General features: G+C 33.4%; 2 protein-coding genes across 19 annotated transcripts; one reads left to right on the top strand and one right to left on the bottom strand.

Moving 5' to 3' along the window:
- The first annotated feature begins 36,202 nt into the window (after positions 1 to 36,202).
- Positions 36,203 to 38,576, top strand: LOC108487906 (receptor-like protein EIX2). Its single transcript, XM_017792241.1, has 3 exons — positions 36,203 to 36,919; positions 37,045 to 37,443; positions 38,010 to 38,576. The coding sequence occupies exons 1-3, from the start codon at positions 36,203 to 36,205 to the stop codon at positions 38,574 to 38,576; spliced, it is 1,683 nt and encodes a 560-aa protein (XP_017647730.1).
- Positions 38,577 to 42,124: 3,548 nt separating this feature from the next.
- Positions 42,125 to 54,061, bottom strand: LOC108489155 (protein SEMI-ROLLED LEAF 2). Of its 18 annotated transcripts, none has more exons than XM_017793472.2 (21): positions 53,913 to 54,061; positions 53,220 to 53,387; positions 52,566 to 52,640; positions 51,877 to 51,992; positions 51,016 to 51,130; positions 50,619 to 50,747; positions 49,667 to 49,714; positions 49,100 to 49,254; positions 48,805 to 49,001; positions 48,417 to 48,709; positions 48,148 to 48,297; positions 47,725 to 48,057; positions 47,489 to 47,638; positions 46,638 to 46,713; positions 45,535 to 45,662; positions 45,227 to 45,427; positions 44,436 to 44,576; positions 44,232 to 44,360; positions 43,226 to 43,426; positions 42,786 to 42,945; positions 42,125 to 42,583 (listed from the first exon to the last, which is right to left on the bottom strand). In XM_017793472.2, the coding sequence occupies exons 2-20, from the start codon at positions 53,352 to 53,354 to the stop codon at positions 42,790 to 42,792; spliced, it is 2,928 nt and encodes a 975-aa protein (XP_017648961.1). In that variant the 5' UTR covers positions 53,355 to 53,387; positions 53,913 to 54,061; the 3' UTR covers positions 42,125 to 42,583; positions 42,786 to 42,789. The 18 variants fall into 18 exon arrangements, with proteins under 18 accessions (XP_017648961.1, XP_052876054.1, XP_052876061.1 ...); XM_053020094.1 differs by having other exon boundaries at positions 47,489 to 47,635; XM_053020101.1 differs by having other exon boundaries at positions 47,489 to 47,635; positions 47,869 to 48,057.
- Between the last annotated feature and the right edge of the window lie 18,028 nt (positions 54,062 to 72,089).

Raw genomic sequence — 72,089 nt, 5'->3', positions numbered from 1 at the left:
GCCAATTCGAAGCTGAAAATTCAAGATACAGGGGACACACGACCGGATCACACACCCATAGGGCAAGCCATGTGTCACACACGGCCTAGACACACGCCCGTGTGTCTACCCGTGTGGACAAAAATAAGGGTATTTACCAAGCCATTTTGTCACCCTTACTTGCACCAACCTACACAACCAACAAGCAACACTAATCCAAGCATATACATATAACCAAATCAGCCACAACCAAGTCATTCACACATCAGTTACATGCTATTTTCTATCACATACAACATCTCATACTTATCATCTCAAACCATACAATATCCACATCCATGAAGGGCATCATCATATATATATTTAAGCCAATATTAGCCAATTTCAATGGCCATTTACAAAATGAATTATCAGCCATTATAAGCCAACACATTTGGCCAAATCGAATATGACACATAACAAAATAACCAAGTCCTTATACATGCCATAACACAAAATATTAAAGTCATTGGTACCCAAAATGTTAAGTTGATAGTATGAATGGATCTTCGATAGTCTTCGATCCCCAAGCTAGCTTGGTGACACTATAAGATAAGGGAAAAGAAATGGAGTAAGCTCTAAAACTTAGTAAGTTCCTATGCAAATAATAGGCATCATAAACACACATTAACATATATTTAACATAATGTAAATTAACATAAATGTCATTGTGAATTCATAATCAAGCTTAGCACAGATGTATTTAAAATCTTAACATCATAACTTACTTGATCAAACCAATCTGAGGTTTTATCATATATCGAACTCATTAAGCATGAGTTTTGTGTACATACCTGTACCAACTTGCAACTCACCATAACCTTTCACAACATACCATAGTCTTTCCCAACTTTAACATTGGCGTTAAGTTTCCCGTTGAACCACTTGGAATACTAAAGGATGCTCGGGAAATCTCACACACATAGTACCATACCAATGCCATATCCCAGATATGGTCTTACATGGAATCTCATATTGATGGCAATAACCCAATTATGGTCTTACACGAAATCTCATATTGATGTCATATCTCAGATATGGTCTTACAGGTAATCTCAACTAACCCTAATAATGTCATGACATTTGTATCCTAACTATTCCTAAAGTTCAACCGGGATATTTCTCACTCGTCATCCATTATCAATTTCATCCCAAGAGTCAATCATAAATTAATACAATATTAAAGTATTTAAAGCAAAAATAAACAATGCGTTATTTGTATACAAACTTACCTTGGTACCAAAAATTGTAGATAAGGATTTAATCATCAAACACCTTATTCTTTCCCTAATCAAGGTCTGAACTTTGTTTTTCTTGATCTATAATAAAAAAAAATAGCTTATTTAATATTCACATTACTCAAATTATTCCAAACACCACATTATGGAAAAATTACCTTTTTGCCCCTAAAGTTTCACATTTTTACAAATTAGTCCTTAGGCTCGTAAAATGAAATGCACTTAATTTCTTTGTTACCCAAGCCTAACCGAACCATAAACATGCTCATATCAACCCACATTTTTCATCAAGTCAGATTTTTACTACCCATTTTACAACTTTTTACAAATAGGTCCTTTTTAGGTATTTTCATGAAAAATCACTTAGTAAAAGTTGTTTATCACACCTTAAACATACAATATCTTCCATCAAACATCAAATCACATGCATGTCACACATGAGTAAATTTTTAAACATGAACCTTACTTCAAAATAATTGTAGAAATAGAAAGATCGGTTGATAACGACTTCAAAAACGTAAAGAGCATTAAAAACGGGGCTAGGATGGACTTACAATCAAGCTTGAAAGTGGCCAAAACCCTAGCTATGGACAGCTTGTAAAATTCGGCTATGGTGAAGAAGATGGACAAAATTTGACTTGATTTTTCCTTTTAATTCATTTATTTACTAAATGACCAAAATGCCCTTAATGCCTTTCTTTCAAAATTTACCTATTCATTCCCATTTTTGTCCACAAAAATATAAAATGGTCTAATTATCATATAAGGACCTCTAATTTAAAATCTCATAGCAATTGGACACCTTTAATATATAGAACTCAACTTCTGTACTTTTTACGATTTAGTCCTTTTGACTAAATTGAGTGCGAAACGTCAAAATTTTCGAACATAATTGCCACGAAATCATTTCGTGAAACTATATACCATAAAAATCTAATAAAGTTAAATTTTCCTACATCGAATTTGTGGTCCCAAAATCACTGTTCTGACTAGCCCCAAAATCAGACTATTACAACATACCTTAATCCCGAGCAGATGATGGACTATGTATGCATGACTCATATACTTTGATGTAAGTAAAAAGCCTGATTTAAAATAGATAAGGAACCGAATGCCGGTGCATTGAGTATACGACTTTCGCAGTATGTAGCATCATTCACAATAGTGGAATTCATGAGTAAATGATATCCTCTCATTAGTATTGCATGATAGATAAAAATAAACGTGGTCATGAGTCGATCATCTTTCTGATGAATGACTTAATTACTATTTGATACTAATATACTTTTCATGAAGGAATATGTAATGGTTACCATGAGATAAAATATGATCACATTGGGAGAATAGATTTATCCCAAAGAGATTAAGGATACCCTATGAGGGTAACACACTTATGACAATATCATTGAATGAACACTAATCGAGTTGCTTTCATAATGGTATGTCATTAGGGAGAGCTTAGTCACGATACTATAGTGGAATGACTTCGTGACTAAATGAGTTTAGAATTAATAGACAAAAAGTTAGAACATAAATATAAATAATTTGAGTCCTAATTACATATGTCCAATTGGTCCCTCTACTAGCTTATTGAAACTAGAAATGAATTACATGTTGAATCAAATGAAAAAAAATGGATAAAAATGATAAATTTGGAGAAATGAGTTACATTTAGAAATGAATTTGGTTTCCAACTTAGTATGGAAATGACTTGAAATTAATTTAAGTTTTTCAAATTATTATTTAATTAATTAAAGTTTAAAATGGAATTAAATTAATTGGTCATTGTGAATCTTTTGAAGGTAGAAAATAGTTTCTCATAGATTCTTTTATTATAAATTTGCCATGATTTTTCAGAATTAGAATTGGATTGAGAGAATTATTTAATAGAAAAATTAAATTATTTAAATTAATAAATAATGTCTATTTGAGAAATAGAAAATATGTATTAAGTTAGATTAAATTGGAAAATGTTGGGTTAAAAATATAGGAAGAACATATAATTGAACCTAATATAGAAAAGGTTCAAAGCCTCTTATATTGAATACAAGGGGACAACAAACCCTAGTATTTTAATTAGGATTGTCGCCCCTCTTTCTTTTAGTTCAACTAAGGTATTGTTTTTCTATTAAATTCAACTAGAATTTGTAGAAACTCTAGTATTCCTTGAATGCATTCTACAAATTCAAATAGGATTTCACTTCCTCTCCCTATAAATAGATGATACTGGTAGGACTAAAAAACACAATAAGTTATATACAACTTTGATATACTTCTATTCTGCCAGAAAGTAGTAGAAATTTATTTTTTAGAATAAATTTTATTTTCTGAGAATAACAATTTTACCAGTTTCTATTGAGAGAGAGAGAGAGTTACTTTCCCACTGAAAGTAAAGAAATATTTCTAGTTCTGTGTTTGATTCAAATTTGTTCGAGCCTACACTCAAAGCAGTTCATGGTACGAAAATAGTAGAGAAGGTTGTTTGGTTGAAAGTCAGAAATGTCTAGGATTCGTCTTATAACACCCCTAACCCGTTTCTGTCGCCAGATTAGGGTTACGGAGCATTACTATACAATCAGAAATATTTAAACACCATAACATTCATTAATTTAAATTTATCATATACCATTCAATCACATACATTTTGTCCCTTAATCAAGCCTTCAACGCCCTAAAAATAGCTTTGAAGTAGTTCAAGATTAGTTTGAAGCAAAATGAAAAGTTTAGGAAAAAGTTATAAAAATTGGGAAACAAGGGTCACAAGGCCGTATAGAATCACCCCAGGCCATGTAACTTTTGAACAAAGGACACACGGCCTGTAACACCCCTTACCTGTACCCGAGACCGGGACAAGTAAAAGGCGTTACTAGACATATACTCAGACACTTTCAGAAAATACAGGTTATAGAATTTCATTCTAATTTAAAACCGACTAAACGACATCATAGTGTCCCGATTATGGACCTACAAAGTCCAAAACATATATTCAAAATGATCCGAGACTAAACCGAGAACTACAAAAAAAATTAGTAAAATTACTAAGGTTTTGCCTCACACGCCCGTGTGGAGGCAAGGCACAAGCCCATGTGCTTAGGGACATGCCCGTGTGTCCCACTGGTGTTGAATTATTTGGATTTATTTTTCACTTCGAACTTACAGGGGTTTCCACATGGCCAAACACACGCCCGTGTCCCTAGCCCGTGTCCCTCACATGCCCTAGACACGCTCGTGTCATCACTCGTGTCCAAAAACTCAGACATTCTATTTATGACGTCATCATTCATTTTGAGGTACATGGCCAAGGCACACGCCCGTGTGCTAGGCCGTGTCCTCCACACGACCGTGTCTCTGCCCGTGTGTTTACTACCATGCAAACTGACCTAAAATTTTAAGTGCAGGGGTCACACGGTCGAGCAACATGCCTATGGGGGCTGACCGTGTGTCACACACGGCCTAGACACATACCCGTGTGTCTACCCGTATGGACCTTTTTAGGGCTATTTTCCAAGCCTTTAGTCACCCTCCATCATCCATACACACTTAGAAATTTCAATAGTATGTAACATGGCCTAATTATACTATTAAACAACCTTGACATAACTCAATTGCATGCTAACCCCATCTCGTCGGTTTAGTACATGCTAAATTATCCTTTTCGTATTTGGAATTAACATAGCACATTTTATTTTTTTACACTTAGGCCATATTATAACCATATGCCATTATATGCTATGCCCATTCTCAAATTATTAAGTCCCATTTTAATCATCCATTTATGATAAGCCTCATCATCATATCTCATGAAACATTAAATATAGATATGCATTATTAGTAGGTTTACAACCTACATCAATATGAGCCATATCCCATGGCCATATACAAAAGAACAGGTATACCATTTAAGCCCTTACAATGGCTAGCCAAATGACACATATAACAAAATAACCAAAAATCCTATACATGCCATTAAATAAAAAAAAAGTATCTCTATACCAAAGCAGGAAAAGTCGATAATGTGTTGATTCTCCAACCGTCTTCCAATCTTCACAAGTCCTCGAGCTCTATAAGATAGGGAAAAGAGAAGGGGGTAAGCATTTATATGCTTAGTAAGTTTAGATAACTAGAAAACAAACTTACTGGTTAATTAGCATACAACCATATTAAGCAATAATTCCAACAAGTATGGAATAGTTTCCTTGTCACATACACTCAATCATCATGTTAGTCTCATAACAATACATCGTGTCAATAGTCTTAAATGAGATCATCAATTCAATATTTCCTTTTCTATTTCTCATGTTAATCCCATTGAATAGTCTCAAAAATCTCGATGGATAGCCCAATTATCGTCAAGTCATACAAGTGATCATCTTAAGTGCACACTGTAACACCCCTAGCCCTTATCCGTCACTGAAATAGGGTTACAAGGCATTACCAGACTCATACACTAGCATTTATACAAAACCGAGTCATAAATTTGCATTCCAAATCAAAACTTTTGAAATTTCACCATAAAGTCCCTATTATGGGCCTATGGGCCCCATTACATGCTTTAGAAGTGATTTGGAACTAAATCGGTAACTTTGGAAAACTTTGAAAAAAATTTCTTAAAGTTAAGGGCACACGCCCGTGTGGCTCCCATGGCCGTGTGCAGTTCTGACTTGCAATTTCTTAAGCAACAAAGGGGCACACGGCCTGGGCACACGCCCATGTGACTAGGCCATGTGGTAAACTGATTTTTGACCATTTTTAAGCCATTTTCACACGATTTTGACACATGACCATGCTTGAAACGTGTGTCCATCACACAACCAAGACACACGGTCGTGCCTTTTGCCTGTGTACTATCCTGACTTCACATTTGAGGATGCATGGGACACACGGTCTATCAACATGCCCGTGTGCAAGCCGTGTGTCTCACACGATCTGATCACACTCCCATGTGACATGCCATGTGGACTCAAAATGAACCTTATAGTTCAAATTTACTAACCCTTCACACCTTGAATAGCAAACAATTTAAAATACAATCTTTCAACTAGTCCAAAACATGATTAAACATATCTAATACACGCTAAAACCACTAGTACAACAATCTATCATATGTATTTTATTTATAAGAACCATTAAAATTAGATCAAAATGAACTATATTATATCATACACTTTACATTATAGGCCAACTATCAACATTCTTTACTAATATCTTTTATACATAAAATAACATCAAAACAACCAAGGTACATGCCATTTTTTAGGTTAAGAAACATCACCAAGTATTTGAGTTCGGGAGTTGGCTTAGATGCTGAGACGTTAGTTATGTTTGTACCTAACCTGCGCACGGAAACAAATCGTACGCTGAGTATACACTCAGTGGTATTTCTATAAACCAATACTTAATTTATGCATTTATACTTAACCTATAGAATAAGCTTTCAATTAATTGTCTTCATTTCATAATAACATTTAACAATAGAATCGAAACCAGTAAAATATTCAGTTCAGTTAGTATCATTTAGTCTTTAGTGTAGTAATTTACCCCTATTAACATAACTTGGACCTGGACGGATACACGGATCCAACCCACACACTGGGGTAGTATAGAGTGTTTCATCGGCTGAAGCCGGAATACACCGTAATAGTAATAGTAACAGCAACAATAACAGTAACAGTAACAATAGCAGTATCGGTACACATAGTACCTCATCTGAACGAATCCGAAACAGTAATAGTAGTTGACACTTATAGTGCCTCATCAACACAAAGTCGGAATATCCCTAAACACTTCCAATTCTATGGCATGCCAATTATATCCGACTAGCCTGACACTGTTAATAGGGATTTCAGTTTCTTTTAAATTTAAACGTTGACATTTCAAAACAGTACAGTAAGATAACAATAATTACCTCATTTTCATTTTTCAAACAACTTAAATAATAGATACAATAAACTATTATTAAGCTCGGTTAATAGAAATACAAATCGTAGTTCTCGAGTTAATTCGTTATCTTCACTCACTTTCTCTTTTCCCTTCTTTGATGACGTTCTCGGTGTTACGTTAGCAATTAAGCTTCAAACCTCAAAACCCTATTTTTCTTTTCTTTTTCTTTCCTTTCTATTTCGTTTTCATTCTCTGTTCTTTATTTTTCTATTTTGTTTCTTTTATTTATTTTAACTATTATTATATACAAACTCAGCTAACGGTAAATAACATTCCCAACCTAATTCAAAATCAATAATACAAGCTTGGAGCACGTCTTCTAAGATCTGAATGACTCGTTCTGACTGTCCATCAGTCTGTGGATGAAAAGCTATACTAAAATGAAGTCGAGTACCGAAAGACCCATGCAACTGTTTCCAGAACCTCGATGTAAACCTTGGATCCCGATAAAAAATTATTGATACATGAATACAATGTAGTCTCACAATTTTCCAAATATAAGTTTTTGCCCACTTTTGAAGTGACCAATCCGTTCTGACTTTGTGAGCCGATTAACAATCACCCAAATAGCATTTTTCTTACTTGCTGACAACGGTAACCTGGTTACAAAGTCCATCATGATGCAGTCCCATTTCCATTCAGGAATATTAATAGTCAAGTAATCCATTGAAACCGATGTTCAAACTTTAACTCACGACATGTTAAACATTTAGCCACATATTCCACTATATCTTTTTTCATACTTGGCCACTAATACAGTTTCCGTAAATCACGGTACATCTTTATTCCTCTGGGATGTAATGCAAAAGAACTGTCATGTGCTTCTCGGAGTATTAACTCTTTCAACTCTGAAGTAGTTGGAATAAAAAGTCGATTTCGATATCTCAAACAATTATGTTCATCAATGCTAAAATTTTCTATCATATCATTCTGCACCATCTTTCTCTTCTTCATTAGCTTTTCATCTTCTAACTGTGCTGTTCTGATTTGATCAAACATTACTGGTTTTACTTTCAATTCAGCCAGAATACTTTCATCATCAACAATACTAAGCTGTGCAAACATTGCTCTCAATTCAGTTGCAGCCTTCCTACTTAATGCTTCCGCTACCACATTAGCTTTACCCGGATTATAGTCAATAACACAATCATAATCTTTTAGAAGTTCTATCCACCGACACTGTTTCAAATTCAATTCTTTCTGTGTCAGAAGATACTTGAGACTTTTATGATTAGTGTAGACATAACATTCTCACTATATAGATAATGTCTCTAAATCTTTATAGCAAAAATCACTACTGCTAATTCTAGATCATGAGTCAGATAGTTACGTTCATGTGGTTTCAATTGTCGTGAAGCATAAGCAATTACCTTTCCACTTTGCATGAATACACATCCGATACAATTTAAAGAAGCATCGATGTACACAACGAAATCTTTTCCTGACTCCGGTAAAGTCAATACTGGTGCTTCTGTTAACATTTACTTTAACTTTTCAAAACTTTTCTGACATTGTTCACTCCAAACAAACGAAACATTCTTTTGAAGCAACTTTGTCATCTTAAAGCTATCTTTGAAAATCCATTCACAAACCTTCGATAATAGCCGACCAACCCAAGGAAACTACGTACTTCTGAAACATTTTTGGGAACTTTCCACTGAATTATGGCTTCAATCTTATTTGGATCTACTCTAATCCCATCTGATGATACTACATGACCAAGAAATACAACCTCCGATAACCAAAACTCACACTTACTCAATTTCCCATACAATTGCTTCTCTTGTAATATTTGCAAAACAATTCAAAAATGCTTTTCATGTTCAGTTTCAGACTTTGAATATACTAAAATATCATCTATAAAAACCACTACGAATTGATCCAAGTATGCCTGAAAAATTCGGTTCATAAGATCCATAAAAGCAGCCAGAGCATTTGTTAACCCAAACAGGATTACCAAAAATTCATAATGTCCATACCGTGTACGGAATGTTGTCTTCGGTACATCACTCACTTTTACCTTTAGCTGATAATATCTCAACCTCAAATCAATTTTTGAAAATACAAAAGTTCCTTTTAGTTGAGAAAATAAATCATCAATGCGAGGTAACGGGTATTTATTCTTGATAGTCACCTTATTCAACTATCGATAATCAATACAGAACTGCATCGAACTATCTTTCTTTTTAACGAATAACACTGGAGCTCTCCACGATGACATATTAGGTCGTATAAAACCTCGGTCCAATAAATCTTGCAGTTGTATCTTCAACTCCTTCAACTTAGTAGATGACAATTGATATGGAGGTATTGACACCGAATCTGTACCTAGGTATACTTCAATCGCAAATTCAACTTCCCGATCAGGAGATAATCCAGGCAATTCATCAAGAAACACATCAGGAAATTCACATACAGTTTGAATTTTACTGCAGTAAGTTTCAGTTGAATTGGGATTAATAACGTATGCTAAGAAAGCAGCACACCCTTGATAAAGAAGTTTACTAGCTTTAATTGCTGAAAAAACACGAACTATCCCACTTTACTTTAATCCGATCACCACCTTCATACCCAGTATAATATCAAAGTTTCCAAATGGCATAAGATCAACAGAAAAGATTTTATCCTCAATCATTAATGGACATCTTCGACATATCTGATTCACTAACATAGTTTGCCCTAATAGACTAGACACTTTTGTCGTTATTCTAGATAATTCAGGTTTTAAATTTCCCGTCTCAACTAGTTTTGTATTAACATAGGAATGTGATGGTCCTGGATCTGTTAAAACATAAACGGGTTCTGAATGTAATAAGAATATACCTGTCACTACATCATGAGCATCTCTCTCTTCTTGAGTTCTTACAATATATGCTCGGGCCGGAGCTCTTACTTCAGATTGCTGTATAGTATTTTCACTAATTCTTCTAGTAATTCCTCTAGCAACTGAACCACTTCAGCATGACCCCCGGCCTCTGGAAGCAGATTCAGATCTTTGTGATTCCATTGGTGCTACCTTACCAATCGAACAATCCTTTACAAAATGATCAGTAGATCCAAATTGGAAACAACCCCTAGTTAATCTTCTACACTCATCCCTATGTCTGTTCCCGCAGTGTTCACATTTTGGAATTTCAGTATTCTGATTTGGACTTTTAACACTACCAGTGGATACAGTTATCTGTTTTCTTCAACTTCTATCACCTTTTTCTGACCTAGTGCTGAATCTCCAATTACCTCGAGATTCCTTTGACCGTTTAGGTTGTGGACTAGAACTAGCAGTTCTAGGACATTTTTTAGTTGAATGAGCAGCTTCAGACTTCTTATTTTTCCCCATTACCTGTTCAATCATCTTAGCTCTTTCCATAAGATCTGCAAATTCAGTAATTCGAAGTGGCATCAATTGTAGTCTAAATTCATTACGCAACCATCTCAAAAATCGTTTGCATCTATCAACTTCAGTCCGTACAAATTCAGTTGCATATCAGCTTAGTCTCAAAAATTTCTGTTCATAATCTACTACAGACATTTCACCTTGTTTCAATGTTAAAAACTCATGTTTTCTATATTTCATATACATTTCCCCCAAATACTTTTTCTGAAATTCTCTGTAAAAGAATTCTCAGTTTATTTGTTCTTTTGACACGCTTTGAATTACTGTCTCCCACCATACATACGCTTCTTCTTGCAGTAAAGAAATGACACACTTAGACTTTCCTGTGGGGTACATTCGAGTTGCTTCAAAATTCTCTTTGTAGTTTCCAACTAGTTTTCGAATTTTGACGGATCATCTCCTTTCAAACCCAAAAATTTAGTAGCTTCATATTTACGCAGTTCTTTAATCAGGGCTCGTCTAGTAGTAGAAGTAGTAGTCATTGTAGGTATGGTTCCCACTGCTCTTTGAAGAGCATCAGCTATTACTCTCAGTAATTTTGTATTATCTCTTTCACTAGTACCACCCCTTCTAGTATTTAACGGTTGATTACCTACCAGGTTTACACTTGGAGTTGCAAACTCTGATTCATTCATAACATACAGTTCATTATCTTCACTATACATTTCTTGATCAGTTTCTTCAATTCATTTGCCAGACATCTTTAACACTAGAAAATAGAAACAATTTAATCAATATATATAATTCAGCATCCAATCCCAACTCAAATTTAATTTAATAAAGTTATGTACCTCTAGACTAAATTCTGAACTATATTTAGTCCTAGAATCGACTAAACTTGAGTAGCTCTGATACCACTAAATGTAACACCCCTAACCTGTATCCATCACTGGAATAGGGTTACAAGGTATTACTGGACTCATACACTAGCATTTATACAAAACTAAGTCATAAATTTGCATTCCAAATCAAAACTTTTGAAATTTCACCATAAAGTCCCTAATATGATCCTACGACTCCCATTACAAGCTTTAGAAGTGATTTGAAACTAAACCAGTAACTTTGAAAAACTTTGAAAAAAATTTCTTGAAGTTAGGGGCACACACTCGCGTGGCTCTCATAGCCGTGTAGCCAGCCCGTGGGCAGTTCTGACTTGCAATTTCTTAAGCAACAAAAAGGCACACAGCCTGGGCCCACGTCTATGTGGCTAGACCCTGTGGTAAACTGATTTTTCACCATTTTTAAGCCAGTATCACACGATTTTGAAACACGACCATGCTTGAAACCCGTGTCCTTCACACGAGCAAAAGACACGGCCGTGTGTCTTGGTCGTGTGAAGGACATGGGTTTCAAGCATGGTCTTGTGTCAAAATCGTGTGAAAATGGCTCAAAAATGGTGAAAAATCAGTTTACCACACAGTCTAGCTATATGGGCATGTGCCCAGGCCGTGTGCCTCTTTGTTGCTTAAGAAATTGCAAGTCAGAACTGCCCACTAGCTGGCAACACGGCCATGAGAGCCACATGGGCTAGCCACATGAGCTAGCCACACGGGCTTGTGCCCCTAACTTCGAGAAAAAATTTTCAAAGTTTTCCAAAGTTACTAGTTTAGTTCCAAATCACTTCTAAAGCATGTAATGGGCCTCGTAGGCCCATATTAGGGACTTATGGTGAAATTTCAAAAGTTTTGATTTGAAATACAAATTTATTAATCGGTTTTGTATAAATGCTAGTGTATGAGTCTGGTAATGCCTCCTGGTAATGCCTCGTAACCCTATTCCGGTGACGGATATGGGTTAGGGGCGTTACACGTACTCCTGTGAACCTTATTTCTTACGACGAGATTACCAGTTCAGGCTAAATCCCCCATGGTAGTAACTCATAGAGTAATGTCGGGATTACCAATCCAGGCTAAATCACTCTTAATAACAATTGATATCATAAGCTTAGATCTGAATTGCCAGTCCAGGCTAAATTCAGTCCTCGCTCGGATTACCCGTCCGGGAAAAATCCTTAATGCACCCATATTCTTCGGGAGGCTCGATCACTCAAGGAACACCCATCCGGGCTAAATCTTTTTCTACAACACATGCAGGATCTCATGTCATATAAGCCATAATTTATCCATTGGATTTCCCCTTTCTATTTCAACTGGGACATTTATCATCTTTCATTTACGGAAGCCCAATTCATAAATTATCATAAGATGAATATCTAAATTTTCATACATTCAAAACCATGCATGTTTAAGTATATTAAAAGTTTACTTAGGGTTATACGAACTTACTTGAAAATTACTTTGGTTTCGTGTCTTGGTTATTCCGAAACCTTTCGTTTTCCACGGTCGACCTCCGAAATTTGTTCCTCGGGGTCTATATCAATAAAATTAGATTATTAATACATCACATTATCCGTTTTAGGCCTAAAACTCACCCCCGAGCAAAATAACCATTTTGCCCCTAACCTTTCACAATATTTATAATTTAGTCCTAAAGCTCGTATTATGAAATGCATGTAATTCCTTGGCTACCCAAGCCTAGCCGAATGTTATACACACTCATAGCAGCCCATATTTTCCCTTCATTCTATATTTTCCTACCCATTTTCACAACTTTTACAATTTAGTCCTTTAAGTCATTTCCATGAAAAAAAACTTAGTAAAAGTTGTTTACCATCCTTTAAACTCTCATATCCCTCCATAAATCATCAAAACACAAACATCTCATGCATGGGTAAATTTTTGAACATGAACCCTAGCTTGAAATATGGGTAGAAATAGAGAGAGCATGTTACGAGGATCTCAAAAATACGAAGAATGTTAAAAACGGGGCTAGGGAGCACTTACTCTTGAGCTTGAAAATGTTGAAAACCCTAGCTATGGATACCTTTAGAATTCCGACTGCATGGAGAAGAAATGAGCAGATTTTAGCTTGATTTTTCCCTTTTTATTCTTTAATTAACCAAATGACCAAAATGCCCTTCCTTACTAAACTTCCAAAATTTTCCATGCATGTCTATTTTTGTCCAAAAACTTAAAAATTGGGCAAATTGCTTTTTAAGTACCCCTAATTAACATTCCAAAGGAATTTCATACAATTTTCTTCTAGAATCCAGGTTTTGTAATTTATTTAATTTGGTCCCTAATTTCCAATAGGACAACTTACACATAGAATTTCTTCATCAAACTTTACACATGCTCATTTTCATATCCTAGACCCTATAATGATCATGAAATAATTATTTTAATGTCAGATTTGTGGTCCCGAAACCACTATTCCGACTAGGCCCTCATTCGGGATGTTACATTTCTCCCCCCTTAGGGACTTTCGTCCTCGAAAGTCTTACTATTAAACAGGTTCAGATATTGACTTCTCATGGTTTCTTCGGGCTCCCATGTAGCCTCTTCCACTCCGTGTCAATACCATAAAACTTTCACCAAGGCTATATTTTTCTTCCTTAACTGTTTAACTTCTCGAGCCACAATCTTGACTGGTTTTTCCCTATAAGTCATGTCCGGTCTAATTTCAACTTCCGTAGGTGAAATCACATGGGAGGGGTCTGATCGATATTGTCGCAACATGGATACATAGAATACATCATGAATCTTTTCCACTTCAAGTGGCAATGCTAAACGGTAAGCCAACGGTCCAACTTTCTCAGTAATCTCGTAGGGTCCAACGAACCTTGGACTTAGTTTGCCTTTTCGACCAAATCTTAAGACCTTTTTCCATGGAGATACCTTCAAGAACACTTTGTCTCCAACTTGAAATTCAATCTCTTTTCTTTTCAAATCAGCATATGACTTTTTTCTATCCGACACTACTTTCAAACAGTCGCGTATTACTTTAACCTTTTCTTCAGTTTCTCTGACTAAATCAACTCTGTGAATCTGGCTTTCCTGTCCAATGCAATGGTGTCCGAAACTTTCGGCCATACAATGCCTCATACGATGCCATTTTCAGACTTGTCTAAAAACTGTTGTTGTAGACGAATTCTACCAAAGGTAAGTATTTTTCCCAACTACCCTGAAATTCAAGGACGTAACACCGTAAGTTGTCCTCAAGAATCTAAATCGTCTGCTCGGATTGACCATCAGTCTATGGCTGAAAAGTTGTGCTAAAACTCAACTTTGTACCTAAGGCTTTTTGCAACTTCTTCCAAAATCTCGAAGTGAATCTCGAGTCCCTGTCTGAGATAATCGATAACGGTACCCCGTGTAATCTCACAATCTCAGATACATACAAGTCGGCCAATTTTTCAAGTGAGTAATCAGTTCGTACTGGAATAAAGTGAGCCGATTTCATTAGTCTATCAATAACAACCCAAATGACATCTTTCTTCTTCGGTGTTAACGGTAATCCTATCACAAAATCCATAGTAATCCTGTCCCATTTCCATTCGAGAACCATCACGGGCTATAATAAATCTGAAGGTACTTGGTGTCCAACCTTGACTTGCTGGCATATAAGCATTTCGATACAAATTTGGAGATATCTCTTTTCATGCCATTCTACCAATTTTCTTCAAATCGTTGTACATCTTGGTACTTCCTAGATGAATAGACAAATGGCTATCATGTGCTTCTTGCAAAATTCTCTAAATAAGCTCGTCATCCCTCAGTACACAGATCTTGTCCCTGAACATCAAACAACCATCGGGACTAAACCAGAAATTTGATTCAGTGTCTGTCCCATATTGAGTTCTCTTGGCTTGTAAATCGCTATCATTGATCTGAGTTGCACAAATTTCTTGTAGAAATGTTCGTCTGGCTCTTAACTGTACCAAAAATGAACCATCATCTAATAAGGCTAACTGCATGTTCAAGGCTCTCAAAGCAAACAATGATTTTCTGCTTAGTGCATCTACGACTACATTAGCCTTTCCCAGGTAGTAGTCAATGATCAGTTCATAATCTTTAATCAGCTCTAACCATATCCGTTGTCTCAGATTCAATTCTTTTTGAGTTATCAAATATTTCAAACTCTTTTAATCTGTGAATATACGGCAAGTTTCGCTGTACAAATGGTGCCTCCAAATCTTCAAGGCAAATATAATGGCAGCTAACTCCAAATCGTGTGTTGGATAATTTTTCTCGTGTGTCTTTAATTACCTCGAAGCATATGCTATTACTTTTCCCTTTTGCATAAGCACGCAACCCAGTCCATTTAAGTACGTGTCACTGTAAACCATGAATTCCTTTCCCGACTCTGTTGACACTAAAACTGGTTGCACGAATTCCTTTTACGAAGCATCGATAGTAACCGGCTAAGCCCAAAAGCTTCTAACCTTGGTTACATTCTTCAGTGGCTTCCACTCAACAATAGCAGATATCTTATTTGAATCAACTCAGATGCCATCACTCGACACAATGTGACCAAAGAATCCAACCTCTCAGAGCCAAAACTTACTTTTGCTGAACTTAGCATACAATTGTTTGTCCCGTAAAGTTTATAAAACCATTCTCAAATGTTCTGCATACTCAGTCTTGTCCTTGGAATAAATCAAGATATTATCAATAAACACAACGATAAACTTGTCTAAGTATGGTGAAAAAACACGATTCAATAAATCCATAAACGTAGCTGGGGCGTTCATCAGACCAAAAAGCATGACCAGGAACTCGAAATGACCATACCTCGTTCTGAAAATAGTCTTAAGTACAACTGACTCTTTTACTCGGAACTGGTAGTAGCCGGATCTCAGATCTATTTTAGAAAACACAATGGCTCCCTTTAATTGATCAAACAAGTCATTGATTCTTGGCAACGAATACTTGTTCTTGATGGTTACCTTGTTTAGTTGTCAGTAGTCTATGCATAGCCTCATAGATCCATCTTTCTTCTTTACAAATAATACTGGAGCACCCTAATTTGAAAAACTCGATCTTGTAAAATCTTTATCCATCAATTCTTGCAACTTTGTTTTTAACTCTTTCAGCTCAGTTGGTGCCATCCTTTATGGAGCAATAGAAATGGGAGTTGTCCCAAGCACCAGTTCAATACCAAACTCTACTTCTCTAAAGGGAGGTAATCTGGGTAGCTCTTCTGGAAACACATCCGGATACTCACATACTATCAGTACCGATTCCAACTTCAACTCAGACTCCTTAGTATTCAACACGAAAGTAAGGTATGCTTCATATCCTTTTCTCATGTACCTTTGAAAAATTTCACTATCTGAGTATTTCAATTCAATATACTTGCTACTACAATTTACAATCACATCATGTACAGCTAGCCAATCCATGCCAAGTATTACATCAAACAAGGAGTTTATCAACTAGGACCAACTTTATCAACTAAGACCGACTTGCCTAGAGGGTTTGACACCTTAATCATAAATTCCGTAGGCTCTACAGACATGTCCATGCTAGATACCAATTTCAAGAAAATATATGAATGGGTTGATATTGGATCAATTAAGGCAATGACATGAGTATTATAAATAAAAAATGTATCCGTGATGACATTTGGAGCAGAGGCTTCCTTTCGAGCACCTATTCCATAAGTCCTTACCGAGGCTCGGGCCTCTAATTTTACAGTAGTATCCTTGACAATAGTTCGAATGCCACTTGCACTTTCAGGATGTCTCGGAGGCCTGCCTCGAGAAATAGGAGCATTCGACTGCAGAGCTAATTCAACCTCTTTATTAGCTTGCTCCGAGCAATCTTTGAGAAAATGGTCAAGAGACCCATATCTGAAACACACACCACTCTTCATTCAACACTTTCCGAAGTGAAATTTGTTGTAGCTTTTACACTTTGGTTTTTGATAGTCTACGCTTCCCACACTAATTACCATAGGGGATGAAGACTTCGGGTTATGTCGCTTGAAGCTTCTTGCTTTACCCGAATATCCTACTGATGAAGTGGAACGTTCTTGATGACTTCTCGATTTCTTTATGGGAAAGAAGTGTGCTTTGCTGCTAGACCTTTTACTCGAAACTCGAGCTTCTCTCTTAGCTTGCTTTCTTTCATTATTTAGCTCTTTGGCCTTCTCGACCCGGTTAGCTAATGCGGTAAATTCTCGTATCTCAAGAATTCTGACCAGTAATTTAATTTCCTCATTCAAGCCTTCCTCGAAGCGCTTACACATTTCTGTCTCTGATTGGACCCAGTTGCATACTGACTTAACTTCACGAATTCCCTTTCGTACACTGACACAGTCTTATTTCCTTGTTTGAGTTCCAGGAACTCCTTTCACTTCAAGTCAAAAAACCTTTGACTGATGTATTTCTTTTTAAACTCAGCTTGGAAGAACTCCCATGTAATGTCTTCCTTCGGTACCATTGAGGATACCGTCTACCACCAATGGTATGCAGTATCCTTTAGAAGAGATATAGCACACTTTAAACATTCCTCTAATGTACATGACAATTCATCCAAAACTCGCACAGTGTTCTCGAGCTAGAACTCAGCTCGTTCCATATCATCCTCAACCCTAGCCCTAAACTCTTCAGCCCCGTATTTTTGAAAAGTTTATCCATTAGGGCCTTACCAATTCTCACGAGTGCCATACCTTATGGCACTTCTCCTTTAGGCCGAGCAGGGGGTGGAGGAGGTCATGGTATATTGGGATAGTTTCTCAAACAATCCCCAAACCATTCATCTATCATATCGAAGAAGGCAGCTCTTGCCTCTTCCCGGCCTTCGGACATAAGTCGTCTACTACTACTAGCAGTAGCTCGCTGAAATGAAGCTGGAGCATGGCTCTTGGCTCTCTCAGACTCATCTTGAGCTTGATTGGAAGACATTTACTATATTCAAATACAATTAAAAATGGTTAGGAGATGTCACACAATCATAACTTGTGTAATGGCATGTATAGCTATACTCAATACATGCTACAATAGTTTAGAACCTACTAAATCGTAGCTCTGATACCACTAAATGTAATACCCCATACTTGTACCCAAGACCGGGACAAGTACGAGGCTTTACCAGATACATACTCAGACACTTTCAAAAAATACATGTTATAAAATTTCATTCTAATTTAAAACTGGCTAAATGACATCATAGTGTCCCGATTATGGACCTACAAAGTCCAAAACATATATTAAAAGCGATCCGAGACTAAACCGAGGACTATAAAAAATTTTAATAATATTTCAAGCGTTTTACCTCACATGCCCGTGTGGAAGCAAGGCACACGACCGTGTGCTTAGGGACATGCCCGTGTGTCCCACCCGTGTTAAATTATTTGGATTTATTTTTTACTTCGAACCTACAGTGGTTCCCACACGGCCAAACACACGCCCGTGTCATCACCCGTGTCCAAAAGCCCAGACATTTTGTTTATGACGTCATCATTCATTTTGAGGCACATGGCCAAGGCACACGCCCATGTGCTAGGCCGTGTCCTCCACACGGTTGAGATACACGGCCGTGTCCTCCACACGGTTGAGATACACGGCCGTGTCCTCCACACGGCTGAGACACACGGCCATGTCTCTGCCCGTGTGTTTATTACCATGCAAACTGACCTAAAATTTTAAGTGCAGGGGACACACGGCCGGGCAACATGCCCATGGTGGCTGACCGTGTGTCACACACAACCTAGACACACGCCCGTGTGTCTACCCTTGTGGACCTTTTTAGGGCTATTTTCCAAGCCTTTAGTCACTCTCCATCATCCATCCACGCTTAGGAATTTCAATGGTATGTAACATGACCTAATTATACTCTTAAATAACCTTGACATAACTCAATTGCATGCTAACCCCATCCCGTCGGTTTAGTACATGCTAAATTATCCTTTTCGTATTTGGGATTAACATAGTACATTTTATTTTTTTACACTTAACCTATATTATAACCATATGCCATTATACGTTATGCCTATTCTCAAATTATTAGGTCCCATTTCAATCATCCTATTATATTAAGCCTCATCATCATATCTCATGAAACATTAAACATAGATGTGCATCATTAGTAAGTTTACAACCTACATCAATATGAGCCATATCTCATGGCCATATACAAAAGAACAAGTATACCATTTAAACCCTTACAATGGCTAGCCAAATGACACATATAACAAAATAACCAAAAATCTTATACATGCCATTAAACAAAATAAAAGTATCTATATACCAAAGCGGGACAAGTCGATAGTGTGTTGATTCTCCAACCGTCTTCCAATCTTCACGAGTCCTCGAGCTCTGTAAGACAGGGAAAAAAGAAGGGGGTAAGCATTTATATGCTTGGTAAGTTTAGATAACTGGAAAGCGAACTTGCCGGTTAATTACCATACAACCATATTAAGCAATAATTCCAACAATTATGGAATAGTTTCCTTATCACATACACTCAATCATCAAGTTAGTCTCATAACAATACATCATGTCATGTCTTAGATGAGCTCATCAATTCAATATTTTCTTTTCTATTTCTCATGTTAATCCCGTTGAATATTCTCAAAAATCTTTATGGATAGCCCAATTACCGTCAAGTCATACAAGTGATCATCTTAAGTGCGCACTCTCGTGAACTTTATTTCTTACGACGAGATTAGTAGTCTAGGCTAAATCCTTCGTAGTAGTAACTCATAGAGCAATGTCGGGATTACCAATCCATGCTAAATCCCTCTTAATGACAATTGCTCTCATAAGCTCGGATCTGAATTGCTAGTCCGGGCTAAATTGAGTCCTCACTCGGATTACCCATCCGGGCTAAATCCTTAATGCACCCATATTCTTCGGGAGGCTCGATCACTCAGGGAGCACTCGTCCGAGATAGATCTTTTTCTATTTTAAGATCATCAGATTACCTGTCTGGGCTAAATCCTTTTCTGCAACACATGCAGGATCTCATGTCATGTAAGCCATAATTTATCCATCGAATTTCCCCTTTCTATTTCAACCGGGACATTTATCATCTTTCATTTACACAAGCCCATTTCATGAATTATCATGCAATGAATATCTAAATTTTCATGAGTATCTAAATTTTCATACATTCAAAAACATGCATGTTTAAGTATATTAAGAGTTTACTTAGGGTTATACGAACTTACTTGGTAATTGCTTCGGTTTCGTGTCTTGGTTATTCTGAAACCTTTCGTTTTCCACGGTCGACCTCCGAAATTTATTCCTCGAGGTCTATATCAATTAAATTAGATTATTAATACATAGCATTATTCGCTTTAAACCTAAAACTCACCCTGAGCAAAATGATCATTTTCCCCTAACCTTTTACAATATTTATAATTTAGTCCTAAGGCTAGTATAATGAAATTCATGTAATTCCTTGGCTACCCAAGCCTAGCCGAATGCTATACACACTCATAGAAGCCTATGTTTTCCTCTTCATTCTATATTTTCCTTCCCATTTCTACAAATTTTACAATTCAGTCCTTTAAGCCATTTCTATGAAAAACCACTTAGTAAAAGTTGTTTACCATCCTTTAAACTCTCATATCCCTCCATAAATCATCAAAACACAAACATCTCATGCATGGGTAAATTTTTGAACATGAACCCTAGCTTGAAATATGGGTAGAAATAGAGAGAGCATGTTACGAGGATCTCAAAAATACGAAGAACGTTAAAAAAGGGCTAAGGAGCACTTACTATTGAGCTTGAAAATGTTGAAAACCCTAGCTATGGAGACCCTTAGAATTTCAGCAGCATGGAGAAGAAAATGAGCTGATTTTAGCTTGATTTTTCCCTTTTTATTCTTTAATTAACCAAATGACCAAAATGCCCTTCCTTACTAAACTTTTAAAATTTACCATGCATGCCCATTTTTGTCCAAAAACTTAGAAATAGGGAAAATTACTCTTTATGGACCCCTAATTAACATTCCAAAGCAATTTCATATAAATTGCATCTAGAATCTAAGTTTTACAATTTATTCAATTTGGTCCCTAATTTTCAATAGGACAACTTACACATAGAATTTCTTCATACATCTTTAATACATGCTAATTTCAATATCTTAGACCCCATAATGATCATGAAATAATTATTTTAATGTTAGATTTATGGTCCCGAAACTACTATTTCGATTAGGCCCTCATTTGGGATGTTACACGGCCATGTCCCAGCCCGTGTCCTCACCCGTGTAACTCTCTGAGTTGCCCTACACGCCCATGTGCCCGGCTGTGTTCTAGGCCGTGTAACTCACTAACTTGAACCCTAAGAGATTCTCAGATGACACACGACAGTGTCGCCAGGCTATGTCCCAGGCTGTGTGAACTCAAATTTTACCTAAAATCAAGCCATTTTAAAACCCTTTCATGCATAACTATTTAAACCATTTGTGCACTCATTCAAGGGGTTCAAACATCATTCAAACTTGCATAAGCATACCATTTCAAGCATCCTAATTTACCTAACCAATATGCCATTCAAAGGCACCACAAATATGCCAAAACATAACATGCTAACATAAGTCAACATTACCTTATTACAAGCATTATAACTTAGTTCAATTACTTACCAAAACATACCAAAAATTGACCATTAACAAGCCATTGCAAACATACCAAAAGAACTTTATATACATGTACTTAAAAGTGACCAAAATGACATGGTTAGTTAAGGAACTATATTTCACCAAATCAAGCATAACTTTAAGGCTTAAACTTACCAAAACTTACATTAACACATTTATTAAATACCATTACAAAAAAACATATACATGCCATTATATACCTTGGCCAAAATGCTCAAAAACTACCAAAAAGACTTCTAGATAGTGTGATAGATCTCTGACGAGCTTCCAAACCAATCGAGCTTCTAATAATCTATAAAACAAAGAAAGAAACTACAAAAGCAACAAGTGCTTAGTAAGTTCGTATAAACATAAACATAACTTGCCATTTCCATAATACAATATATAGATTAAACACAGTTCAACACCAATTCCATAAGCCTAGCAAAGCCTAATCAACATCATCAACTCACAAGTTAGTATGTCTATCCATAACATAAATGAAATCAACCATAAGATATGTAAATTTCCATATGTACAACGCTATTTAGTTTATCAATCCTTTCATTAAGTCATGATTCGATCTATTTGCATACTTACCACTTCATTCCCTTTTCTTTCCTATTGAACCATCTAGAATTACATTGAATGCACGGGAAAGCTCACACGAAGTGTGCCTGTACATATAACTGTAACCTTTCCTTTTCATCAATGTTCACACGAGCTGTGGGTTGGAATATAAGCTACATGATGCTGCTCACACGAGCTATGAAAAAATTGCAATAAATGCAGGACCTCAGCCATCAGTAGGACATTCAAGACCAGCAGCCGAAACATGAAATCCCTAATGGCATGTCATTCGTATTCTAAGAATTCTTAAGGTTCAAACAAGACTCAATATCCGTCAATTTGTCATAGCATTGATACGTTTATATATCGATCCATTTACATTAAAAATAACATAGCAAACATTCAAATTAAATAACATTAACACGATTACCATTCCTACGAACTTACCTCGATAATTAAGGCGTAGAAGTTAGATCAAACTAATCCAAAGCTTTAGCTTTTCGTCAATCTAAGTTCAGACGTGGTTTATCTTGATCTAACTAGATAATTCAATCAATTAAATACTTATAGTATTCAATTTAATCCACATTTCATATTTATGCAAAATTACTAATTTGCCCCTAACATTTTAACTTTTCATAATTTAGTCCTTAAGCTTATAACTTAAAATCTAACCATTTTAATCTAAATCCATGTTAATCAATGATGCAAGGGACCTTGAAAAAACCCATATTTATTATCATTTCACAATAAAACCCTAAAATTTATACCTTTAACAAATTAATCCATATTTCCAAAATTCATCAAAAATCACTTAACAAAACTTGTTTATTTTTCAACAAAGATTCATAATTCATTAAATAACATTGAAACCTAACCAAAAAATTTCATAAAAAGTCCCCCAACCTTTAATAATTTTGCAAATTAACCCCTTAGTTAGCTAGATTAAGCTAAAACAGACTCAAAAACATAAAAATTATTAAAAATGGGACCGAAATCACATACCATGCAAGGTTGGAAGCTTGACCAATGGCTATTTTTTGGATTTCAAAATAACAAAAAAAGATGAAGATGACAACTTTGGTTCATCTTTTCTTACTTAATTTTCTTTTTAATTACTAAATTAACCTTTTAAAATCATTAAAATTTTATTAAAACCTTGTCCATAAACATCCACTATCTCATCAATTGGTATAATTATCATTAAAGTCCTTTACTTTAAGATTTATAGTCATTAGACCCCTTTAGCAAATAGAACTCAACTTTTACACTTTTTATAATTTAGTCCTTTTCACTTAATTAACTAATTAAGCAACAAAATTTATTAACAAAATTTTAATACGACTTTAATATTTTCCTGTAAACATTACATAAATAGTAAAATAATAATTTATTCATCGAAATTGTGGTCTCGAAACTACTATTTTTGACATCACTGGAAACGGACTGTTACACATCTAGTCTAAAACACAAGTACAATTTTGAGAAAAGAATTATTGTTATAAATATCATAAACCAACTTGACTTAAAAAAAATTATATCTAAACTTTAAATTTATTCGTTGAGAAAGTAAGTGTGGCACCCCGAACCCGGCTAGGATGGACTAAACCAAATTTGGAACGCTATATTAGCCGCTTGCGTAACCTCCTTATCGAACACCAATCACACCAAAAAACAACCTTTCAAACCTCACAATAATTCATGCATAACAACCAATTGACAATTAAAACAAACATATAAACCCTAAAATCATGCTTTTCTAGCAAAATCATCAAAATATCAAGTAGGGGTAAAATTGTAATTTGACATATATCATGCAAATCAATCGTACAACACCAAATTAAATATACATACAGTTTAAGGAATCTTATTAAGGACAAAATTTGAAAAAATAGTCAAAACCGATAAATAAAACTCAACTAATTTAAAACAAATGTTTAAGGACTAAATATTAACTTAGATAAAATATCCAAAAAATCTTTTTACAAAATCAAAAGTAGATTTATGAAATTAAGCGTATACAACTTAAGCATGCAAAATTTCATGGCATTTCATAGCATTTGAAGTCTCCAATTGCATAGCATTAAGATCAGGACTTAATTGCAAAGATAACAAAACATGTCATAAACACTTAGTCTGTCACGTCATGACCACATGAAACTCCATGTCGCAACATGCCTTGGACAATGCCTCTTGTCACAACAATGCAAAAAACGACGTCCCAATGTCGATCCCTTGTCGTGACATCATACCAATGTCATCACGACATCACTTGCAATTTATTCAAAAACAACCCAAAAACCTGCATATGACACTTTGGCACACAACTTAACATGCCTTTTCATGTATTTGAGCAACCCTGTCTAGTCTAACATGTCATATAACATACACAGATGATTCAAAACATGCTCAATTACACTATAACATTCAAATACTAAATTTGACAACCTAAGTAATTAGCTATGTTAACATGCATTTCCAATTCCCCAATTCCAATACTCAACATAACAAATTTGCATTTTATGCATTTCCAAGGGCAAAATAGTTTCATTCCATACCATTTGGTCATTTCAAACTTGTCTAAATATTCAGAGTATAATTCAAGCATGCTTAATGCCAATTTACCAAATTTTATGCAGCCATTTCTCATGAAAAATCAACCAATGTCAAGCATATTCAAAACATCAATCCAAAGTAACAAACCGTCACCAAACCAAATATGAAATCCTTAAACAATCCATAAAAGTCCATTTACAAACCAAAGAAGTAATAAAGTCTAATCCCTTAAGAATGGTCCCCATGTTGCCATCATTTTTTGTCACATCTCGAAAATTGGGTTAGCAAAATTGAGTTATTAAACAGAGGGTTTGAGTTAGATACCGAAAATTAGGGTCGTAAATAAGTAATTAAAGTATTAAAGTAACATAATAAGGTTTTATTTTATTAACTAGGTTAAAATGAAATTTAATTTTAAGGTTTAATTTGAAAAAAAATATTTGAGTTAGGACCTAATTGGAAAAATAGGAGAAATGGAGTGGCCAAAAAGGAAAATTGCCTAATTTTTGGGAAATTAATCTTCTACTTGGAGTATTTCATCGCTTCTTCTCTTTTAAACCTAAACCTATTCAAATTTTTTTTAAAACCAAAATCAGAGAGTTCCTTCGAAATTGACGTATCCTTTTAGATTTATTAACCTCCCAATTACCAAAATAACCCCCAATTTTAAAGGAAAATGACGTTTTCTTCCCCAATTTCATCATTGTTCTTCTTGAGTTCAAATCCTAGATTGGATTTGTAGATCATTTTTTCAACGAATTAAGGTAATATTTTGAATTTTTAGGATTAATTATAGAGTGTTGTTAATTCAAATTGAGTTTTAAATGATTGTATGAAGATTTATTTAGATTTACTATTTTCAAAGCAAGTTTGGATTAAAAAATGAAAAATCTTGAAATCTTGAGTAAAATCGTGTTTTCAAAATTATTTTTGGTTCATTCTAACCTAGTTAAAAGGTATTCCATTTCAATTTGATAGGTATTTACCGAATTTTTAAGAATCAAGCAATTTCTTTCTCTAACATGTTCTTGAAAGCTTGAATTTTTGAAAATTTTGGAACCATGGATTTAGGTAAAATTAATGTTTTAGATATGAAATTAAATGATATTTAGGATGTTTGAAATCAAAATTGAGGATTAGAAATGAGATTAGAATGTCGAAACTTTAATTTTGGCAAAACTAGCTAGTTTTTAGTAGTGAGAAATAGGTTTGAATTGTATTTTCGTTATTGTTCAGTTGTGTTCAAGGCTATTTTTTTATGAGTTTGGAATGTGTTTGTTGTGTGTGCAAAGTGACGGATCAATGGGGAGCCACTACAAGCAAGTCTAAAGGTAAGAAAAAGCTTGTTTGAGCTTTCGACGAGTAAGCGGAAGCGTGATTGATGAGTGTCTAGAATTGCTACTGGTGTGCATGATTCAGAGTGTTAATCAAAAGCTTAGGATTAGCCTAAACCCTTATAATAAGTTTCGAGAGTAAGTATTTTCTATACTTGCTACTTTTATGTTTAAGTAAGATGAATTGTGATATGCGATGTTATTACAATAGGTAATATGTGAAAATACATGAATGTGATATGTGATATACTGAATTTAATGCACATGCATAGGGTCTGATATATGATAGCTCAATGAGCATTATTGTGGCACTTGAAGTGCAATTAAATGTGAATATGATAAGCATGCGTCCTGTATGAGATTGTGACGAAAATTGATGAATATGAATAAAGGTTGTGTGCATTAAAATAGTAATTAAATATGTGTAATTGTGGATATTTTGGCCTTGTGATATCTTGAATCCGTTAGATGTATTGGCATGTCATAGGATTGTGAGTACTCACCTTTGTGTTTTGTGATTTTGGCATTGAGGCCCCGAGATAGGTTGGAGAGATAAGGGAATGTCGAGCTAAGCTCCATTCATTGCAACATGTTGGTGTGTTAGAGAGTGTTTAGCTTTATGTTACACTTATGGGACATGTTAGACTGTTTGAGTCATTGGTGTGATGGAGATCCGTTTATCCATTGTTTGGTGATATAGTCCACTTTTTACGTTTCATAATCTCAAGCTTCCAAATTATCATTATTTGAATTATATATGAGTTACGTTGTGTATAAATGCATGTGAGAGTATATGCTATCCATGTGAGATAATGAAGCATGATTATGTTATTTTGCATTGATGAATATATGGTTGTGAATATGTCTTAGTATGCTCTTGCTTAACTTATGTTGTTGTGTACGCTTTGTGGCAATTCTGAACATTCACTAAGCTTATTTAAGTTCACACACTCCACATTAAAATCTTTCAAATAAGTAGTTCTTTTGGTGTGAGTGGAACAGTAAATGAAGTGATCTAAGCAATGTATAATTTTCGAGTAAGTGGTTTTGCGATTCTTTTAAACATTGTGAATAAAGGCAATGTGGGTTATAGTTACTATTATTATTTTTATTATTATCATTATTTCAGGATTAAACTTATGGATTGTTAATGTCGTATTTGGACTTAAGTTGTCAACAATTTTGATACTTGAGACTGATATTAGTAATGCTTCTCTAGTTTGCTTGATAAATATGTGTTAATATAGTATGGAAAATGGTTAAAAGATGCTGGTAGGTTTGATTGAGTTAGTCATTCCTTGTATAATGAGTAGGAATGTTGTTTTGAGCATGTAGAACATTTTAACTTGTGATTCTGGGTAAAAGTATTGATACTCGGGACTAAAATATTGATACCATAAGAATGACATGTTTTCTAAAATTGACAGTAACGAAATTTTATATCAATACCCAATCATAAGTATCAATACTTGTGATAAAAATATTGATACCTCTGCAAAGGTATCGATAAAATGGTTTGAACCAAAAACTGGCAGAGAACTAAAATGGTATCGATTTTTACATTGATATTGATACTTAACACATAAATATCGATATTTTCTTCTTTGGTATCGATACTCATGCTAGATTTCTAAAATTTTCAAAATGGTCCTTATTTCTCAAATAATTCTATTTCTAATATTTATTTAAATGTTTAATTATTCATGATTTCATCTCTAAAGGTCTATAATGGTAGTCATTGCTCTTATTTGAAACTGTGTATGCATGTGTATAAGTTCTGATAGCTGTTGTAGCATCCTATAACTTGGGTCTGGTGACCGGATCAGGTGAGGGGTGTTATATTTTCACAATTGGAAACCACAATACATACTCAATAGGATAGCCTAATTTGGATCACTTGACTTTCTCACTTCTCCTTGTATTCAACTATTTCTCTACAAAAATGTTCATAAAAGAGTGAGAATAACTAAGCTCAGTGAATGTTCATGAAAGCCACAAATAAACACATAATCCATGGTTAAAGAAAGCATACTCTATCAATTATTCATGCCATTACATTGAGCATATCTCATAGCATACATATTGATATATTGACATTTAGTGACTATGAAACATGTATTAAGTATAATGCATTGGATAAATGGATCTCCAAACACAACCTTGACTAAAAAAAGTCTAACATATCCCATGAAGTGTAGCATATAGCTAACACTATCCACACATAACCACATATCCCGTTAAATGGAGCTAAGGTCAACATTCCCTTATCTTTCTAACATATCCTGGGGCCTCAACGCCCAAACATAAATATATAGGTGAGTACTCACAATTCTATGATATGAAAATGATATCCAATGGTTCCAAAAGGCCACAACGCTAACATATCTAGTCATAAACTCATATGCTTACTATTTTATGCTAATGTCCACTTATCATATAACACATATTCATAACATGTTCATATTAACTTATTATGGACTTTTCAAGTGCTCGCATAATGCTCAAAAATCCATATCATATAGATTTCATATGTGTGCATAAAACCAGCAAGCCTCATATCATATTCTGACATAATCTCATATCATATACAAATATTCCACAACATATGTAATATATCATATCACATAGGAATTAGATCAAGTAAGAGAACTTACACACAGAACTTAGGATAGGTGTTTAGGATAATCTAAGCTCCCATTAACTCGACGAATTGTGCCTAAAAGCGACAATTCCAAATCACTCATTGGATCTATTTCGTTCAATTGTCGAAGGCTAGATAAGCTTTTTCTTGCCTTTCGATTTTCTCGTAGAGGCTCTCATTGGATTTGTCACTTTGCATACATATTAAACAAATTACGAACTCATCATTTAGAGCATTAATCACATTCAGACAGCGTCAAAACCGTAGATATAAGCTTCCCCTTCCTAATACTGAAATTTAACTAGTTTTACCGAAATAAAAGTTTTCTTTGCTCAATTTTTGTTTCTAATCCTTAAACATGTTTCTATCCTAATTATCATATTACTACATATCTAAGCCAATAATTTCATCTAATTTCTTGGATCTAACTTTTCATGAAAATTGATCATGCGCAAACATTCGAAAAGGGAAAAATCTCAATTATTTAAAATTATTCAACGATTTATTAAATTGAGTTAAAAATATTCTAATTAGTTCAAAATAATTTGAAAACCAATTTAAAATAGATATGGTCACTAAAATAACTATAAATACGACTGAGGCAAGCGCACCTGTCGAACAATAGTATAGTTATGGTGAGTAGGGAATATCGTATCCACGAGGACTAAAAGTACTAGTAATTACCGTTTTTCTGTTATTTAGCCAATAAATTGAAGTGATTATTTTTAATCTAAATTTACTAATCTAATTTAACTATGAACGCAATAGAGAATGAAATGGGAAAATAATCGAAGACAATCAATGAGAAAGACAGTACCCAGGAAATAATCCACCTAAACTTCATCTATTATTTCGAATCTGAATTAAACGATTTATTCCCTTGTGTTTTGATCTGTAGAAATCCCAAAATTATGTCAATATCTCTTTCGAGAGTAAGAACAACCAACTCTAGGTTGATTAATTGAAATCTCTTTCTAATTAAAACCATTATTGTCGCATTAACTCGATCTATGGATTCCCCTATTAGATTTGGCTCTAATCTGGTAGATTTATGTCGTTCTGTTTCTAGGATTGCATGCAACTCTACTCAATTATGTTAGATCTATTCTTAAACAGGGGCTTTTGCTCCATTGAAATAAGCACATTAAACTTGAATTAATATCTCAGAAATATTAAAACAAGAAATAAGCATACAAAATTGAGAACAAGAATCAATTATTTATCGCGTAAATTAGAAATCAAATAATAATATTCATTATAGGTTTCATCTTCCCCAGGTATTTAGGGAATTTAGTTCATAATCCTGAATAGAAACATCTCAAAGTTAGGATAACAACAAGACATAAAGAAACTCAATAAAACTTCGAAGGAAATTAAATGGAGATCTTAAATCTTGAAGGAGATCTGCTTCCGAGTTGATTCTGATGGCGTTCTTCGAGTCTTTTCTTCGATCTTCTCTCGGTGCCTCCTTAGGTCTTCTTGTAATTGGTATTTATAGACTTTAGAATACTCAAAAAGCCTAAAAATCGAGTTTTTTCGTGTATTTGGGAAGCAAGGTGCGATATCAACACGGGCTGGCACATGGGCATGTAGCCAGCCCGTGTGGAAATGCCCAAGCCATTTGGATCCTGGAAACAATTCTATTTGTCTGATTTTGGCTCGTTTTACGCGCCTTTAGCTCCCAAATGCTCTCCTAAGTATAAAGACATGAATTTAAAAGATTAGGAGCATCAAATTCAGTAATTTACATAATTAATCATCCAAAAACGCATCAAGAATAGGATTAAAAATATGTTACTTTTATGGCTTATCAAATTGCAAGTTAACTTAGTATTTCGAGTTTTACCATTTTTAAGCCAAACTTTGGTTTAAAAGATTCAGATCTAATGAAATCTCATAATAGTTTATCGAATCTCAAATTGTAAAAACAACAAGCTTAGGTTTATCAATAAGAATCAAAATATTACCTCAATTTGAGAAGAACGATGAAGTGTAGATCTAATTCGGTAAAAAAAGTTTGAAGAACAATGAAGAAATTGATGAAGAAAACATAGATTTTCTTTTAAATTGGAAGATGATTTGGTGTTTGGAAGTTAGGAAAGTCATATTTGTTTGGTTGATTTGAGAGTAAAAGTTTTAGGAAATTTTCAAATGGCAAATGTGAGGGAAGGAAGAGACTTAGGTGGTCTTAAATAAGCAACAAAGTTTTAAATTTTGGGTCATTGTCCTTTAGGCCACTTTTAGTTTTAACCCTTTTTAAACCAGTCCTTTAATTTAAATTAAAACTCATTTCCTTAATTATATTCAAATCCAATTTCATTTTTAAAATTCGTTTTAAAATAATTAATAACTAAACATTTAATCTTAATTTCCCAACCTAAATTTTTAGACCCAATTATTTTTATAATATTTTATTTAATTATAAAATCACCTCTAACCTAATTTTGGTATCCTAATCAGATATCCGGACCGCTAACCCGATTCTATTAATTTGATTTTTGGAATGTGACAGTAAGAAGCAATAGCCCGTAGATAAGTGGGAGAAATCATGAGAAGATAGAGAGAGAAGGAAAGAAACTTACCACTACTATGGATGGGATTGTGGAAAAGGAAGAAAGATAAACTAGTTCAAATCTTGGAATATTTTTAGGGGCTTAAAGAATTTTAAGGTTTAGAGTAACTTATTGTAGAGGCGATGGTGAGAGTCGGTAGGGAAGTTCTAGAACTAAAATTTAAAAGTTAAATCTAAATAATAAATATAAAGAGAAGTAGTTTTGTTAATATTTTGGAACGAGTTTATCTTAAACTCAATCCAATGCGCCTCAAATTCAATTTAATCATATCCAATCGGATGGAATTAAAATCCATAGGATGCATTTTTCCTTGAAAATTTAATGGAAGTGCGATCACATCCAAAGTGGTCATTAGAATTGTCTATTTGGTGTTTGTGCAAATAAATTGACTTTATAGACACCATTCTTGCTTTCACCTCATTCCACATTTTACAATTGTTTATTTCATCTTTGACTACACTTTTTACACATTATTCTTTTATCTTTTTTTCATTTCGTGTTTCACATTTTACAATTATTTATGTTGGGTAAATTCGTCGAACATATAAATTTTACGTAGAAAAGCTCCTCAAACAAGATAAAATATCACAGGTAAAAGGCGATTTCACTAATAAGAGAAAATTACAAGATGGAGAGAATAAATAAATAAATAACCTTCTAATTGAAACACAATGCTTTCTTAACTATATTTTTTTTTATCTAAGTCTAATCCACACGCTAATCCTGGTAGTTCTAAAGTGATTTACATAGGCTACATATTACTTGGTACTCACTTACCCTAGATACACTTTAAATACTAATTAATGCAACATACTATTAAATGCTTAGGATCTAATTAGGAAATAATCCCAAAATTATTGTCCAAAGAATCAGTTGCATATTTTCATATTTCATCGTGTTGTCGGGAAAAAAAGTTTTCTTATCATTGTGGCATCGACTGCTCATCGCGACGTCATGTTCTCCGACGTTGTAAGCTCACTCCCTATTTTGGTCTGAAATACAAGATATATTCAATAATTTATTTGATGTTTGTGGAATTCACTGGACTTTTAGACATTATTCTTTTTCTTTTTCTCATTTTATGTATTAAGCATAATGCACTGGATAAACAGATCTCCAAACACAACCTTGACTCAAAAGAGGCTAACATATCCCATGAAGTGTAGTACATAGTTAACACTCTCCAAACACAACCAACATATCTCGTTGAATGGAGTTAACCTTAACATGCCCTTATCTCTCTAACATGTCCTGGGGCCTTAACACCCAAACATAAACATATAGGTGAGTACTCACAATCCTATTGCATGACAATGATATCCAATGGTTCCAAAAGGTCACAATGCCAACATATCCAGTCATAAACTTATATACTTATTGTTTTATGCACATGTCCACCTATCATATAACAGATATTCATAACACTTTCATATTCACTTCTTATGGACTTTTCAAGTTCTTACATAATGCTCAAAGAACCATATCATATAGATTTCATACGTGCGCATAAAAGCAGCAAGTCTCATATCATATTCTGACATAATCTCATATGATATACAAAGATTCCACAACATATGTCATGTATTATATCACATGAGCATGATTTGCAAAATAATATTAGATTGAGTAAGAGAACTTACACACGTAACTTAGGATAGGTGTTTAGGCTAATCTAAGCTCCCATTAACTTGATGAATTGTTCCTAAAAGCAGAAATTCTAGATCACTCATCGGATCTCTTTCGTTTGATTGTCAAAGGCTAGATAAGCTTTTTCTTGCCCTTCAATTTGCTCGTGGAGGTTCTCATTGGATTTGACACTTTTCATAAATATTAAACACATTATGAACTCATCATTTAGAGTATTAATCACATTCAGACAACGGCAAAATCGCAGATCTAAGCTTCCCCTTCCTATTATTGAAATTTAACTAGTTTTACCTAAATAAGAGATTTCCTTGCTCAATTTTCGTTTCTAATCCCTAAACATGTTTCTAAACATCCTAATTATCATATTGCTAAATAAATAAGTCAATAATTTCATCTAATTTATTGGATTTAATTTTTCCTAAAAATTGATCAAGCATGAACATTCAAAGAAGGAAAAATCTCAATTCTTTAAAATTCTTTAACGATCTATTAAATTGAGTTAAAAAACCTTCTAATTTGTTCAAAATAAGTTGAAAACCAATTTAAAACAGCAAGTTAACTTAATATTTCGAGTTTTACCCTTTTAAGCCAAACTTTAGTTTAAAAGCTTTAGATCTAATGAGACCTCATAACAATTTATCGAATCTCAAATTGTAAAAATAACAAGCTTAGATTTATCAATAAGAATCAAAATATTACCTCAATTTGAGAAGAATGATGAAGTGTAGATATAATTCCGTGAAAAAACGTTTAAAGAAAAATGAAGAAATTGATTAAGAAATCAAGGTTTTCTTTAAAATTGGAAGATGATTTGGCATTTGGAATGTGGGAAAATCTGATTTGTTTGGTTAATTTAAGAGTAAAAGCTTTGATTTGTGTTTTAGGAAATTTTCAAATGGAAAATGTGAGGAAAGGAATAGACTTGGGTGGTCTTAAATAAACAACAAATTTTTAAAATTTGGGTCATTGCCCTTTAGGCCACTTTTAGTTTTAACCCTTTTCAAATCAGTCCTTTAATTCAAATTAAAACTCATTTCTTTAATTATTTTCAAGCCCGATTTCATTTTTAAAATCCATTTTAAAATAATTAATAACTAAACATTTAATCTTAATTTTCCAACCTAAATTTTTAGACTAAATTATTTTATAATATTTTATTTAATTATAAAATCACCTCTAACCTAATTTTGGTATCCTAATCAAATATCTGGTCTACTAACCTAATTCTACTAATTCAATTTTTGGAATGTGACATTAAGAAGTAATAGTCTATAGATAAGTGGGAGAAATTATGAGAAAATAGAGAGGGAAGGAAAGAAAGTTACCACTACTACGGATGGGATTGTGGGAAAGAAAGAACAATAAATTTGTTCAAATCTTGGAATATTTTTAGGGACTGATAGAATTTTAAGGTTTAGAGCAAATTATTGCAAAGGCAGTGGTGAGAGTTCCTAGGGAAGTTCTAAAATTAAAATTTAAAAGTTAAATCTAAATAATAGATATAAAGAAAAGTAATTTTGTTAATATTTTGGAATGAGTTTATCTTAAACTCAATCCAATGCACCTCAAATTCAATTTAATATCCAACCGGATGGAATTAAAATCCTTAGGATGTACTTTTCCTTGAAAATCAATAGTGGAAGTGCTATCACATCCAAAGTGGTCATTAGAATTGTTTATTTGGTGTTTATGGAAATAAATTGACTTTATAGACACTATTCTTGTTTCCACCGCATTTCACATTTTACAATTGTTTATTTCATCTTTGACTACACTTTTTACACATTATTCTTTTATCTTTTTCTCATTTTGTGTTCCATATTTTACAGTTATTTGTGTCTGAGTAAATTCGTCGAACATATAAATTTTATGTAAAAAAATTCATCAAACAAGATAAAATATCACAGGTAAAAGAAGATTTCACTAATAAAAGAAAATTACAAGATAGAGAAAAAAAAACTGAAACTTCGAAAAGAAACCTTCTCAAATTGAAATAACTATGTTATTTTTTGTATCTCGGTCCTGGTAGTTCTAAAGTGATTTATATAGGCTACATGTTACTTGGTGCTCACTTAATCTAGATACACTTTAGATACTAATTTATACAATATACTATTAAATGCTTAGGATATAATTAGGAAATAATCCCAAAATTATCATCCGAAGAATCAGCTGCATATTTTCATATCTCATCACGTTTTCGGGACAAAAATTTTCTTCTCGTTGTGACATCGACTGCTTATCGCGTTGTCGTGTTTTACGATGTTTGCAAGGTCACTCCTATTTTAACCTGAAATATGAGATATATTCGATAATTTATTTGATGTTTGTGGAATTAACTGGACTTTGTAGACATTATTCCTTTTCTTTTTCTCACTTGATGTTTCATATTTTACAATTATTTATTTCATGTTTGTGGAATACTTTATTACATTAATCAAAAACTTAATCAACTAATAAATATTGCCTATGGAGATTAATGAGTAAATGGAAATTAATTATCATCTTATGAATTATTATATGAATTGATTAAATTTAATTTTGTTGAGGGAGGTTAAAGAAAATAAATTGTAAAAGGTGAAAAAATTTGAAATGTATAACAATACGTAGATATATTGTTCTTTGTTAAAAATCCAAAATCTATATATAAATCTATAAATTAATTATTAATGGACTTATCAGGTAAATAGATTAACATTTTAATACCAAAATAAATTGCTTAAATTTTCTCTAATTAATATTTATTACAAAATATATAATTTAAGCAAAAGAAATTTTGAATGTGCCTATAAGTACAAGTCTACTCCTTACTTTCATCCGCAAGTCCTTCGTTTTAGTTTTATAGTGTAAACTATGGCTATCATTATCATACTTCTCATCTTTCTCGCCAAGGTTGACGCTAACTTGAGCAATGGAATGAGCCTTAACTCCCATGCCGCTTGTCCTGAAAATGGAAAACAGGCACTTTTGAACTTCAAAAAAGGCTTCATAGATGAAGCAAATCGGATTGCTTCATGGGATCCTCATCATCATCCAGATTGTTGCAGGTGGTTTGGAGTAGTCTGTGACAATATGACTGGCCACATCCTCTCCCTCAACCTTTCAGTTCCTCCTTTGGATGAAGATAACTTGATATCTCGTCTGACGTCAAAACTCGAAGGTAAGATAAACCCTTGTTTGTCGAATTTGAAGCATTTAAGATTTTTGGATTTAAGCGGCAATCAATTCGAAGGCCTCCTGCCTTACCAGCTTGGGAATCTCTCAAACCTTCAATATCTCAATCTTGGAGATAATGGTTTATATGTTCAGAGTCTCCAATGGTTGTCTGGTCTTCCTTTACTGAAACATCTTGACTTGAGTTCAATGGATCTTAGCAGAGCTTCCAATTGGTTGCAACTTGTAAACACACTACTCCCTTCTCTGGAGGAATTGCATTTGTCACTGTGTCAACTTGTACCAGGACCTCCATTGCTAAATTTAAATTTGTCATCTCTTGCCATCCTTGACCTTTCCTACAACGATTTCTCAAATCAAATGGATCTTAGGTGGGTGTCTAAGCTTAACTCTCTAGTTCTTCTCAATCTTGGAGGAAATGGCCTTGATTGACCCATCCCTGATTTTCTTCGGAACATGACTTCCCTTAGACATCTAGATCTTTCACATAACTTTTCAATTCTTCCATACCTGAGTGACAGTACAATTTTAGCACCCTCCAGGTTCTCAGACTTTATGGTAATGAATTGCAAGGTGACATTTCTAGTGCCATTTTCAACATTAGAACTCTCAGTGAACTTGACCTGTCATGGAATGATCCTGAAGAGAAGCTTCCGAGAGCCGCGGGAAAGCTTTGTAAGTTGAGGTCAATCGATTTGTCAGGAATTAGATTGAATCGAGACATATCTCATATCTTTGAGATTCTGTCAGTCTGCTCTTCTCTTAGATTGGAGTCATTGGCCTTTTCAAGTTGTCAACTTTCTGGTCAACTGACTGATCAACTTGAGCATTTTAAAAATTTAAAAGAACTTTTTTTGGACAGTAATTCAATCTCTGGTCCTATTCCAACTTCTTTGGGGCAACTTGCAAATTTGGAATGGGTTGACATTATAAAACTATTGGACTCCCGAATTTGGAGTATCCTACTTTCACGCAATTCATAGGGTTCAACAAGTAATCGATATTTCACGATCAAGGGTGTAGTACTATTTGTAGTAGCGGTCCTTATATATCGTATTAACAATCGAAATATGGTCGAAAGAAAAAATCTCTATTTGACAGGGGTTCTTCCTATACCTATGAATTCCATTGGACCCAGAAATGATACATTGGAAGAATTTTTTGGGTCTTCCAATATCAATAGGTTGATTGTTTCGCTCCTGTATCTTCCAAAAAGAAAAAAGATCTCTGTGAGCTGTTTCCTAGATCCGAAAGAGAATACTTAGGTTCTCCCAATAACTAAAAAGTGTATCATGCCTGAATCTAACCGGGGTTCGCGGTGGTGGAGTAACTGGATCGCATTGGCAATAATTTGCTGGAGAGTGTTGTTTCCGAAAAGCATTTTGCAAATCTTACTAAATTATGGGATTTTAGAGGGTCAAATAACTCATTGGTTTTAAGAGTCAATCCTAACTGGGTTCCTCCTTTTCAACTTCGTTTGTTACAGTTAGGATCATGGCAAATAGGGCCATCTTTTCCCTTGTGGCTTCGTTCTCAAAAACATCTAGAATATCTAGACATCTCAAATTCAAGAATTTCAGACGTCATTCCTAGGTGGTTTTGGGGACTGTCAACCCAATTTAGAGATGGAAACCTCTCTAGAAACCAAATTTCTGGCCAGATTCAGTATCTACCTCAGAGTCAAGTTTACTTCTTCGTTGACCTTAGTTTCAATAATTTTAGCGGTCCGTTACCCCGAATCTCTGTGGGTCCCAACATGGGTCCTTTTTTTGCAGGCTTTGTAAAGCTTTCCAATAATTATTTCTCGGGATCTCTTTTCCACTTTCTGTGCTATCAGGGGAATGACACATTGCCGATGGTGGCTCTTAGTCTTGCTAACAATCTTTTATCTGGAGAGATACCAGATTGTTGGATCAAGTGGCAATATTTGCGAGTCTTACGATTAGATGGGAACAGAGTCAGTGGTAAAATTCCAATATCTATTGGGACTTTGACAAAACTTCAGTCGCTACATCTTCACAACAACAGGCTTCATGGAGAAATCCCTTTGTAACTGAAAAATTGCACAAATTTGGTTGCAATTAACTTCGGCGAAAATGAACTAAATGGACACATTCCAGGATGGATGGACCATAGCCTTCCAAATCTAATAATATTGATTCTTCGGTCAAACAAGTTCGGAGGTAACATACCGGACCATTTATGTGCTCTTTCTTCTCTCCAAATTTTGGACCTTTCCAATAGCCACCTCTTTGGGTGCATACCAAGATGTATAAGCAACTTCGCTGCCATGGTCAGAAGGAATGCTTCTAGGGAAAGAAGTATAATATATAATGCCAACATAGAAGATGTTTATGAATATGCTTCAGTTGTGATGAAAGGCCAATTTCTTGAATACGGCAACACTCTTAACTTGGTCAGACTTGTAGATCTCTCTCGTAACAATTTGTCAGGAGAGATTCCCCAAGAAGTGGTAAACCTCCAAGCTTTGCAAACGCTGAATTTGTCCCAGAATCACTTAACAGGAAAGATCCCTAAACTCATTGGTGCTATGATATTAATAGAAACTCTGGATCTCTCTCAAAACCAGCTCACTGGTTCAATTCCTGAAAGCATATCAGGTATGACGTTTTTGAGCCACTTAAATTTTTGTCCTTTAACAATTTGACTGGCATCATACCCACAAGCACTCAGCTACAGAGCTTCAATGAATCATGTTATGCTGGTAACCATCTTTGTGGACCTCCATTAAAGGGCTGTAGAGGAAGTGGAAAGGAAACTGATGTCAAAAACAGAGCTAAAGGAATCAGAAAAGGACGTGAAATCAATTGGTTCTACGTAAGCATGCCACTAGGATTTGTTACTGGTTTTTGGTGCGTATTGGGGCCATTGGTGTTTGACAGAAGGTGGAGGATCACGTACTATCGGGTTTCGACAGAAATGTGGTGGAAAGCATACGATTTTGTGGGTAAATTTTAGTCTGGGTTAATACCTCTTTTACTCCTGTATTATAGTTAAATTATCATTTTGGTACTTGTATTACTTTTTTTTCTCAGTTTGATTTTGTACTCTATTTTAGTTATCAGTTTAGCCACTATACTTCATTTTGTATACTGCGAGACCCATCCATATATTTTCGGTATCCAAGGACACAATGTCACGAGTCAATAAAAGTAAAGTTAAATATTAAAAATATCAGAAATTTTTTAAAACAGTATTAAAATTCCAAAAATTATAAAGAATTTGGGAAAAAGCCCCAAAAATCATAAAACTTATAAAATTATTTTAAAAATTTTCAAAATTTAAAAATAATTTTCTAAGTATAAACTTAAAATTTTGAAAAGAAAAACTCGTTTTCTAGAATTCTAAGGTTATAATTTTATGAAAATTTTAAATAATTTACGATATTATTTAAAAGTTTTAGGATTTTTACATTTTTATGAAGATATTTTTAAGGAATTATGAGTTTTTTAGTTTAAAAATAGGATAAAGTTGTTTAAAAAGGGTTAAAGATAACTTAATAAAAGAATTTCTAATGATTTTTTTTAACATTTTGAGAGTTATTTTACTTGAATTATGAGAGTTTGAATGCTTTTTTTCAAAAAATTGACGAAATTAAATGTCTATTTGATTTGTTGATTTATGAATCTCTTTGACAATCTAATTTCATACATAGACATAAATTTTAATTAATCATTTTTTCTCGAGTTGTACAAGGAGAATAATTCTTATACATTTCTAGAGGTATTATTTAATTACATCTATCTCAATTTTTAAAAAAATTATGGTATTTTTATTAAAAATTCAAATTTCTTTAAAAATATAAAATTTTCATTAAATATTCAAAAATTCCTAAAATTTAAAAACCATAAATTTATTTTAAAATTTCATAAAATTTTAAGATTTTTCTAAAATACCTAGATTTCCAAACAAACAATTTTTTTTAAATTTTACGAAAAATTTAAATTATTTAAAGATTTTCAAGGTTTTGCATACTTATAATTTATAATTATTATTATAATTTTCAAAATATAGATTGTGATTTTTTTAAAAGTTTAATAATTTTTATGCTATAAGATTTTTTTTGGGGGTTTCAGAATTTTTATCAATTTTTATATTTAATGATTTTTTTAATTTTCTTACTTTTTTTTTAATTTAAGATTCTTTTTACTTTAATTGACAGGTGGTAACTTGTCATTTTCTGATTTAAATTTTTTAATAAAAATATATAGGTGGATAATTGGTTTACAAAATGAAAATATAAGAATCAAATTAATAAAAAATAGTGTAAATATCAAAATGATAATTTAACTATAGTAGCAGAATGAAAATAGGTATTAATTGTAATAGTTGAATGGCCTTAATATACGTAAATGTTGAAGGAAAATATGAAATCATTATCTATATGATTTACAAATCTATTTTAGACTAAAGATACACATATTCTCTAACTAAAAGACTACACTTCTACTCTTTCACATACCACCTTTAACCATCATTCACATATACCAAACTCCAGCTCCACTTTTTTTACTTTTTAATTGTATAAATAAAAATTCAATCACATTTCCATTTCCATTTCCCTTTCCTTTGATTTTTTTTTCAAATTACTCTCTAGACTTTTTTTATCAAATTAGTCATTAATATTGACATTTATTACACAAATTGGTCCCTATTATTAATACCGTTTATTTTTTAACTATGGGATAATGTGGCCAATCATGAGCATGACACATGGACAAACAGGAACTCACATGTCGTCCCATATAATTATTCTAAAAATTTCAAAAAAACTTTAAAAATTCAAAAAAATTATATAAATTTTAAAAAAAAGTGAAAAATTTTAAAAAACTTAGTTTAAATTTCAAAAGTATAAAAATTGAAAAATATAGCCAATTCAAAAATATTTTAAAAATAAATAATATGTTAAAGAAATTTTGAAAAATAGTTAAAATTTTAGAAAATTAAAAATGGAAAAATATAAAAATTAAGAAAATTCAAATAATAATTTAATTTTCAAAAGAATTATAATAAATTGGAAACATCTAGAAAAATTATAAAAAAGTTATCGACATTGACTGGACAATAACGGCATTGTCAATTTTTTCCTTTTGACTTTTATATTTTCAAATTTTTGTAATTTTCTAAAATTTGATTATATTTTTAAAAATTTTCTAAATATTCTGTGAATTTTATATTTTTAAAATTTTAACCGTTTTTATAATACATATTTAATAAAATTCTTTTTTTTAATGTTTTAATTTTTAAAACAATTAAAGATGAAGAAACGTGTTGGTCCCTTATTTGCACTGTCATGGCCGTGTTTAGACACGCCATCCCATTGATAAAATAAAATAAAATGTATTTACAGCAGGGACTAATTTGTGTGACAGATCCCAACATTAGGGATCAATTTTGATCCAAAAAAACATCTAATAGATAATATGAGAAAATTGTCAAGTTCAGGGACTAAGCTTATAAAAAACTTGAAATTTTTTTATACTATCTACAAGCAATTGAGTCAAAGAGTTTTAAGATTCAGAAACGACATAGGACTAAAATAATAAGTTTGACACCTAAACTCCTACAAAGCTAAACGCATTTCTTGATTCATCAATCATCATATTTTATAACATACAGAACAAGGAGGACAAACCAAAAGTTACATTATCATGGAAATGTCATACAAAAGAATTATCTTTGTCCTACAATGCTCTCTTGTACAAGTTACTATAAAACAATATACAAAAAGGAAAAACAAAAACAAAAGAAAAGAAACATGTTCAAACTATACTCTAATATATGACGCCCATCCTACCTCTGTTTTTGGTGCAATGGGGAGAATCGCATAGAATAAGCTTCCATGGATACAAAAAAAAAATTGAAGGAATTGACAATTGTCTGGATTATTACATATAATATGTGTATATGCATGTATGAAACGTCTCCAACCTCTAGCATCCAGCTGCTTTCAAGGAACTTATCATATGGGCTTGATGGTAGTAACCTGAAAAAATGTTGCTTACTAATTAACTTCAGATCTTCTGAAAACTCCACTTCCTGAAATAGTAAAAAATTAATTTACCAAAACTACTATTATTGGTTGCATAAATAATGCGCATCCATGGTAACAAAAATAAAAAGAAAAAGAAAAGCATTAATAATTGTCCAGAAAAGAATACAGAAAGAAAAGGAAGAAAGTAAACTAACTAATATTGTTATATATATGTATGCATGTATGTGTGCATAAAAGATATCAAACCTTTTTAGCATCCAGCTGCTTTCAAGAACTTGTCATAGGGACTTGATGGCGGTAATTTGAATGAATGTTGTCCATACTCCAATGAACAGAGGGCAAGTTGTCCCCTTGCATGAACTTGCTCGTTGCTAATCAACTTGAGATCTTCTGAAAACTCAACTTTCTGAAATAGAGAAAAGATTAATCCACAAAAGATACTATTATTGGTTGCATGAATACTATTTAATTCATTAAACTCATGCTATTGTACCATGCCAATTAATACTATTAGCAATCATCGATAATACTACTATTTACATGTAATATTATCCACAGTACTGAAAGGCAATGGTACAAATTACACTTTTACTTGGGGAAGAAAGTGGAAAGGATAATCAAAGACTCCACACAAGAAATTAAGACATTAATACAAATGCTTTTCATGTGTTCATAAACCAACTCACCACATTCGGTAAACAGAGGACCTCCTTTCCATTTTCCTCAAAGGTTGCCTTGGCTTCCTGTTGATGCTTGAAGCTATGAATCACCGACATCTTCTGCTGTTTACCTATTATAAGAGCTTCACACTGACTCCTCATTTGTTCATAAGGAATGGGTGTAGGCGAAACTGAAAAGCTTGCTACTTGTCGCGCTGTTTCCAGAACCTACGGCAAACAAATAAATATAGTTCATGAGAAAATGAATGAAAGCTAGATAGATCTCTTGAGACAATGTTATGAAGAATGTTTAGATTAGCTCTCTGGACCCAAAAGCCAAGAATCAATTTAAATAGCATAAAACCGATTAAATAGTTTCTCTCCTCTAACTTCCAAGTTTTTTAGTTTTGAGTAGCTCAATACATGTATTGATGAGTTTATATGTTGTTCAATTCTGAAAGGAAAAAAACCCCTCAAATTCCCAACTAAGTTGAACTAGGGAGGCTGGTTACAGTTAAGAGAATAAAACATAATGCATGACTAAAGGTAAGGTACAAAGATGCATAATTTAATGTTAAAGAATTAAACGCGATTGATCTAGGTCAACTTCATTGATCAGTTTATGGCTATATGCATTAAAGTTTATATGCTATATTATCTTGTCTAGCATGAATAGAATACATGATGTATGTAACATGTATGGTCTGACACAACTCGCAAGTATAAGCAAATGTTTGAAACATTTACCACAAAACAAAGGCACTGAAACTGCAGTGTTATGTAGCAAAACTTATTACTCACCCAAAGAAGCAATTTTTAATTCCACCCACAATCCAACAAACACAAAGCAGTCTCTACCTGTTTTAAGATTTTATAAATTCTAAGAACCTTAGATGAAGAAAGGCAGACTTCTCCATACACCGCCTTTCTTCACCAAAGGAGTTGAATAAAGACATATCATCCTTTTGTAGATCTTACTGTTTCCAAATTCATTGAGAAATTGCAATATATATATCTTAACTGCTCATCTTACCGAATCCAAAAGCTCATTGACACTTAGCACATCTAGTGTACTGAGCGATAGTGATGCTTTGCGACCTGATTGACTTCCATTGCCTTCAGGAAAGGCTTCATCATCAGTTATTGCAGCAAGTGGCATAATCTGAAAGAAAACCATCAAGTCAACCAAACAATATCATAGTATTTTAGGAAAGGATGTAATCCAAACAAGATATACCTCTTCAAATGCCTGAAACTCCATCTGCGCAAGTGGGGAACATGGTCTTGGGGTCTCCATAAACAATGGAGCACCGAATGGGTATGCATCATCTGGTGAAAAGCCCTCAAGAATTTGTTTCTTAATACTTGATAACTCATCCTGTAAGAAGCAAACAGAGGTGGTTACAAATCTTATTTGCAACCAAGTTCTGATAAGTTCTATCAATTCCTTTGACATGAAATTTGGAATAACTTGATAAGATGCAACACCATTGTCTCAATACCTTTCCAAGAGCATTGATGATAAATGTAACTATTACCCTTTACAAGCCACACACATGAACAAGGGAGAGACGGCAACAATTCACTGATAATAAATGATTCTCTCATTTTATCCTGCTATTTTCTTGCCATAAGAACCTTTCTTCTTATATTTCATCTAATGCAGTAGCTCCCACCATTCAAAGCATCATTACTCCTAATTACATTCTGTTTTATGATGATTCTTTTCATTAGTTAACAAATAGCTGCTCACAGCCAAAATCTTTCATATAAAAGGTTTATTAAATGAAGGAACCTTAAATATCTAGTCCAAAGCACCTTTGTTCCACACTATCATCACTTTAAGAAAAATAATTTACATCAGTGTAAATGACAATGTACTACCGAAAGACCCATCATACAACCTCTGATGATGCAACTGCTTGTCATCTTCAATGGTAAATAGTTATCACTGTCAACAGAGCTAGGGCTGATGGCAGAGAATAAACCTTAAAACAAAAGACTAAAAATAAGAAACTGATGCATTACCTCCGACAATTTTTCAATCTTAATCATGAAATGGGAAATGACCGTCTCCTTCAAATGAAGATCATCTAGCTCTATTGCCAAGAGAGCTTTTGATGCAGCAGCATCATCTTCCTTTGATCCATATGCTACACTGTCCACATCAGATTTCACACGCACAGCCTGGAGTCTCACATCCTCAACTAATTTGAGGTAAGGATCAACCTGTGTGAAGGATGATAGACTCAAGTATTAGCTTGTTGGCACATATAAAAAAAGAACTGCGGTATCAATATAAATGATCTAATATAGTTGAAGGATAAGAAACTGACTATTTTATCTGTCAGAGATGCTTTAACAATAGGAATTAACTCTGGAAGATCGCCTGCCCTGGCTGAGAAAATAAGCATGTAGGATGCCAAGGTAAAGAGAGACCTTCTGCGAGACGGCTGCAAACCTCCTTCAACATGCATGCAAGACACAGATGTTAGAATTTTTAACCAAATTGAACAAGCACCCAACCTAAAACCATTTGGTGAAATGTGAAGAGGCCAAATTTAATATAAGACTAAATGCAATATATGATTTAACTGTGGCAAGATAACACCACTTCAATAGGCCCTCCATAATGTATACATGGAGACAAAGAACCCTACCACGTCACAAACTTGGACAGGTAACATGCATCAACTACTAGCAAGCTAAAACAGAGAGACAATTGGATCTGAATGTTTCAAACTTGCATTGCCTGCATAAAGTCTATTACATATATCCTATTCATAGGCAATACAAAAAATAAGGAAAAGAAATCTACATTTGTTAATCTCTATTTAAAGCAATTACACCAATATTCACAACTAGGAAATCTTCAACAAATTCACCTATAATTCAGCCAACATTATTTAGCTAGAATCTGGTCAACTCTTCAACACAATTGGGATAAATCACATCTTGAAGACTGTTCATTTTCCCTCACCACAGACAAGAAAAAATAAAAGGCTATTCAATGCAAAGCAATTTTTGACGCTATCCTCTTTATTATTATGTGCACGATCTTACATAAACAATCACTTACCTTTTATGCACCCAATAAGCATGTGCTAAAAGGTATCGTATTGACAGGAAAACTGTATGGGCATAGAACCATACATCAATTATATATTTTTACTTGGTAAATATCTAGACAATAATTAAAATAAAGCTTTTCAGCCAAAGTTTTCCTTGTGATGACTTTTTAGATGGATGGGAGAAAAATTAAAATAGCATCACAATTAACATCAACAAACATAAACACAGTCATGGAAGTGTATGGAATGATCCAATATGTGAGGCTTCCACTTGACAAAATGGATAGAAAGCATACTCCTACAGCATGTGTACATATAGCACTGAGTTCTTTCACTCTTATAAACATAACACCAATACTGTAACATACCTTCTTGATCCAGAGAGAGGCTCCTCAAGGAGAATGCCAACTGAAAACCCCGAACTAGGGCGATGTGACTGGAGGTCTATCATCAGCAAGTTAATCAATAGACCAGTTCAGAAATAGCTACCAAAATGCAAAGAAAGCTGCTAATAGCATAAAAAATTAGATGTAACAGATTTCCATAGACAAAACGCATAGGAATATTCCTAGCAGAAGATCTGGACCATTCCTCTTAGAAACTCAAAATCATATCCAAATTCTATCACAACCCAATTATTGGTCCACGGCACACCTCACAGCAGAAACAAGTTGAAAAATAAAGGATAAACCTAACTTAGGTTCATTCAACAGCAAGGTTGACATTGTTATCCCACTTAGTTTTTTGGATGATGGTAGATTGTACCGACAACTAGAAAGAGACAAGGCATTAAAGAGGGAGTTGACATTATTATTTTGTTTTGCATCCATGTAAAAACATCCATGGTGAGAACTAGAACTTCTATAATATTTGAAAAGGACATTTCTAATATCAAATTAAGCACAATCAGCAGTAGCAACAAATAAATAAGTTGTCCATTCATCTATTTTGGGTTCTTCCAAAATATTTCCATTACCAAAAGTGACATATTTTCCAATTTCACTATTCTACCTCTTTTTTTGTATCATACTTCATCTTAAAAAAAAAAAATTCCATAGGTGAAGTGGTAGGCCAAAGATCCCCAGCCAGGTAGCTCTATTCCTCAAGAAAATTCTCCTATCCCAATACTATATTTTGATAAACCATGTTTTGAGCCAAGACCATCCAAGTGCAGGAGAATAACATTTTGGAACAAAGGCAGCATAAAAGTACTAGTTACCTTGGATCGGGTAAACAATACTGCAAGATAAAATGAATGGGCCATAGCCTCAAAATTTGCAGGGGTATTATCGGTGGAATTCGCCTGGACCCATATTGATGAAAGAAGAAGACTCACTTGATGGCTGCTTAAACGAAGGGAAGTGAGCTGCTAAAAAAATTCAGATACATAAGAAAACTAAATAGTTGTCTAATTGATAATAACGCCAAAAAAAGAAAATGACAACAGTTTCACACCATTTTTCTATCACCCAGTGCATGCTTGAAACTAAATGAATTCCCATGGGACTGATAGATTATTGATCCTTCATTTCCATTTTCTTTTAGTCTTTCTGTTTGTTCTTTACCTTCATCCTGAAAGGCAAAGCTGTGACTTCTTACCTTCACAGATGCACTAACTGATAAGTCAGAAGAAACAGTTTCAGCAATTTTTTTATTTTGTTCTGATGAAGGCGAAAGCAAGGACGGCATAAGCACAATGGAGAAAATGCTGTGTGCCCCAACTCGAGTTTCATGGTCTGGATGGGACATTGCAAGGAGCAACTGGTGAAATAGAGCATCAGGGAAGGTCTGTGACAGATTATAATGTCAGAACTTAGAACTTACATGCATGTACAAGATAAGAACAAATATGACATTATATTACCCAAGAATACTTGCCTTTTTATGATATGATATGTTTGGGATGGAAGAAATGATATTAGCAGTTCGATGAACAGAAGAGATTGTTGATCTTGCAACAATACTGTTGGTCGAAATATTCTCTAGTACCACAGCCATCATATCAAGAATTGGTCCCACATCCCCAACCTGTTAAATACATATAAAAAAAGAGTTTCAACTAAATGGGGGGAAAAAAAGCTTCTGTAAGTATCTTAAATAACTAGATTCAACTAGAAGTTGGATGTGCACAAGAACATTTTCCCAACCTTATTTGAGAGCTGTGAGATACACTTTTCTAAGGCCAACAGGAGATCAGTGTTATATTTATCAATATCAACCCCAGAACTTGATAGTTCAGCTAAATTTTGAAGGCACTTTCGTAAATGCTTCATCAAGTCAGCTATTGTACCAATGATTGCCATTGAGGGCTGAAGCTTTGCATTTTGTGCAAGCTGAGTTATGACATTGACAATGTTAACTTGTATATGAGGTTGCTTGGCTACATTCTTATGCTCCATGTGCTTCACCAAGATAGCCAATAGTTGATCAGATTTTTCTCCTGATATCAAAATATAAATATCATTATATCTACAAAAAAATTTATTAAAAAAGGTATATAGTAAGAAGGATTAATGCTAAAAATTTCAAAGCAACCTGTTTCTTCAATTAGCAACTGCAAGTACATTAAAAGAGAAAAAGCAACTCCTTTCTCTTTGGACCAGTGATTTTCAGCATCAAAATTATGAAAAAGAGGTTCAAGAACTCGCCGGATAGTTGTTGCTTCTTTTGCCAATCTGGCTATATTACCCAAGATAACCCTTGCCCAATAAGATGGACTTTTGGAAGTATCCCTGTTAAAGAGCCAAATGAAGCAGATTATATTTGGACATATCACAAAATATATCCTAATGAACTGAATGCAATGAGTTATAATGAAATAATGCCGTACATGGTTGGATCAAAGTCTGGGTTAATTACAAGGTTTGGTACAGACAATGACTTCTCATCGATATCTAGGACGGATGAACCATTTTCACCCACTTTACTTCCATTGACAGGGGACATTTGGATATCCATGTAGTTCTCCAAGGTCACTGATATGATCTACACAAGATAAAAAATTCATGATGAACAAAAAGGCCAATACCTACTGCTCATCTGTTTGTCTACTGTGCGCTTTACAATATTTAGGAGATTCAAGAGGCATAAGGCTGAAACTCCAAAATAGAACTTAGAGAAGCTGAACTGAGAAACAGATAAAGAGATTAATCCAAAATTTTGAGTGGACAAAAATATACTTCTCTTTTTGTTTCAGCTCCGTTTCAATCTTTCTAATGAAGTTCCAGTTGGGTGAAAGAGACTTAATTATTTCAAGATTTTTCAGTGAAGCTGCAGCTAGGACTAAAATATACTTAGTTACATTTGCATAATTAAATTGTATCAGATCAGAGAAGCATCAAGATTTGAATACAAAAGTGAATTGGTAGGAAAGCCACAACTGGAAAAGATAACTTACACTATCGAAGTCCATTGAAATATGAGAGTGTTCACCCATGAAGCAGACCTAGGCAGAAGTAATGAGAAAAAGAGAAAGTGGTAAGTGACAAGAATTGGAAGTCAAAGTAAACAAATATGAGTAGAAAATACTAAATGAGAAAAGAAGTACCGAAAATGAAACATTATTAATGAATACAATATCTGAATAAAATTATTTAAAAAGAGAAACACCATGAAAAAAAGCAGGAATTAATCTGACTTGTAAAGAACTGGATGCTAACCCATTTTTTTTACAACATAAGGTTATTTACAGGTGGATTAAAGCTGTAAGTTCAACAAAAGCACACTTGATAACCCCTTATTCCCTTACAGTCCTTACAGAATTAACTTCTTTCATATCTAAAAAAAAAATCAATCTAAACAACTGTTTGAACTGTTAACTAGTCTAGGCTCAAGCTTATCCTACATTAAGAAACACAAAGCAGCAAAAACCAAGCCTCTCTCCATTGAAAAATATTGCAATAAGTCAGCCACTTAGTTTAAAGGATGTCTTCTAACTAAGGATTCAGACTGTTGCATAAAGGTAGAAAAGAAGAAGCTACTTGAAAATATTTAAATAAGCTGTATGATAATCTTGCCAAGCCTATCCTTAAAACTGGTAGACAGTAGTCATTTCCGGTAATCAAACCAGAAAGTTCACTGGAAACAAGTCTAAATCAGCAGAATAGGAAATTTGTGAAGAAAAGAATGCCAGAAAGACATGCATGCACACAACTACAACAAGTGTTAGATACAAGAAATAATAGATAAAAGAGAACACAATGACGGTTTGAATATATGCATGCATGTGTAATAAGGAGGAAAAGTTATGGTTACTTAAAATTGTTAGCTCAGCTAATGTAAGTGCATTTATTATTTGGGAAAGAAGAGTTACTTTTGTGAAATATTCAAAATCAAAGAGAAAACTCTACCATGGAAGCCAGAACTTGCAATCCTGATGAACGTAAATGCAAAGCTCTGTCATCATCTCCATCTTCTTGAGCCAGTTGACAAAGTTTAGGAATAAGGCCCTCTAATTGGAACATATGTGTGCCATCCATCTAGTTTCAAATCCCATAGAATTAGAAAAAAAATATGCCAGTTACAGCTAATATGTAAATCATTCTGTCTCTATTCTGTTTGTGATCTAAAACCAAAAAGTGAACTGCTAATCTGCTATATAATTATTCTGCAGGTTTCAGTCCAGTAAGTTGTCTACATTAAAAACTTAAAAGGCAGTGATAGAAACATCAAGTTCGAAGGCTACTTGGCAACTGCTATCAGTGCCACACCTGTACGTACCACTGGCATTTCAGTACTACAACGCACCTGACTATTTATGAAATCTACAAGAGCATTGCAGCCCAAAATTCGCATTTCATCCTGTCGGGTTTGTTCCAAAAGAGCCCGAATGATCCCTAATAAACTACTAGCAAAAAGTGGCCTGCAAGAATAAAGTGCTCCCGTGAATGATACAAATAAAATAAAAGCTACCTCATAAACTAACGTAAATATAAACAATGAAGACAATCATAAACACCTGATTAGTTCCCTAAATACAAAAAATGAAAACTGAATCCATGAAAGTAGATAAAATTACTAGAATAATTTTCTAAATAATTTAATCCTTCACTAAGCATGATCTTGAACTACATCGTAAACCCATTTTATTTTTTTATGCAAAAATATGGTTAAGTTTTTAGAATCACAAAATACTCAAAAGTTTAGTTGACATGTCAAAGTTCTAAGGAAGCATCTGCACCTTAGTAATATAATCTCTCAAAACATAAAAAGCATTACATTATTATTTATTGAACATATGTACCTATTTAATTGATAAAACCAAAATGTTAATCTTTATATTACCAGTATTCTTGACATGCAACCAAAAACAAGGTGAAACTTCAGATAATAACAAAGAAGGTTAGTAATTAGATTATAAATTAATAAGTAGTTATCTTCCAACGTTTAATCCCTGCTAGAATATGGTCCCCCAACCCTTAAACAATAAGTTACAATAACAAGCCAAATATTATGCTCTACCTAACATATAGTTATTAAAGTCAGTGGTTCTTTCTTTGAAACTCCCCTGCTCCAAACTGCACACCCCAAAACGAAATGTGGCTGAAAAATAGATGCCAAAAGATTTTTATATCATTAAATGTTAAACTTTCAACACATCAAACTTACATCTGCTCCTTACATGACGATAGCAGTTTCCTATAAATGCACAATACAGCTTTCACACATCCAAAGTTCTCATTCCGTAAATCCTTGAAACATCTTTGCTCTAGGTTACTTGTAATCTGTGCAGACAAATTGTTTAAAGATGTGAAAAAACAAATCAGCAAGCAATTCAGATAAGTTATATGCATTTCAGGATTTAGTAAATTTCAAACTAATTTTGAACATCTCAACGATACTTGCATTAATTTGAACTTTCCGAAGATTAATACCAATTAAAACCTTTCAATCAGTTTTGCACATTTCTTGACAAAATTTACCAACATTTCAGAAAATATTTGCAAACCATCTCAAATTTAACCAATATAAAATAACCATCTTAAAAGCAAGATTGGATCCTAAACAACTAGAAGATATAAAACATCACCAAACTTATTATTAGAGAAGCCAATATAATAGAAAAATAGGTAGCCATGTTGTCACTTACAAGTTTCGTATTTTCATTTAGACTAGCAGAGATAAAGATAAGCACTTGTCAAAAAAAAAATTGTGGAAACCAACATTGAAAAAAATTTTGAAAATGGGGATAAGAACTCGCCAACAAAATAGTGGAAAACAGAATATTAACATTTAAGAATTCCATATTAGAATCAAACTCCTCCAGGATAAATGAACTAAAAGAAAACCCACAATACCTTTGGTATTCTTAATGGGTTCCTCGAAGCATATTCACAGAGCTTCCCAATTTTCCTATCGTTTGGTTCTGCATCCTGTCAAATCAAATGCAATTGGAAAATTGTTAAGCATATCAAATACCCGTTTTTCTTCCTTTTTATAATGTTTTCTGCCCACAATCTGGGATGAAGAGGTATGTTACCATTCAAAGGGCCTAACGACCATTTCCAGAAGCATATAAATGTGATCCCAAATATAAGAACAAACTAATAGAAATAGGTTCACTTCTTCGTCAATGTTGGTATTGTTCAACAATATCAAATACCACAGACATTAGAAACTTTAACTTACGCAGCTAAAACAAAAATATCAGCAGCAGCAGTTATTGTGGTAGATCTTACAGGCAATCTATACTTCTATAAACTTCAAAATCTATATCTATTACACGTCTTAAAGCCATCACTCAATACAAATAGACAATATCAGAATCATACTACACGCTTAACGGAATTTAATATTGAACGTCAATCGTTCAGTATAAACTACAAAATAATAAACAAGCTGGACTAGTATCCAAAGGCAATTTTCACTAGAAGAACCAAACATTAAAGAAATAACTAGTTAAAAATTCCCAAATTCAAGTAAAAATAGACAGAAGATGAGCTGGAAATTACCTGATTTCGGGGGAAAATTTCAGCTAGCAACTTCTTGTATCTTTTAACAGGTTGTCTTGACCTTGCACGCATCGAAGGGCAGAAGAAACAGAGGTTACCGCAAGCGGGCACAACCCGTCTTGACATTACCCCCATTTTTCTTCAATGAAAATACAAGCACACACTTATCTGAAAATCCAAATTAACACCAAAAACAAAAATCAACTAAAATACTACACAACAATCCGAAGAAAATGAACAAAACATGCCAATTTACTCATTGATCATAACGGTCAAACTTAGAACAACACTAGAAACAAAAAGCACTAACTAAATTTCTATCATGTGTCAAGGAAGAATCAGCAAAATTCAAGGTCGTCAAACTTCGTATTTCAGAAAAAAAAAAAAAAAGAGCTAAAGATTAAAAACTAGAATGAAAGCAAACTTATTGAGAATTAAGAAAAAAAAAACCACCAATTCAAATACTGAAACTCTTAATCTACTAAAAGAAAATTAGCTCAACAGATCGCCGATCTGGCTTAGGCCTGAGAGCTGTAAAAGAAATAAAGAGAAATGGTTCAACGAAAATAGTTCCAGAAAAAAATATATTTTTCGAAGAAAGTCCAACTCATTGATCATTCTATTACTTTTATATAATAATATAAGTAATTATATAATTTATCGTCAAATTAAATCGTAATTAATTGTTTTTACTTCAGTAAACCGCCACTTGGAAGAAAAGATAATGGCTTCTCAGGTCCCCTGGAACAGGGTTTTTCTTTTTTTTTTATTTTTAATAATTGCAGGCTAAAATTCTGCCTTCCTTTTTAATTACTGTGTTAAATCAAATGAAAAGAAAATTAGGGAGATAAAGTCACGGAGCGTTTAGATTTTTGCAAGGGAAAGATGGCCCACGTGTAGTTGTCTTCTTTATATATTTTCTGGTCGGGGTAGTGCTCTTATTTATTGAGTACCGTGTTTCACAGGACATTGATTGTAACTCTAGCGTCTCTTTTTGAACACGATTATTGAAAATGGATAGCTGCTCCCAGCCGTATGATGACAAAACCTCCAAACGGTTCAGAAAATTAAGGGATGTTAATTGAGTTTTTTATTCGAATATATTTAATTAGGGGAGGAGAATGAGATGATTTGGATGGAATTTAAATTTTCCTATCTCCAAGGAATTATTTTATGGATTATTTTATCATATCATTTATAATTTTGTCCAATTAAAAGAGAAATTTTTATTTGAAAGTTTAATTTAATGTACATATAATGTGGTGGAAAGAATTTATTAAATAATTTCTCTTATAATATAATGATCTTGTCATTAAGTTAAGAGATTATTGGTCGAATATTGTTTTTTAATACTTCTAAAAATAAGTTAATTTTAAGATTATGTCTCAAAACCAACACTTCTTCCATGAGCTTTAGAAGTCTTAGAAATATTGATAAATATTTATATATATTGATAAATCTTTAAATATTCTTGTAAATAATTAATTTTGATAAAAGCTTAGAAATAGTGATAAATCTTTAAAATATTAGTAAAATTTAGATATATTGATAAATCATTAAAACATTAGTAAATTCTTTTTAAAATTTATATCTACACTTCAACAACCATAAGTATTATAAAAAAAAAACCATATGCATTAAGGTTAGGACTCGCTATAATTTTTCACTCTTTTTTTTTAGATAAATAGTTGTCTTCCATTAATAAAGAGGGAGAAAACAAGATATACTAAACGTTGCCCCAACAAACAAATATCTAAAAAAACAACAAAAAAACCACGCCCGCAATATCAAAACCAGATTTCGAGAAAAAAAACAAAGCAAAAAAAAAAAAAACCCAAAAGGCACAAAGTTTCTCCCTAGCAAAATTAGGAAAACCATAAATCCAGCTGAAGAATCCTCTCTTAAGCCTGCAACGAACCAGCTGTGTGAATCAATAGTGAGTTTCCAAAGAGAGTGAAGTTTGGTACCTTCATCGAAGTGAAGAAAGGTAGATTCCGAAAAACCAAAACAAGAAAAAAAATTAGGTTTTCAATAAGCAATGCGACCAATCCATTATTATCGTTCGTTCTGCTATCTCTGATACCTCTATGATCCAAAATCTTTCTGCACCGAACCGTCGTCCCTCCCTAGCCGATACATGAGCCATATCATTAGCATTTCTTTTTACATGCAAAAAGGTAATCCTATAAAAAAAAAACCAAACAACCTTTAATATCTTTAATTAACGAGCACAAAATTAATTTGTCAATTGTACAAGATTTTTAATGTTTAATGATTTTCAACGAGCCTTCAATCTAAACCCTACGAAAACCTCGATCAACTACAAATTGGACTACTTGTTCACATGCCCAAGCTTTAGCAACGAACGATCTGCAATATTAGCAAGTGGGTAGGTGCACGCCCCCATAATCTGCCCCAAATCATTCCGTGCTAGAATCACTGCTGTGTGTGAATATGATATGTAAATTGTGCAAGTATACACGTCGAATCAAGTAATAAAGTGATGAGTGAGATCGTCTCCACAAGGATTGAATAGGTGTAAATCGGTCAAGTTATTATAGTGAAGTGTGATTAATGCTATGGCAAACCAATAATAAGAATGCAGTGGCAATTAAGAGAATGATAATGTATAAAATGTGCAAAACAAATAAGAAATCAATTAAGAAGGTTGTGACAAAGACACTACGACAAATGATAGAAGGGCTACGATGTTGATTGAGTAGGCTAGGATGAATAAAGAATCTACCCTTACTAATCTCAAACACTTTAGCAAAATCTTAATTATTCTACTGCTCAGAATGGTTTACTGTGGTTTGCTTCTTTAGAGAACAAGACCTAAAGTACCTCACCTAGGGCGATATATGTCTATAGGCCTTGAGTTTGGTTCCTAATATTGTTTATTCTTCCTTCCGTATGAAATACCGTTCTATGTCTAGAGACTACTACAAGTAATTGATTAAACACTCACTCATATCATTCAACTTCGATCTAAGTAACCTAACCTTACTAGACTTAGGTTATTTTTTATATACTTGTTGCATATTCGTCAATGCACTACGTGCATGCAATCCTGAAATACAATTGAATGAAACAGTCGATTAATCTAGATCTAAACTTCAGCCATTAATAGAAATAAGTGTTTCATCAAAGTAATCCCAACCCTAAGAGATTTAGCTCATTAGTTGGCAAATAAAATTCAAGTTTAACACAATAACCAACAATTTCTTCATCAATTAAGCTCACGAAGAAATAAGATAAGAAATAGAGGAAGAATTCTAGGATGACAGCTCTAGCCTATCAAGCTCTCAACATAGGAAACGTAATGTCTTGCAGTGGCCAAGGATGGCTGCCTTCTTCTTCCACCTTTTTCTCTGTCCTTGTTCTCAGTCGCTTCCTTCTTGTAAAAGCCTATTTTTTAGTAGTGTCGAAAACAGTGGTTTCGGGGCCACAAATCTGACAAGTGAGCTCGTAAATATTACTATTTAATATTTATGAGTCAATTATAGTATTAAAATAAATTTTGAATTGGCAAATTATGTTATTTGAATGAATAATTAAGTTCAAGTGGTAAGACCTTAAGGTCAAGTGGTTTTAGAAAATGAGGTATCAAGGCCTCGTTTCTGTAAGCTGAGCTGTAAATATTTTAATAAATATTTATGGAGTATTATTAAGGTTGTATTAAATTTTTATTAAGAAATTTTAATGTTTAGACAATTAATTAATAAAAAAGGACTAAATCATAGAGGATGTAAAACTTGATCACTATTAGATTTGAATGATTAAATGGCCTAATTAGTAATGTGGGAGGAACAATAGGGAAATTAGTCATTATTTTAGATATTGGACGGTAATGGAGCTAATTTTAAAGAAAAAAAATTGAAAGAAATTAGTATAATGACAATTTTGTAAAATTTGTGAAATTAAAACAAAATTAAATGTTGTAAAATGTGTTTCTTCTTCATTTTGCCTTCTCCATAGCCGAAAAACACCCAAAAACCTAGCTTGAAGGTTCAATCATTGTGATCTTTTACATGTAAGTCCATTTTGATTTCGTTTTTTTATAATTTTTATGTTTTTAAGATTGTTGCAACTAGGTCCAGCTAGCCAGTACCTTCGTTTCGAAACTGTTAAAGATTTTGAATTTTTCCATTGATGAATATTTGTGATTTTAGATATTAAATGATGAATTTGAACTATTAGTTGTTATTTATAAGTATTTTGTTAAGTGATTTTTGATGAATTTAATGATGAGGATTAAATTGTTAAAATAGTAAAAGTACAAGGATTTAATATGTAATAACAGTAAATATGGGTTGTAGTAAGGTTCCAATAAATTCGGGTAAGCTAAAATTTGAGTAAAAATGGTTAATTTGCATGTTTTAAGCTCAAGGACTAAATTGAATAAAAGTAAAATGCTGGAGGCAATTTTATAAAAATGTCAAAAAGGACTAAATTGCATAAAATGAATTGTTTTTTCTGTCTAAATTAATGAATTGAATGAAATTGTTAATTTAGATCAGGAACGAATGGAAAATTGAGGAGAAGAGAAAATTACCAAATAGCTCATATACTTGGTCATTGTTGCAATTTAGTTAGGTAAGCTTCTAATTTGATTAAATCGATTAGATAATTTTTTATATATGAATCGAGTTTGTTGGCTTAAAAGAAATGATTAAGACCATAGTTGAAAGACACTATGGCACTATACCAAAAATAAATAATACCATAGTTGAAAGACACTATGGCACCATACCAGAAACGAGTAAAACTATAGCTGAAAGATGTTATCGCATCACGATTCTATCGAGTAAGATCATAGCTGAAAGATGCTATGGCATCACGAATCAAATAAATAAGACCATAGTTGAAAAACATTATAGCAACACGACGAAAAATGAATAAGACCATGGTTGAAAGACACTATGGCATCAAGACGAGAATAAATAAGACCATGGTTGAAAGACACCATGGCACTCTCAAATCATTTGCTATTCAGGTAACATGTTTCAAGTTAGGTATGTATCATAAGTATGAATACAAGTTGAAATTTTGACTAGCATAGTTTGATAATGAATGTCAATGCCTTGGTGCGATTATATATACCTTATATGTCTATAATATGTTAAATCGTGATGTTGTGGTGTGTTTAGAGAATTAAATGGTGATATGAGTATTTTCCTAGTATTCGATGTTATTTCATTTGATTCAATGGGTAAGTAAAGATTAATGGAAATAAATATATAAAAAACTTCATGTACTAATGTTAATAAAAAATGGAAAGATGGATACGCATATATGCAATGAAAAGGATCGAAAAGGTAATCTTTCATTTGGCAATATGCATATGTTCATGGAAAAGTTAAATGATTTAAATTAAATATGTTCACATGGAAATGGATCATCATCTGTTTAATTCAAGTGAATTATGTATGTGTGCACTAACTTGTGTATTGATGATGATGTTTAGGCCTGTGCCAAGCTTGTGGTTATGGTTGATTTTTATGCTTATGCTTTGTAATATGCAAATGGAACGGGTAAGAAAAGGGAATGAAATGGTAAGCTCATAATTGGGATGTAATATGATGTTATAAAAGGATTGGTGAGTAAGTGATGCGCTTATATGTGAAAAATCTACTTATACTATGGATGAATTTACCTATATCATCGATAAATACACTAACTCGTGAATTGATAATGTTATTTAGGCTTATGTTAAGCATTTGGAATGGGAATTAAGTAAATAAAAAGGTTCATAATCTTATGAAAAGGTTGATGATTTCGTAATATGTCTTATAGAATCCTATTATGTTATGAATGAGAAATATATGTAATGCTGATGGACTTACTCATTTGTGAGTTGATGGTTATGTAGTTTTATAAATCTTATGGCATTGGTATAACTTTATATTTATCCTACAAAGTTCATTACTGAAATTGAATATTATGTTTAAATTTTATACAAGCTTGCTAAGCATTCATTGCTTACGTAGTTATTTTCATTTACTTTACAGATTATTGAAAGTTCGATCGATTGGAAGTTCATCGGAGACCTATCACACTATCCAGTGGACAAATCTGTAGTTTTTGAGTAATTTGGTTACGGTTTATAATGGCATGTATAAGATGATTGTAATGGTATATTAGTGCATGTGTTACTGATGTTTTGGTATGTGTAAGCTTGGAAAGCTATATTGGTTTGGTACATCTTGTCACCTTACTAAATTATGTGATGTTGATTACTTTAAAGTGCTTGTTGATATGGTGCACTTGGCATGTTGATGATAGATTGAAAATGGTTACTTGTGACATGATTTAGTTCATAATTGAACTAGGTTATTATGTTTGAAAATGGGTTGAAGTGATTTGGTAAGTATGCATTATGTAAGTTAACTAGGTTGGTACATTTGATGCCTTGTTAGTTTGTGTCATTGTGACTATACCATGTTGTATGTTTTGAATGGCTCAAATGGCTTGTTTTGTAATGGAATAGTAATGGTCATAGTTGTGGCTTAATTTGTTAGAAGTTGAATTAGGTTTGATAATGGAAATGTGATCAAATTAGTGCATGTTTAGGAAAGTTTAAATGTTTGCATTTAAAGTGCCTTGATTGGCATATTGGTTGATTGATTTGGGATAATTAAATTGATCATTATATGTATGATTTGGTAAGGTTTTTATTCTTTGATAATGTGCACAAAATGATTTTAGGTGGTTGCATAAGTTGGTGTTAGAAATGGCTTGATTTTGGTCAATTTCATGTCCACACGGCCTGAGACACGAGCGTGTGACTCAGCCATGTGTGACACACAACCAGGTGATACGGTCGTTTATCCCCTGTAGGTTTAAATGCATGCAAGATAAGCTATTACACGGCCTATCACATGGCTTGGCACACAGGCGTGTGGCTTGGCCGTGTAACCCAACTTAAAGAGTTACACGGGTGAGGACATGAGCTGGGACACGACTGTGTGTCACTATTTTGAATGTTACATGGCTTGGGACATGGACGTGTGTCTCAATCGTGTCAATCACACGGCCTGGCCTCACAGCTATGTGACCCTATAGTGAAAATTGTCTAACTTTTTCCTAAAATTTCCAAATGTTTCCAATTTAATCCTAGATTGTTTCTAAAGTATTTTTAGGGCCCCAAGGGCTCTATTTAGGGACGATTTGTATGAAAATGAATGAATTATATTATGTTTATGTTAATGTTTGAAATGTATGTTTAATATTCAGATTGTACGATAATGCTTCGTAACCCTATTTAGGTGACAGATATAGGTTAGGGGTGTTACACCTCTATTGTCCCCGCATTGTTGTCCTCTATTTTTTGGGCTTTTATATCTCTTTTTTCTAGGGTAGGTCCATCAACCCATAATCCTTTCTCTATTTTTTAGGTGGATTTATCTAGTACAAGTAAACTGGGGCTGAGAACGACAAACATTGAGTGTTAACTAGGCATCTTCAAGGCATTTCCACAGAATTTGTGTTGGCAAACTATCCAAAATTTATCATGGCAAACCTTCAATCAATTATTCCTTTTCCTATATTTTGCACCTGCCAATCAACCACTAAGCAAGTCCTCTCCACAGGCTATTAAAAGCAACATGTAATAACACTTCAGTACAATTCAAGCTCTTCAATGCAATGCTCTAAAAATACCACTGCAATATCCTAAAATGCAAATAAACTCACCTAAGTACAAACAATTAACTAAGCCTAAAGGCATGAAATATAACTCTTTTCAAGAGTTATCAACCCCCAAGATAGAGGTTTTTTCCTTTTCATTATAAGAGGTTCCAAAATTTAATTTAACAAATTCTGGATCAAGTAGCCTCTATATCAGCTGTTGGTATGAAGAAATAGGATTCCTGATAGTAGCTAAAGTATTAATTCCATGCATATAGCCTAATATAGACCCTGATATTTCATTTACAGTTTGTCTGACACCCTCATGAATTAGTCAATTTCTCACAAACCAAATTGCCCAAAAAGCAAGTGTCAATAATTTTCTAGAACTCCCATTTGCAGCATGAAAAGTCTTGGCTAACCATTTTCTATAATCTAAGAATGTTGAAACAGGGGACACCATAAGTATCAAAGCACTCAAAGTTTAGCGTGGGAATAAGTAGAAACGTAGCAAGTGTCAATTGTTTTTGTGCCATCTTGACACAAAGGGCAGACAGTAAAAACTTGAACATTTCTTTTGCTTAGATCTACATATGTAGTAAGAAAATTATTGTATATTTTCCAAATTATAATCTTTATTTTTTATGGAAGTTGTAGCGGCCACAAAGCTGTGTAGAAAGGTGTATTAGCTGTTGTCATATGAGTATTGCATACTCTTGAGTTCTGTATTTTTTCATGTAGTAGTAGCTTGTAACCACTCTTAACTGTGTAAGCACCTGTCCCTTCATGCCTCCAAACCATGATATCTGCTAGTTTCGTCTTAGCAAATGGGATATCTAGAATACGATCAGCTTGATCAACATAAGCTATTGTATGGATAATGTCTTCCTTTCAGGTACAAGTATCTAACTGGATTAAATAGGCCACAATTGTGTATCTGATATCAATATTTTGACAATGAATTCTTTCATCCCCAGGTTTAGGAATCCAAGGGTAATTCCAAATATTCACAGTTCCTCCAATACCTATGCATCAACCCAAGCATTTTTCAACAAAAGGCCTCTAACGCCTAAAATGCTTCTCTAGGTAAAGGAAGGGTGAGTACCCAATCTAGTTACTTGAAACTCTGTAAAGGGGTAATATTGTGCTTTAAAGACCTTAGCTAATAAACATGTTGGTTGAGTCAGGATTCGCTAGCACTGCTTTGCCAACAAAGCAATGTTAAAAATCGCTAAATCACGAAAACCCAACCCCCATCAAATTTAAGATAACATAACCGCTGTCAGGACCTCCAGTGAATTCCTTTAAGTGATTTGGAATTCCTCCGCTAAAATTGATTAAGAATACTTTCCAAATTATTACACAATTATTTTGGAAAAAGGGAATACTGCATAGCATAAACTGGAATAGATTGCAAACCAGCTTTAATTAAAACCTTTTTCCCTCCCGCAAATAAGAAACGCATATTCCAATTCTCTAGTCTGCTTCGAAATCTGTCTATATAATTCATAAAGGCCCATCATTTGTTCTTGCCTACCATCACAATCAAACCCAGGTTTTTTTTCAGGTTTGTCGAAACTCGAACTCCAAGAATGTCACCCACCAAATGCTTCTCACATTCACCGACATTTGCCCCAAAATGTGAAAGTGACTTGTCATACTTCACCTTCTGCCCAGAAGCTTTCTCGTACTTAGAAATTACACGATAAACATTTTCGACTCATTCTTTTGTTGTATCAACAAAGAGGATACAATCTTCAGTAAAGAATAAATGGTTAATAGAAAAATATCCCATACCAATCCAAACCCCTTTTTATCAAATCCATGGCCTTTGCCTTATCTAAAATAGCTGAATACCTTTCTACACATAGCAAAAATAAATAAGGATTAAAAGGATCATATTGACATAAACCTCTTAACTAAGTGAAACTTGTGCTAAAACCCTTATTGATTTCAACCGCATAAGAAACTGAAGCTACACAACTCATAATTAAGGTAACCCAGTCAACATGAAAACCCAACTGTATCATCATCCTGGCTAAAAAATCCCACTTCACCCAATCGTATGCTTTGCTCATATCCAGTTTAAAAGCAAAGTTCCCTTTCTTGCCCCATCTTCTAATTTTAAGCAAATGTAACATCTTATAAGCAACTAATACAATATTAGAGATTTGCCTTCCAGGTATGAAAGTCCCTTGTAACTCATTAACACAAAAATTCAATATACCACTCATTTTGTTTACCAAAACTTTAACAATAATCTTATATAGGTCAAAATTGCATAACGGTTTGTGGCTTACTAACCTTTGGGATCAGTACTATATGAGTTTTTTTGATGTCTTCCAACACTATTTCACCTCAACGCATAGCGAGATAGTAAGACGTGATGTTCATCCCTAAAATGTGCCAATATCATTGATAAAACAAAGCCGAAAAACCATCAACCCTTAGTGTAACACCCCTAACCCGTATCCGCTGCCAGAACAGGGTTTCGGAGCATTACTACCATTTACAGATCACTAAAAAAAATTTAAATACTTACCGATTCAATGCATCATATAAATAAATATATTACCATTCAATCAACAGTTTGATGTTGTATAAGCATCAAACAACAACATTGTTAGTATACTTGCACATATCTCATATAAATTCAACATCGATATATCTATTTTCTCGACATATCGCACTTGAGTTTAATAATAGTCTCAATTACATAATTTCCTTGTATCAACATATCAAAGATAATCATATATGTACATGTCATGAAACATATCATGCTCTTACCGCTTTCTTCATAAGCATATATCATTCATTTCATTATATCAATATTTCATGCTCCATCATTTCCATATATTTTATGTATATTTATTCCTAATAGCTTATATCAAACTTAACATAAATTATATTTCATGTACTTGTACTTATTTCGTTTATCTATCTTCATAATTATTTCATATAACCATTCGTCATCCGATACATATTACACGAATATCAATTGTTCAACAGATGCTAGAGCGTCTCCCATCCACGGTCTTATTTATCTTTGACATGATGCCATAGTGTCTTTCAACTATGGTCTTACTCATTTTCTGTCATGTTGCCATGGTATCTTTCAACCATGGTCTTGTTCATTTCATATCACGTTGCCATGGTATCTTTCAACCATGTTCTTACATATTTCATATCAGGTTTCCATGGTATCTTTCAACCATGGTCTTACACATTTCATATCAGAGAGCACACTTCCGCGAACCTCATCCTTGCAGCGGGATTACCGGTCCGAGCTAAATCCTCGCAATATAAACTCATAGAGTATTGTCGGGATTACCGGTCCAAGCTAAATCCGCAATATAAACTCATAGAGTATTGTCGGGATTACCGGTCAAAGCTAAATCGCAACGACAATTACTCTAATGAGCTTGGATCAATTACATCCAGCTAAATTCAGACCCTAATTCGGATTACCCGTCCGGGCTAAATCCATTTTACACATATTCTTCGGAGGGCTATATCAGATAGGATCACCCGTCCGTGCTAGATCCTTTTACCGTCAATTCCTTTTCGAGATCCATCGAATTTTCCTTTCATTCAACCGGATTTCTTCCCATTTTATCAAATATATCAATGTTTTATAAATTTTCATACAATGAACATTCAAATCATATTCACATCAATAACATACAATCTCAAGCATTTCGAATATAATTCAAGTTACGAACTTACCTCATTGATTGCTCTTGTTTATTATTTCATTATTCGATATATTTTCTTTTCCATAATCAAGTCTCGTATTTGTGTCGTCCGGATCTTTATAAATAAATTTGATCATCATTTTCATTCATTTCATATTCTAATACATTTAATTAATGCTCTAGGCAAAATTACCATTTTGCCCTAAACTTTAATTAATGACGATTTCATCCTTAGGGACGGAAAGTAAAATTCTTGCAATTTAATCCTTATTTCCAACTATTATTCTCATATATAATGATAACAGTCCATGAATTCTATAAAATATCAAAATTTTCCATAATTTCAACACTTTTCAATTTAATCCCTAAAACATGTTTTCCCGATCTTGAACTAAATTGATAATTTCGTTAAATTTTGTAATTTAAATAATAAAATAATCTATTTCATGCAATTTAGTCATTTCGACATTTTACAAAATTGCCCATAAAATTTTACTTTTATTCAATTTAGTCCCTGAGCCTAAAACATGCAAATTAGCCATGCTAGATGAATATTCATACATATTTTCCTCCTCCTCCTCTCCATTCCACATCCTTAATTTATATAACATACAACAAGTAACATTATCAATAATTTCACTATTTACTTATATGTACATTCAAAACTGTCCATTTGCGTCATAGTCACTAAATTATTTATATATTAAGCTACAGAACTCGAAATTAAGATCCGTTAATTTTTCCTGAAACTAGACTCACATGTATTCTTATCATAAAATTTTCAGAATTTTTGTTTAGCCAATTAGTACAGTTTATTCATTAAAGTCACCCTGTTCTGCTGTCTGACAGTTCTGACCCTTCTTCACTAAAAATTAGTTATCTCCTTTTACAGAATTCAAATGATGTTCTAGTTTGTTTCTAATAAAACTAGACTCATTAAGGATTCTATAAATATAAATTTAAGCCTCTAATTATTTTTCTTCATTTTTTTATTATTTTTCAAAGTCTGGACAGGGGAACCCGAATTCATTCTGACCTTATCTCACAAAATTCATTATATATCAAAATTTACAAATTCATTGCTTACACTGTTTCTTCTATGAGAAACTAGACTCATTAAGATTTAATTCCATATTTTTTTCATCTTCTAATTCAATTTATAAAATTTATGGTGATTTTTCAAAGTTAGACTACTGCTGCTGTTCATAACTGTTTTAGTGCAAGATATTAATTACCATGTTATAACACCCTTAATTTTCTTTTTCTACACCATTTCTCATCACTTTCTCTTATTTTCTCTTCACTAACATATCAAGAACATAGGACCTTATGTAATAAAACTCTACTATAACATTATTTCCATGATTTATCAACAATAACAAACTTAAAACATATTGAAATCTTGATGTACTTACCTTATTCTCTTGATACCAATCTTTAACTTGATTTTCTCTCTCCTCCAGCTTCTATTTCTTGAATCCAACTTGATATTCTAACTCCCCATGTTCTCCTTAACATTTTCTCTCTTGGTAGCTATGGAAATTCATTTGATTTTTGGGTGAAAATGGTGAATTTTTGGTAAAGGACCAAATTATAAAGAAAGTAAAACTTTCTTTCTTCCTCTCTTTCTCTCACGTTAGTTTGCATGGAAAGGAAAGATGATGAAAATTCTTCATCTTTCTTTCCTTATATACTAAATAAATAATAATAAAATAATATTAAATATCTCATAAAATATTAATAAAATAATATTTATCTAATTAATTAATTTAAAATATCATTAACATAATCATTACATTCTAGAATTCTCTCTCTTACTAATTGACCATTTTGCCCTTCATGATATTTTAGAATTCCATCCTTGAGTCATCATTTAATTTGGTAAAATTGCAATTTAGTCCCTCATAGTTCTTCACTTATTCAATTTGGTCCTAATTCATCCATTTTCCTTAGTTTCTAGATCATTCTACCCTTAAAATATTTACACTATTGGTCCTTCAACTTTTCATATTTACACTTTAACCCTTTAAGTCTTGAGTATTTACTCTTAGGCAACAAAACTTTTCTAACTTTTACAATTTAGTCCTTTCCTGAATCAAGATATCATAATTTACTTCCCAATGTTGCCATAACTCAAAACTTCCCTTTTTATCACTTTATTTCCTTATTTTATTATATCAAGGATAATATATTACTGTAAAGATTTTCAGGGTATTACACTTAGAGCTTCAAAAGGAGCCATATCTTTGACCATAAACCAAATCTCCTTTTCACGAAAAGATTGCATCAGTTTATCATTCATCTCATCGGATATTCTCCTCGTCATATTATCACAAATTCGTGATGCATCTCTAGCTTCAGAAGCCGTAAACAAATCTTGAAAATAGGTAGTAGCCAGTTTCATTATCTTATATTCATCTAAAACCCATCGCCCCTTATTATCCTCTAAACCTCTTATTGTATTTTGTTGTTTCCTTCCTGTAACACCCCTAACCCGTGTCCATCGTCGAAATAGGGTTACAAGGCATTACCAAACAAATCACATCAATATTACATACTTTAAACATTCATGGTCATAATTATGAAAACACAATCATATTGTCCCTTACGAGATTCTTCAAGGCCTTAGAACATGCTTAGAAGTGGTTCCGAACCAAACTGATAACATTTGTAAACTTTGTGAAACTTATAAAATTTTCAAACATTTTAGGGTCATACGCCCCTGTGAACAAGCTGTGTGCCTCACACGGTCACTAGACAGGCCCGTGTCGCAGACCGTGTGAAAACAAAGCATTCATTCTGACTTGCACCACACTGCTCAAGATGCATCCGTGTGCCACGGCCGTGGGAAATCTGGAGAGGTTATTGACTTGGGTCACACAGCCGGCCACATGCTGATGTACCAGCCCGTGTCTTACACACGACCAATAGTCACGCCCGTGTGTCTAGATCGTGTCAAACCTATAAAGTATTCTGACTTAAAATCGAAGGGCTACCCCAGGGGACACATGGTCGTGTAGTATGACCGTGTGTCGCACACGACTGAGACACACGCCCGTGTCTCTTCCCGTGTTGACAAAAATAGGCTACTTGCATAACCATTTTGCCACTCTATTTCACAAGCATACACAAGTATAATTTGCATCAATAATTCAACCCAATTGACAACCACTTCATAACAATTCATACACATATCATGCCATTTCATCTTCAACCATTTCACTACTCAATTCAATATCATTTGTACATTCAAACACATACTAACTAGAATGATTCACTCCCCATTACTTATCTATTCAATCGTATACCAAAATACATATCATACTCCTCAATACAACCTATTTCAATATATGTTTTTACTACAATCAATCACACACAAAGCTTGACTCATAAATCATCTATTAACCATTCATTTATTAAGTCCAAATTCATGCTTTTCATAAGTAAATACTCAACATATACCAAATAGCCAAATGATCATCTTGAACCATCACCAACCATACCAAATTATGCTATTACACAAGGCAAATTACACATCAAACATAAGTCATTAATAAGCCATATAAAATGGCCAAATACATCACCAAAACCTTTATAAAAAAGACTCAAGCCTATACATGCCATATAACCAAGTCACAAGTGTATAACCGAAGTCAAAAACCGGAAAGTGTGATGCGATCTCCGCCAACTTCCAACCCAAGCGAACGTCTGAAACATTATAAAACATAGAAAAATAACAAAAAGTAAGCTTCACAGCTTAGTAAGTTCGTATGTGAGACTAAAATGAACACAACATTCATATAGCAATTCAAAATAGATAAATCATTAACATTTAAAGCATCAATTCATGAGTTAACATCAAATTATTCATGTCCTCATTCGCAAGTTCTCAACTTCATGTAACTCGATACTTGAGTAGTTTTCCGTACATACCTGTACTGATACCTTTCTATTTATCACCCATACTCTTATCAAACCTTTCTAGTTTATAAGTCTTTATGATACAAATTCAATCGATTTTCTGATGCCATAGTCCAACTATGGTCTTACACATACATTGCCAAAGCCCTACCGTGGTCTTTCTTTCACGTGCCATAACCCGGTTATGGTCTTATTAGTCGATTGCACATATTTATATTTATTTAAAACAACTATTATTCATATCTCACATAACATTCAATCTATATACTTCATTATAGTCAAATAAACACATTTTGACATAAAACATACTTATACACAATTCTTTCTTATTTAATATACATAATACAATATGAACTTACCAATTTACTTTCATTCGATTTTCACATAAGTTCTGTACGTACCTGTATTACTTATTCCAACCGTACTTTAATTCTCGTTGAACCGTTCAGAATCGTTAAGGATACTCGGTAATCACATATAGCTCGTACAATACCATATCCCAGATATGGTCTTACATGTTATCACATATCGATGCCACTATCCCAGACAGGGTCTTTAATGAAATCGATTAACAATGCCAATGTCCTAGACATGGTCTTACACGTAATCACAATACAATGCCAATGTCCCAGACATGGTCTTACATGTAATCACATCTCGATAACCTAATGTCATGACATTTGTATCCTATACTATTCCTAAGGTTTGTACGGGACTTTCGGATGTTGTAACTCTATCAATTTCGACTCGTAATCATGACCATTAAGCATTCAATTCAATTCAAGAATAAATAAGCATTTATAACACAATTTAAGTATATTTATTAGCATACGAACTTACCTCGATCGTTAAAACGACAGAACGGATCGACTAATTCGATACTTTATTTTCTCCCGTTCTAGATCCGCATTTCATTTTTCTCAATCTATATAACAGCAAAATTTACTTATTTAATCATTAATTCATTCAATTTAACACAATTTACGCATTTTGGAAAAATTACACTATTGCCTCTATTATTTCACATTTTTTGCAATTTAGTCCTTATCACATAAAATCATAAATTCATGCAATTAAGGACAAGCCCATGCTAGCCAAATTTTGTCTAGCCTCATAATAGCCCATATTTTCATTTTATTCATACTTTTAACCACATAATTTCATAATTTTATAATTTAATCCCTAATTGAGATTTTTATCAAAAATCATTTAACAAAACTTGTATATTTCACATTAAACCTTCCAAAACTATCATCAATAATCTAAACAACCAAGCATTCAACAATGACATCATTCAAAATTTATAAAATTTCAAAAATGAAGGTACGGGCTAGCTAGATTAAGCTGCAACGAGCTCAAAAATATAGAAATCATTAAAAACCAAGCAAAAATTGTATCTTAATCAAATATTCAAGTGGCCGATCCTTTAAAGAACAAAAATGGTTTCGTTTCCTTGAACATTCGGTGGAACATGATGAATAGAAAGATGAAATTTGGTTTTATTTTATTTATTTAATCTTTATTAACCAATTTACAAAAACATTTAATAACATCATAAATTTCAACAATATCAAGCCATAGAATTCCACTATCAACATTTATGGGATAATTACCACTTAAGGACTCTCACTATTTAATATCATAGCCATTTAATACATTTAACTTATAGAATTCAACTTTTACTCTTTACACAATTTAGTCATTTTTACCGAATTAACCACTCAAAAGGTAAAATTTCTTTACAAAATTTTCACACGATCCTTCTATCATACTGTAAACCTTAATAAAATAATAAAATAAATATTTTGATTTTAGATTGTGGTCCCAAAACCACTGTTCTGACTAACCCTAAAATCGGGTAGTTGCACTTCCTATAGCCATCTTATGGAAAAAAATAGTGTTCCAATCGCCATTAGAAAGCCAATTGATAAGCACCCATTGTTCCCAAAAAATCTCCTCTTTATCCACTTATAGATTCAGTCTAAGTTGAAATTCTTTTAGCTCAGCAAGAGTATCATCATCCGGGTCTTTCATAGACAACTCTTTCATTCTGTCCTCAAACCCTTTCTTACGGGCCTTCTAATTGTTCCTAATAGTGTGGCTCCAGTTAAGTTTTTGCCTCAACCCCTCGAGCTTAATTGGATATTTTTCGGAGATGAACTTTTAATAATCACAAATTTCTTTCTCACATGTTCCATCCAAACACTAGTCTACGTCGAATTTAAAATTCTTTCTCTCATTCTCTTATTTTATTTTACTTTGCCATCTCGTATCCACTATAATTAGACAATGGTTGGAGATAGTGTGGCTCAGATGAGCAACAGAGAATTCTAGAAATTGATTCTACCACACCGAGTTTGCAACTCCTTGATCTAATCTTTCCTTAATATTGGTTGTGGGAAATCTTCTTCTTTCCTAAGTGAACCACCTCCTCATAAAGCCTAGGTTAATGAAATTATGACCACCATTCTTTTCAAAAGAAAACATAATTTAATTGAAATCACCAACTACTAGCTATGAGAGACTTTGGTCTTGGCCCAATTGTTGAATGAGCTCCCAAGTTCTTGATCTTAAGCATTCATTTAGATATCCATAAAATCCGGTAAAACGCCACAATAACCCTTCTTGATCATCTTGTATCATGAAATCTATGTGACGTTGCAAATAACTTTGTAAAGTTACTACATCATGGCATCTCCATCCTAAAGATAGACCACCTTTAAAGCACTCAGCACCAACATCAATACCATGATGAAAGTCTCATTTCCATCTAATATCCTCCATCCTTCGTACACTAGTTTTTGTTTCCATCATAAACAAATTTTAGGGATGAGCTTCCCTCAGTTTATTCCCGAGACGATGAATTACCTGTCGCTTCCCCAATCCACAGATGTTACAGATTTTCGTTGTGTTTAGTTACCCTGCCTAGCAGAGTCAGCAGATATATCTTCATTGCATTATAGTACACCGATATCTCCTTAAATCAAAATAATAAATTTTCTACTCAAATTTCTTTGTCGTTTTCCCTCTCATCCATCTAGATTGGACTATCCTTATCATTTGAACTTAATTCCATAAACCCAACCACATTGGACTTAACACCTCTAGGCCCAACTCCAGTCTTAGTATTTCCATAAGTTCCAGAGAATATCCCCCCGTCAGCGACATCGATTTTGAAATTGGGAATAGGATCAAAATTCCCTGGTATATCCACATGATTACACCATGAAGATTCCCTTTCCTTATATTGGTTTGACCTCTCGCTCCATCTAGTTCTCACAACCAACGACTAACTCCCACAGGACCTCGCCTTGTCAGATCTCTCAACGTAATATCTTAACCAAAAATAATCTGGGATGGATCCACCTTCACCCTCACTGTAACACCCCTTACCCGTATCCCACGCCACGAGGCGTTACTAGACTAAAAACATTAATACAAATTTTTCGGGTCATAAAATTTCGTTCAAATTTTAAAACTTTCAAACTTCCTTTTAACATCTTTAATATGGACCTACGAGGCCCAAAACACGCTTTGGGAATGGTTCGGGAATAAACTAAACACTTTAGAAAACTTTGAAAATTTTAATGCAAACAGGGGTACACACCTATGTGGAAGGGCGACA

Source organism: Gossypium arboreum, chromosome 10 (genome assembly GCF_025698485.1).
Source record: "Gossypium arboreum isolate Shixiya-1 chromosome 10, ASM2569848v2, whole genome shotgun sequence".
NCBI classification, from domain to species: Eukaryota; Viridiplantae; Streptophyta; class Magnoliopsida; order Malvales; family Malvaceae; genus Gossypium; species Gossypium arboreum.
The sequence above is the reverse complement of the archived record's forward strand: the minus strand, read 5'-3'. Positions and strand labels throughout refer to the sequence as shown.

What these genes read in the sequence shown, in the direction of transcription:
- LOC108487906 (XM_017792241.1), top strand. Translation starts at nt 36,203, where the DNA reads ATGGCTATCATTATCATACTTCTCATCTTTCTCGCCAAGGTTGACGCT. An exon ending in TGTCTAAGCTTAACTCTCTA is followed by an intron (nt 36,920 to 37,044) that starts GTTCTTCTCAAT and finishes CCTGAGTGACAG; the next exon opens with TACAATTTTAGCACCCTCCA. An exon ending in AACTTGCAAATTTGGAATGG is followed by an intron (nt 37,444 to 38,009) that starts GTTGACATTATA and finishes CGTTTGTTACAG; the next exon opens with TTAGGATCATGGCAAATAGG.
- LOC108489155 (XM_017793472.2), bottom strand. Translation starts at nt 53,354, where the DNA reads ATGGGGGTAATGTCAAGACGGGTTGTGCCCGCTTGCGGTAACCTCTGT. An exon ending in TGCAAGTTCTGGCTTCCATG is followed by an intron (nt 49,715 to 50,618) that starts GTAGAGTTTTCT and finishes ACTTCTGCCTAG; the next exon opens with GTCTGCTTCATGGGTGAACA. An exon ending in TTTCAATGGACTTCGATAGT is followed by an intron (nt 49,255 to 49,666) that starts GTAAGTTATCTT and finishes TATCTTGTGTAG; the next exon opens with ATCATATCAGTGACCTTGGA.